Genomic DNA, 72,089 nt, shown 5'->3' with positions numbered 1-72,089 from the left:
TTATTCAATCTGTATATTGAGCAAGCAGTAGAAGAAAGAAAAGAAAAATTCGGAGTAGGTATTAAAATCCACGGAGAGGATATAAAAACTTTGAGGTTCGCCGATGGCATTGTAATTCTGTCAGAGACGGCGAAGGACTTGCAAGAGCAGTTGAACGGAATGGACAGTGTCTTGAAAGGAGGATATAAGATGAACATCAACAAAAGCAAAACGAGGATAATGGAATGTAGTCGAATTAAGTCGGGTGATGCTGAGGGGATTAGATTAGGAAATGAGACACTTAAAGTATGCTTTTGCATCACACATAACTCGCTCAGAAAAATTACGCTGCGTTAGGAATTTTCATCACTCTTGTTTGTAATTGGAGAACGAGAGCATTTTACGCTTTCTGTCTAGTCACCTAACAAGCGTGGATACTGATGCAATTTGCCAAATACTATTTCATTCTCTTCAAAAATTAAATGACATTCGAAGCTATATTGTTTTTCTTTTTACGTCTGAACTGTAACTGCTCACATTGTGCATTTGGCAGGGGCGGTTTCTGAGGTAGTGGCGCTGTGCCGTATCTCCACTTTTATTTTTTTTTTTAAAAAAGGGAGAAATCTATGTGGACTGCGTATAAAATATTGTTTCGGAGGAGGCGCGCTCCACCGCGCGCGCTTTCACCGTAGTTTTCTGAAGTTTGGAGGCAACTGCAGATGGTCGCCGTGTGGTCTCATAATTTTTAGCCGCTGGTTTCTACGCGCTTCTTATTGCGTAGGTAGAGCCACACAGCTAGTCTGACTCAGAGCTTTATCTTCCTCCTGCCATAGGGTAGTAAAGTGAAGAACCTATAGAAGCACGATCTGCCATCTAGCCATCATGTCAGAATACATCGGGGCGCAGATTTCTTGTAATTAAGTTTTACAATCTTTCTGCAAGTTAATGATAATGCATTCCTAAACGCTAATTGATTCTTAATAAAATCGAATACAAAAATAATACACTTAAATGTCGTTAGAAATAGCTATATGTAATTTGAATACAATTTTACCCTCAGATTCTGAAACTAAGAGGCGTTATTTCAATATTGGTATATTTCACAACAGTTGGGCTATTGCTACAGAACAAAAAAACTTACGTATTCACCACACGTTGAGCTTCTGTTTTCCAAACAAAGGTGTAGTATTTCTGTTTATGCTCGTTACGATCGTGTAGTACAGTTCTGTACAAACACGTTGTATTTACAGTGTTATCTGGAAGGGAAAATTTGACTGCGAAAATAACAAACATGAACAAAGTAAATGAGTTATTAAAAAACGCCATTTACCGACAGGACTCTCAGATAAGAAACTCTAGATAGGCCACTCCCGAATCGGAATGTGTAGCAGCAAACAAAAAATCGATGTCGTTAAGTTCAATCCAGAAATTTACCATAAGAAGAAAAGGATTTGTTGTTGTGAAGAAAGCAATGCTGTTGTTTGTTTTCCTTGCGTGTTATTTGGGGTAGATGTCCATTGGTGTAAGACTGGTATAACTAATATTGGTAACACATGATCTAAAATGAAAGTACGTGCAATGACAAAGCGATACATCAATAGTGTGCTTAGTCCTTCATTTTGTAATATTATTGGATTTCAGATACTTTGCATATGAGATATTTGTCACAAAAGAAAAGGACAGCCACCGAGCTGTAGTTCGTAAAGATGCTAAGCATCACAGCGCGAGAGTAAAGAGATATTTTTTTTTTAATGTGCGCCTATACCAAGACGCGCGTCCAGCGTTTAAATACTCTAAATAAACACTATGACCCGCTGGGTGCAGATATTTAAAATCATTGCCGCAACGCTTGATAGCAAGAAGCTGCGAAACAGAAGAAAGAACAATCTATCTTTTGTTAAGAAATATTCTAGAGACTTCATTATCGCTTGTACTTTTGGTCGACGACGTGTTAAGACGTACTACATAGCATTGCTACAAGGTGTATTTTTATTTTGTGTAAAAACTATGTGAAACGACGAATAAACATTTCGGTAACTCGGGGGTGGATACAATATACTTACGTACACGCAAGGACATTTAATTTTAACAAGGAAGGGACTGACAAAGCAGCGATTATTGGAGTCTGCCATGTACAAAAGAAATATCACATGTAAGTCGTGCATTTGTCAATGTATAGAAGTTTAAAGCGAATTTGTTCAAAATATATCAATATTTTAGGATGCAGTAATTTTCTTCTTATTCTTTTCTTTCACCACTCCGTATTTTCGTCGAAGATTCTGATTGCGTGAAGGCAATCCGGGTCGAAAGGTCAATTAAGAAAACTCCTTCTCGTAATCAATCCGTACGTCTCCTGAACACAATCGAGAACCGACACATCGACGATCAATTAATAATCTCTCTCTCTCTCTTTTTAAGTCGTACTAAAAACAGCCACAGGATAGCCGTAGGTACGCAATCTAGCGTTAGGTTCCATTTTGTCAGTAAATATTACATACCAACAGTTACAGCATGACTGTTATTATTTATTACTATTTCTTATACAGAATAAGCAAGTTCCAAACGCCAGAGTACCACACTCTATAAAAACAGAACATTCATCACGAAATTTCTTTATTTAAATGAGTTTGTCTGTACTTAAGTTGCTGAATGGCTGAGGGCCACAATATCCTAGCCCAACGCAATCTGACTGCTCAAAAAAAGATAATATGACTTCAGATAATTATTTCAAAAGAATGGCCTTGACTAAAAAGAAATCCTAAGAACAATCCATATATCAAAAATCTTCATTACGCGAACTACTGCAAGCAAATGTCAATACTGCCAGCTAAATAAAAGATTCTAACTATTAAACCTACTAACTACTAATAGGCACGTGGTTAGGAAGCGAAAGATTTTGTTGCAAATAATATAATGTTTTTTTTTTCTTTACCGTAATAATGTGACATCCAGTTCAGACACGAATATAAATCGTCATTGACATCTAGTACAAGGGTATATAACCATGAATAATATCCAGCCCCCAAGGATGATAGTTCCAGATCGTTAGTTTACGCTACCACTTCGGACCTTATCCCTCCGTCAATGATAACTTCTCACATCCATCACTGTTGACTGTTCACCTCCAACTGCCCAACAATACTTCCATCACAGTTGGCGACTAACTGCCAACTGCCCAACAGTACTGGCGATTAACTTCCAACAACGAGTCCGAACAGCCACAGACTCTCTTACAAAGAATGCGCTGTCACAGGTCCAATGGAAAGCGCTACGAAGGGTTGTCAACACAGAAGCAGTCCACTTACAAGAAGAGCACTTCGTTGCACGTCTGCCTTACCAACTGTTAAAAATCCTTTTTCTCAGGAACGGGTAGACGTATAAAACTGAAACTCATGCCACTTACTCAGGTCTAGGGCTGCACGGCCGTGCGAACTACTGAAGCTTTTTAGTCAAAGACATCAGAAGATACTTGCATTTATGTGACATATTTTGGCACTTGCGAACTACTCATTAAAATTAATAAAGTACATTCCCTTTACTTGGAATCACGAAATTCGGCAAGAAGCAACGTTTCACAGTAAAACTAAAAGAAAAAATCTAAAATCGTTAACTTATAACTAACTCATTTTTGTCGTTTGTTATCCGATTGTCTTTCTGTCTCTCCGTCTGTTAATATCCCTTTTACTCAGGAACGGGTAGATGTATCAACTTAAAATTTGTGTCACCTAAATCTATGGTCCTTTGGTGGTGTAAAAACGTTAAGCTTCTATGTCAATACAATGAAAAGATAAGGCCATTTATCACATTTTCATACTCACGAGCCGGCCGGTGTGGCCGAGCGGTTCTAGGTGCTTCAGTCTGGAGCCACGCGACCACTACGGTCGCAGGTTCGAATCCTAACTCAGGCATGGATGTGTGTGATGTTCTTAGTTAGGTTTAAGTAGTTGTAAGTTCTAGGGGACTGATGTTCCTTAGTGCTCAGATCCATACTCGCGAACTCACCCACTAAAATCTATACAGTACTTGTTGATCTAGAATCATGAAACTGAGCAAGCGTCAATTGGATATCACCGTATAAGTAAAAGGGAGAAGTCCGAAATTTGTCAGTGTGTAATTATATTACACAAAATATTTCCTTTGTCATTTGTTACACCCCATGAAACATTCTCGAAAGTCTTGGAATCCCTATCTTGCCAGTAGTAACGTCGACAAAAGAGAAACCTCGTCGAGATTCTTGATTCCCGGTATAGACGAACTGTCAAAATATGTAAGTCTCTGCGGAACATTCAGAGCGAGAGTTCTGCTCGCACCTGGCCAGTTTTTCTCGGATTGTACGAATTTTGGATAGACACCAGCAGAATCTTGTACAGGCAGAGGCAGTGGCGCCATAATACGATGGTGCGGTATGGAGAGGCTCTGGATAAAGTAGAGTTTTGCCCGCGCGCTAAGGACCACGGCCTCGTCTGGTGGTCACGTTTCGGCGTGTGCAGGGAGTGTGTCCAGCCTTCTGACAGGGCGACAACAGACAGATAGCTGACGGGGTCAGCTGTCGGCGTTAATAGCTGCTAATCGCCGCACAGCGACAGCCGCCCTCCTTGTCTAAATGGCTTTGTTTGCTGCTTTTATTTAGGAGAGCAATCTCAGGAGATGTATCGGCGGGTGTTGCGACAGCGCAGGACCACGAGAGGTTGCGCAGCCGACACCCCACACCGGCTGATTTACATGTCCCAGCACCCGCTTAGGCGGACACTGGAATCACACGAGACTACCATTTCCGCTCTGAATCATCTTCAATGAACAACAAGTAATAGTTATTTACAAAGGTTTTCGGCAATTCTAATTCTGACGGTAGCAACAAATGAAAGGTTATACACACGGTCCATTCACATCATGTGACCACCGACTATTTTCGACGTGCAATAACCAAAAAAAAAAAAAAAAAAAAAATGCTGCAAAAGGCTCTAAGCACTATGAGACTTAACATCTGAGGTTATCAGTCCCCTAGACTAACCGAAGGACTTCACACACATCCCTCCCCGAGGCAGGATTCGAACCTGCGACCGTAGCAGCTTCGGGGTTCCGGACTGGAGCGCCTAGAACCGCTCGGCCACAGCGGCCGGCGTGCATTAACCACACACAGGCGGCGCGCTCCAGCAATAGCAGTGGAGCCTATAAAGTGCCGCGGGGGGACGCGGAAAACAGTGCAGTCGTGGTCGTAATGCGGAAAGGCATAGATTTATCTGACATCCATATGCACATGATCATCGGCTTTCGGGCCAAGGATGGAAGTATTTCCGAAACGGAGAAGTTTGTAAAGTCTTCTCGTGGCACCGTGCTTAAAGTATGCCAAGCACGGCAAAGTGTCGCTACGCAAAACAGATGCCGAGGCGGCTTCATGCACAAGCGGTCGTAGATAACAGGGATGAATGATGGCTGTGGACATGTGTAAGGGCGAACAGACGTAGAGCAACTGACGTCACAGGTGAGGCAAGGGGCCACCAACAGTGTCTCTTCAACGACCGATCAGCGAACGTCTCCGCAGAAGGCGCCTGGTTCAGTTGACCGTCTCGAACGACAACGCAGGAGTCAGGGTGCTGTGTAAGGCCAGCTGGCACAAGAGAGAGCGAAGGCACCCAGCCTGACCGCTGGTTATTGGCGACGAAAGCAGCGGGAATTTGCACGCCAGTACCGCTACTGTACGCCCACTCAGAGGTGACGGGTGGCCTTTTTAGGTGAATCACGTTTTATGCTCCAGCATACAGACGACAATCGACTGATGGGTCTAGGCCTACATACAATCTGTTTCTCGCCGACACGATAGATATACCAGGACAAACCTGCGACGTGTCATACAGCTCACAGTGTTTTAATAAAAGCAAGTCTTCTGGTCCAGACAGTATACCAATTAGGTTTCTTTCGGAGTACGCTGATGCATATACAACCATTCGCTCGACGAAAGATCCGTAACCAAAGACTGAAAAGTTGCACATGTCACACCAATATTCAAGAAAGATAGTGGGAGTAATCCACTAAGTTACAGGCCAATATCGTTAAAGTCGATATGCAGCATGATTTTGGAACATATACTGTGTTCGAACATTATGAATTACCTTGAAGGAAACGGTCTATTGGCACACATTCAACATGGGTTTAGAAAACATCGTTCCTGTCAAACACAACTATCTCTTTATTCACATGAAGTGTTGAGTGCTATTGACAAGGGATTTCAGATCGATCCCGTAATTCCGGGAGGCTTTTGACACTGTACCACACAAGTGGCTCGTGTTGAAATTGCGTGCTTATGGAATATCGTGTCAGTTACGAGACTGGACTTATGATTTCCTGTCACATAGGTCACAGTTCATAGTAAATGACGGAAAGTCATCGAGTAAAACAGAAGTGATTTCTGGCGTTCCCCAAGGTAGTGTTATAGACCCTTTGCTGTTCCTTATCTACATAAACGATTTGGGAGACAATCGGAGCAGCCGTGTTCGGTTGTTTGTAGATGCCGCTGTCGTTTATTGACTAATAAAGTCATCAGAAGATCCACACAAACTGCAAAACGATTTAGAAAAGATATATAATGGTGCGAAAAGTGGCATTTGACCCTTAACGACGAAAAGAGTGAGGTCATCCACAAGAGTGCTAAAATGAACTCGTTAAAGTTCGGTTAAACGATAAATCAGTCAGTAATTACAACTAAATACCTAGGAATTACAATTACGAACAACCTAAATTGGAAGGAACACATAGAAAATGTTGTGGGGAGGGCTAACCAAAGACTGCGTTTTATTGACAGGACACTTACAAAATGTAACAGACATACTAAGGAGACTGCCTACGATACGCTTGTCCGTCCTCTTTTAGAATACTGTTGCGCGGTGTGGGATCCTTACCAGATAGGACTGACGGAATACATCGAAAAACTTCAAAGAATGGCAGCACGTTTTTTTATCGCGAAATATAGAGAGGGTGTTACAGAAATGAACTCCAATCACCAACTAACTCCTCCGAATGCGAAAATATTTTGCTCACGCCGACCTACATACGGAGGAACGATCAGAGCTCGTACGGAAAGATGTAAGTGTTCATTTTTTCGGTCCGCTATACGAGATTGGAATAATAGAGAATTGTGAAGGTGGTTCGATGAACCCTCTGCCAGTCACTTAAATGTGATGTACAGAGTATCCGTGTAGCTGTAGATGTAGATGAAGAGCATCTGGCCGTCAAAGTCAGTGGATTTGAACTCAGTCGAGAGTATCTGGGACCAGCTCGATCGGGGTATTCGCGCCATGGATCCCCAACGGAGGAACCTGGCGCTGCCGGCGACGGCACAGTAGTCTGCGTAGCTCCATATACCCGCCGGTACCTCCCAGAATCTCACTGACTCAAATCCTGGTCTCGCAGCGACCCGCGCTGCAAAAGGTGATTATTCAGGCTTTTTACCGGAGGTCAGATTAATGAGACTGAACTGGACGGGAATTAGGTGACTTGTGTGTCGCAGATGTGGTGCCCGCCCCCTCCTGCGATCTGCCAAGGCCTCTTTGTTTGCATGCTACGAAGCGTCGCCGCTGTTACCACTGCCAAAGGTGGACATTGTATTGTATTGTATGTTAACCGGGAACCTAGAAACGACGGAGAGGCTCCGTCCCCGCCGCAGCCGCAGTGGTCCACAACCCCACGACGACTACAGCAGTCCACTTCACCCCTCCGCCGCCCCACACCGAACTCAGGGTTTGGGTGGTAGAGTAATGGTGGTGTGCGCGTATGGAGAAGGTGGACATTCTGGCTATTAGGTACGTTGTCATAATAATTCTGGCTCATCAGTGTAGATGGCCCTTAGGGCACAACAGTTGTCTTGGCGCTGTTTTTGGATGACCCCATTTTGTCATGCATAATATACTTTAGCGACGCTGCGCGCGAATATTTTACAAAGTTAGCCGTTTTTGAAAATGCTTTCGCCCTTGGCCCAAACGCCAGTGATCATGCCGTTTTGGACGCCAAATAAATCGCTCCGTTTCCGCACAGCAATTGCACTTTTTTCCGTGTCCCCCCGATGCACTTTACATATCCTCCTCCTGCCTCTTCTAAGCGGTTATTGGCCGCTTACGTCGAACATAAGCGGTGGCCACGTTGTTGCGACTGGACTGTGTATATACCCGTAAGTAACCGTAGGTTGCATGGCGGAGTGTACTACATGCCACTACTTTTTTCTTTTCTGTTCCACTTCCAAACGGAGAGAAGTAAAAACAACTGCCTATACGCCTCCGTGGGAGACCTAAATCTCTTACCTTGTCCTTGCGGTCTTCGCGCGACATCTATGTTGGCGGCCATAGAATCGTTCCGCAGGCAACCACGCCCTCCAGGAATTGTCATTTGAGTTCTGAAACGTGTCCGTAATGCTCAAGTATAGATCGAAGATATCGCTAGTATTTGTTTAAAATCCAGACATATTGACCCTTAGACAGAGTCTAATAGTGTATTTTAAATAGGACAGCATGCTATCTTAGACACTGTATAACATTAAAACAATTGATAATGGCACTTTAAAGCTGAAACCATGATCGTGTAAATGCAACACTGCAAATAAAAAGCAGTCTAATGCCGGTACTGTAAAGAAATATATTATGACTGTGGCCCCACATTATCAAAGAAAATATTAAATATCGCTAGTAAATCTAGCAGCACACCGCTGAAATGTTCCTATATAGACACTGTATTAGTTGCAGTGTTGTAATTGTTATTTATTTGCCGATGAGTCGCATGTTCAGATTGACCTACACAAAAAAACGTTCATTTCCTTAGAAGTGCAAAATTGGAGATACTAGCAAGAAATTATAACACAGCTTCCTGATTGTAGATTTGTTAAGCACATGGGATACCAAGAATACAAAACATGCTGGAAATTGCCCTGGTGGAGGGTATGGAGTTGGAGAGAGGGAGGGTTACAGTGATAGAGGCACAGCAAGGGGGTGAGGGGTGGAGAGGAAGGACGAAACTAGGGGGTGGGTGGGATCAAGCCTGCAGACAGTGTAAAGGGTGTGGAGATATTGGAGGAAAAGGAGTAGGTAGGGGAAGGGGATGAGGTCATACAGGAGTTGGGGAAGTAAGGCAGATACAGAAGGCAATGTGGAGCGCGTGGCGTTCTAGGATCTGGAAGGCCTTATAAAAGCGGTAGGAGGGAGGGGGGTGGGGGGTTGGAGATCCAGGCAATGCTGCCATAGCAGAGGATTTGTAGGTGCAGAGTAAGGTGGAAGGATGCAATCCTCATGTCCGGCCAGACAGGAGTTTCAGGAGGCAGAGGTGGAAATGGGCTTTCTGCTGGATGGTCAGGAGATGAGGGGTCCAGGTGAAGTGATGGTGGAGGGTGAGGGCAAGTATCTCAGGGTGGGGGTCAGCTGGATGGAACGACCATAAAGGATTACGTAGAAATGATGAATGCACGGGTTTTGAAGGGGTTGATACGAAGCAACCTCTGTTTACATGAAGTGGTGAACTGGTCAAGGTTGTTTTGGAGGATGTGTTGGGACCGTTCAAGGATAGAGAGCCAGGTAGCTGGTCTCATCAGCATATTACAGGAGATGGGATGTAGATATCGGCGGCGTACAGGAGGAGAGGGACAGGACTCTATTAGTGAAATAAAAGACTGTCATAGAGGGCGACGTAGAAAGAACGGCGTGAGAGGAAGGAAGTTACGAGACGGACAAAATTGATAGAATGTAGGTTTGGAGTTTGAAGAGAAGACTGGGATGCCATACACGGTAGTAGGTGTTTCAGAGGTCGAGGGAAAGAAAAATTGCACAGCGACGGGAGTTAAGCTGGAGGGAAAGAAGATTTGACGAGGTTAAGGAGCTGGTCTTTGGCGAAAAAGGAGGGTCAGAAACCACATTGGGTAAGAGGAAGGAGGTGGTGTTGATGGATGTGCTGATGGATATGACTGGAGAGGATGGATTTGAAGACCTTACTGAAAATCTGTATCTACATCTACATTTACATTTATACTCCGCAAGCCACCCAAAGGTGTGTGGCGGAGGGCACTTTACGTGCCACTGTCAATACCTACCTTTCCTGTTCCAGTCACGTATGGTGGAAGAACGACTGTCTGAAAGCCTCCGTGAGCGCTCTAATCTCTCTAACTTTACATTCGTGATCTCCTCTGGAGTTATAAGTAGGGGGAAGCAATATATTCGATACCTCATCCAGAAACGCACCCTCTCGACACCTGGCGAGCGAGCTACACCGCGATGCAGAGCGCCTCTCTTGCAGAGTCTGCCACTTGAGTTTGTTAAACATCTCCGTAACATTATCACGGTTACCAAAAAGCCCTGTGACGAAACGCGCCGCTCTACTTTGGATCTTCTCTATCTCCTCCGTCAACCCGATCTGGTACGGATCCCACACTGATGAGCAATACTCAAGTATAGGTCGAACGAGTGTTTTGTAAGCCACCTCCTTTGTTGATGGACTACATTTTCTAAGGACTCTCCCAATGAATCTCAACCTGGTACCCGCCTTACCAACAATCGATCGAGGTGAGGCAGATGTAACAATAGCAAGAGGCGACAGAGGGGGATTTGTTGGGTTTGAGGAATAACAGGATGAAGGAAGTCTTCCACAAGTCGGGGGAGGAGCTGGTAGAGAGGATGACGTTGTATAAATTGGCAAGGACAGTCAGGAAGGAGAAGGGGCATTCTCTGAGGTGGTGGTAGGTGACACAGTCGTAATCAGGGGCCGTGTTGTGTTTTGACCGGAGAATACATTTAATGTCCTGCGATTGAAGTGTTGACGTCGGTCGGGGGCAACTGCCTCAAGTTCAAATGTTCAAATAAATGGCTCTAAGCAACATGGGACTTAACATCTGAGGTTATCAGTCCCCTAGACTTAGAACTACTTAAACGTCACTAACCTAAGGACATCACACACATGCATGCTCGAGGCAGGATTCGAACCTGTGAGAGTAGCAGCAGCGTGGCTCCGGACTGAAGCGCCTAGAACCGTTCGACCACAACGGCGGCAACTGCTCCAAGTGGAGCGATTGAGTTATCGGCGCGTTCTGTGACAGTGGAGAAAAGAGAATAATTAAAGTGGAGATAATCAGGGATGTAGAAGACCTCAGAAAGGTGGGAAGCGGAGTGGTTGGTCTTACTGAGATTGTCAGCAAGGAGGCAGTCGTTATGGAGAAGGGGATAATGGGGTGCAGAATGGGAAACAGTAAGGCGATGGCAGGCTGACCAGCACTTGGAGGAGTTTACAGGGAGGGGCCTGCCCCGGCGTTTCTCTGCTGTTATCTGGTTCCAAACGTGTCGCTGTATTTGCCGTTGGCGTTGGAGTGTATCACTGTCTCGAGCGCGTAGGAAGGAGCGGTAGAGGCGGAGGAGGGCAGTACGCGGTAGGTGAGTGGACGGTGGGGGTGGATGGGTTTAGTGGGAACGTGGGCCTCCACAGCGTGGGCAACGGCCTTCTCAAGGACGTGACATTACCGGTTACGTGTGGACACTACACATCACGCAGTTTATTTTGACCCAGCTCTTTAAATAGATTGCCCACAATTTTAATTTGATTAATTTCTTATTGGTTTGATAACTCTTACGTTTTGCTATTTAATACTTGTCTATATTTGATAACGAAATAGCACTTCGTAAATCACAGCTCACTAACGCCAATCTGCTGTGAGCTGCGAAGAGCTGGCGCACATTTTTGTGTGTTTCCGTGCCCAGCACTGCTTGTGTAGCCCGAATGTGAGCGGCTACATGTTTAAATGGTGACAGATATGTGTAGGACTGTATCTTTATCCTACTCAATGGACTAAGTTACACGCCTCAACAAGGTAATCTGTTTTTTTATCTTTTGACAAAGCCGGTCACCGAGTTTGACCACTTTTAGACTACATTCGTTTTATTTATTTATGGGACACCGCTTGATGTTTCCCAATATTTGAAGAGGGCAATAATTTGCTGGGACGTTTTGTTTGCTTGGCATCCAATGTACGTAACAGCATGTACGTGGTGCATTCAAGTTCTAAGGCCTCCGACTTTTTTTCTAATTAACTACTCACCCGAAATCGATGAAAAAGGCGTTACTTCTCAACGTAATCACCCTGCAGACGTACACATTTTTCACAACGCTGACGCCATGATTCTATGGCAACGGCGAAGGCTTCTTTAGGAGTCTGTTTTGACCACTGGAAAATCGCTGAGCCAAAAGTCACTAGGAGCCAGGTGAGTAGGGAGCATGAGGAATCACTTCAAAATTGTTATCACGAAGAAACTGTTGCGTAACGTTAGCTCGATGTGCGAGTGCGTTGTTTTGGTGAAACACCACACACGCAGCACCTCCCAGACGTTTTTGTTGCAGTGCAGGAAGGAATTTGTTCTTCAAAACATTTTCGTAGGATGCACCCGTTACCGTAGTGCCCTTTGGAATGCAATGGGTAAGGATTACGCCCTCGTCCCAGATCATGGACACCATCATTTTTTCAGCACTGGCGGTTACCCGAAATTTTTTTAGTGGTGGTGAATCTGTGTGCTTCCATTGAGCTGACTGGCTCTTTGTTTCTGGATTGAAAGATGGCATCCACATCTCATCCATTGTCACAACCGACGAAAACAAAGTCCCATTCATGCTGTCGTTGCGCGTCAACATTGCTTGGCAACATGCCACACAGGCAAGCCATGTGGTCGTCCGTCAGCATTCGTGGCACCCACCTGGATGACACTTTTCGCATTTTCAGGTCGGCATGCAAGATTGTGTGCACAGAACCCACAGAAATGCCAACTCTGGAGGCGATCTGTTCAACAGTCATTCGGCGATCCCCCAGAACAATTCTCTCCACTTTCTCGATCATGTCGTCAGATCAGCTTGTGCGAGGGTGAGGTTGTTTCGGTTTGTTGTCACACGATGTTCTGGCTTCATTAAACTGTCGCACCCACGAACGCACTTTCGACACATCCATAACTCCATCACCACATGTCTCCTTCAACTGTCGATGAATTTCAATTGGCTTCACACCACGCAAATTTAGAAAACGAATGATTTCACGCTGTTCAAGTAAGGAAAACGTCGCCATTTTAAGTATTTAAAACAGTTCTCATTCTCGCCGCTGGCGGTAAAATTCCATCTGCCGTACGGTGCCGCCATCTCTGGGACGTATTAACAATGAATGCGGCCTCCATTTTCAAACAATGCGCATGTTTCTATCTCTTTCCAGTCGGGAGAAAAAAAATCGGAGGGCTTAGAACTTGAATGCACCTCGTAATATCAATAAGTTGAAGTACGTTATGTTACATTTTCTTGCCAGCAACGCCAGTTTTGCGAAATGGTACTATGACACTTCCAACAAAACGTACATTTTCATGTATAGGGCAATCTGAAAATGCCTGAAACAGGCGAAAAGCATCGTTGGTTGCTGTATCATCACCGCTATGAGTTAGAAAAAGTTTTGTTGCGACGTCTTCCTTTAATCCGACCTGGTGGGGATCCCAAACAAGCGAATAGTACCCAAGAATGTATGCCACTAGTGTTGTGTATGCTGCCTCCTTTATAGATGGGCTACACTTTCCTAGAATTCTCCAAATAAACCGAAGCCGAAATGTAGCGTTCCCTACCGTACTTAAGCGCTCGTCCCAGCTCACAGTGCTTAGCAACGTTACGCCTAGATATTTTAATCAGTCACCGTTTCAAGCAGCACGTTAGTGATTCTATAAAAGAACATTACAGGGCTATTCTTCCTACTGATCCCCATTAACATTCATTTTTCTACATTTACAACAAGCTGGCCTTCATGACACCAGATAGAAATTCTGAGTCATCCTGTATCTCCCTGCAACCACTCAGCGACGATACTTTGGCATCTACTATAGCCAGATCAGCAAATTGCCGATGATTACTGCTGAAGCTATCCGTCAAATCGTCTGACTATGTAGGGAACCAGAGAGGTTTCTTTTGGAGCTCCTGACGATAGGCTTGCCTTTGGTGAACACTCGCCGTCAAATACAACATAGACGGCTCTATTGCATAACAAGTAATCTGCAGTTCAACAAAAAATGAGGGACACCTCCCAATATAGCGTCGAACCTCCTTTTGTCCGGCATGGTACAGCAACAAGTCGTTTGAAGTGCTCTCCCGAAATACTGAGCCTTTCTGCCTCTATGGCCGTTCATAATTGCGAAAGTGTTGCCAGTGCAGGATTTTGTACACAAACTGACCTCTCGATTGTGTTCCACAAATGTTCGATGGGATCCATGTCGGGCGATCTGGGTGGCCAAAGCATTCGCTTGAGCTGACCAAAATGTTCTTGAAACCAGTCGTGAACAATTGTGGCCTGGTGACATGGCGCAATGTCATCCATAGCAATTAAATCGTTGTTTGGGAACATGAAGTCCATGAATGCCGCGCAGTCGAGACACCTTGTCACGGTCCACGCGTCTCCCCCCGTCGGAGGTTTGAGTCCTTCACCCGGGCATGGGTGTGTGTGTGTGTGTTGTTCTTAGCGTAAATAAGGAACGGGCATGTGAAATTACGGGATGCTACTCACGTGGTTCACTCCCGTGCGCATCTTTGCCTTAAAATGCAGGGAGCAAATTTTGAACACTTGCTTTAAATCCACTCTGAATGCGAGAGACTGCTACAAAACTGTTTAAATGAATTATTATGTGCATTTTTATAGTGAAATCCTACAGTAAAGATTTTTTCTGCCATTTTCCTTTTAATTACTGTAGCCCTTTAATTATGGATCTGATCCCATTACTGTATTTTTTTGTTCCAAATAACCTAATGAAACCCTCCATAAACCGTGGGAAATCCTCGAGACAGATCCTGTATAGGTTTCTGCGACAGCCATCGTGTGTAAAGAAACACACACACACACACACACACACACACACACACACACACACACACACTTATACACAATGCCGTTTCAGTCCGAGATGCTGGAGGTGGCAGTCGTGTGTGCGTGAGGCGTGCTTGCTTTTGTGGGTTTGTGAATCTTTACTGACGAAAGCTGTGGCCGAAAGCTGTATGTGAGTCTTTTAACCGCGCCTGTCTGCTACTCGAAGAGTCTTTTTATGGTAAGTAACGATCTCTCTTTTCATAAATTGTTGACATTTCTTCCTGTAGTTTCCATTGTTCAAGTAAAGGTTGCATTCTCTCAGTTTTCGTTAAACTGCGGCCCGAATCAAGTATTCATGGCGCCCACGGTTTTCAGCCGTATTTTATAATAAGATGGAAGGAGACTGCTCTGTTTGCTACGTCAATTTTCAAGAAGTCTTGGCCAAAAATGCGAATCAAGTTGTGAATTTCAGAAATGTGCTCAACCTCTGTAGTATCAAGGTAAGCATATTCTTTCAGTCTGTTGCTGAGCAACAGGTTTTAGTCAGACATGTTACTTCTTTTGAAGAGAGTAGAAAGTAGTATGTGTTAGACAATGTGGCAATGTACTTGGCTTGAGAAAGACAAGTTGTCCCGCCGTGCAGTGATGGCGGCATTATTTGAAAAGGATTTTGTAATAATACGAGGTGCATTCAAGTTCTAAGGCCTCCGATTTTTTTCTCCAAACTGGAAAGAGATAGAAACATGCGCATTGTTTTAAAATGAGGCCGCGTTCATTGTTAATACGTCCCAGAGATGGCAGCACCGTACGGCAGATGGAATTTTACCGCCAGCAGCGAGAATGAGAACTGTTTTAAATACTTAAAATGGCGACGTTTTCCTTACTTGAAAAGCGTGCAGTCATTCGTTTTCTGAATTTGCGTGGTGTGAAACCAATTGAAATTCATCGACAGTTGAAGGAGACATGTGGTGATGGAGTTATGGCGATTTTCCAGTGTTCAAAACAGACTCCTAAAGAAGCCTTCGCGGCTGCCTTGGAATCATGGCGTCAGCGTTGTGAAAAATGTGTACGTCTGCAGGGCGATTACGTCGAGAAGTAACGCTAGTTTCATCGATTTCGGGTGAGTAGTTAATTAGAAAAAAAATCGGAGGCCTTAGAACTTGAATGCACCTCGTATGTTCCGAAGAATAATTTTGTGGAAATGAGTTTATGCTATAGCAAGATTGTCAAAAGAGCGATTTGCAAGGTAATTTAGTTTCTTATTAGTATTTGTAACTGTGCAGTTTCTTATTCTTGGAACATTGCGTATTGTTGATGTTTACCGTAGAAATATTGTAATGCAACATACGGTTATGTCTTATAATTGAAACAAGAAACAAGTGTCAAGGAAAGTAACTGTACACAGGAAAATTATTGAGAAATATTTGGCTAGCTATTGTGAACTTTATGAAAGGGGGTATTGTAGTTATGGCTTAATGAAACACAGTTTAACATCGAATCTTTTTCTCATTTATCAGTCTTTAAGATTAGTTTGCGATTCTCATTTTCTTTCATGAATGTGTTTGCGTACTTGCTGCGGGAGCATTTTGTGGAAATTGGCAAGATACCGTTTTACATTGTGCGTCGCAAGTACGGCAAATGAGATTTGGTTTCGGACAGTCAGACAAACATTCCTAATAGTGATCGTAAGAGTGACTTTCTGCAGAACATACGAGCGTTCCGTTGGCACAGGTAGGCCAAAAAATTGATTGTCGGAATGTATTTGTGAAAATATCATATCATTTCATCGATTTCAAATCAGTAAAATATTTCAGAAAAGTGCTGTCTTGTCAGTTTTCAAGCAGTTTTATCAAAAAGTAAGATGCGTCAATTTATATCTTCATTTACTCTGTAATTACAATAAGAATTCTGATAGTGTGGATGTGTACAAGACTAAGATTAGCTATATTCAGACCTAACATTTTAATCTGTATCATTTTGTTTTGCTGCCAGATAGCACATGTAAGTTTCATCGAAAACGGATTGCTTTCTCGCAGACAAATTGTTTGCTGCACTAGCAGTCTGGATTCTGCATCGCGTAACGTGAGCTTCACATACTTCCGTTCAAAATTAAATTTTCACGTAGTTCTGTTGCCCTCCACTGGGACTTACGTATTCCGATATCAAAGTAAGTCTTATACAGTTATCATACGAAACAGACAATTACAAATACGAGTTTCAAAAAATACGAACACCAGTTTAACTTTCAAACATAGGTTTTGCAACTAACAGTCAAACCCAGAAACGTCAACTAACATTAAGAGGTTCTTAAGAGTGTTGTTTTCGTGCTCAGTGAGAAACAAAAATACTTATAGAGACAATACCGTTTTAAGAAGTGCCTAATTTTAACTGACGATGGGTAAACTCAACCGTGAGCTAAGTAGGGTTGACTGCTTAGTACAGCGACAAAGCTCTTTGCAGGAGCAGATGGATTTGTTGTTGCGGGGTGAGGGGACGAGGTAGAGGAAATTTTTCTTGTTTGTCTACCAGTGCTGACAACTAATGAGCGTGTGTGTCTCGTACCTCACAGCTGCTTTGCTGTAAATTTCAAAAGGAAGTAACGTGGACTCGTGAATGAGCGTTACAGAAAATGTCATCTCCAAATGGGATGCGTATTTGTATTAATTAAATTAAGGCTGTTGTAATACAATGCAGAGCAGAAGAAAAATGAAATTCAGAACATTTATTACCCATTTGTGATCCTGTCTCAGACTACATAATCCATTTAAATATAATCTAAGTTCAGGTAGAGTTATTAATCAATTACTTTAGCCGGCCACTGTGGCCGAGCGTTTCTAGGTTCTTCAGTCTCGAACCACGCTGCTGCTACGGTCGCAGGTTCGGATCCTGCCTCGGGAATGGATCTGTGTGATGTCCTTAAGTTAGGTAGGTTTACGTAGTTCTAAGTCTAGGGGACTGATGACCTCAGAGCCTTAGAGCCATTTCAACCTCTACTTACACAGACAACAGAGAAACGTTTCGTCAGGAAATTTCAGTGCCACAACACTGGGGTTTCTGAGGGTGATATCCGTCAGAGATAGAGAACAGCAAGCGTTCCAAATGGTGCTGACGATCGCTACTTATTTCTGGCGGCCAAAGTACCGCGCCCTCACTATAGCCATCCTATTGGGGCTCATAACATACCATTTTATGTAGGTTACCAGCTGGTAATAAGCCATAGGTGCCAATGTCAGTATTGCCTCTTGAGCAAAGAAGTTTGACGGCCGCTGCCCCAAGGTCTATATCCTAGTACAACACAATATGTGTTGGACGATTCAGATGTTGAGTAGAAAACCTGCCACACTACTTCTCTTTACTGACAATGTAATCGGCGACAAATATACTCAGCCACTACTTTATTTGCGAGAAATCAAAGCCCTGCTTGATAGTACTGCATCTCGTACACAACAACAGCGCTTATGAATCGCACCCAGGAAGACGTCTCCCAAAATGCCAGCCATCAGCCTCTACACCTATATGACATTTCACACAACTACTTTCAGGTTATTTCTCTATCGTTCCATTCTCAAATAACACATGGGAAAAATGAAAGCCTAAATCTCAAAATTTTATACATTGCTGCACGTTTTCAGAGACCGTCAATAGTTACATTTGAAAGAAAACAGCCCTCGGTCACTATTTTTAGCGAATTAACCGGGTTTCAACACTGCTAGGAGTGTCTTCCTCAGACTGTAAACTAAAGAATGTCCATGTTATAGACCATTCTTTGATTTAAATTCTGAGGAAGACACCTAGCAGTGTTGAAACCCGGTTAATTCGTAAAAAATAGTGTCCGAGGGCTGTTTTCTTTCAATTGATGCCTAAATCTTCCCATTACAACTTTAATTTCTCTTATTTAATAATGATACTCATTTGAACGCATGTAGATGACAGGCAGTAACATACACTCTTAGAAAAAAAATTACAACGCACACCGAAGAAAGAAGCAATGGAGGCGCTCTGCATCTCTACATGTATAAAGAAATGGCTGGAATTTGAGAACAACTGGATCGAGTATCTAGGCGAAAGAGCTTCACACATCAAGCCAATAACGTGTTGGCCCACATCTGGCGCCAGCAGCTGTGGCTGAGCTGTTCTAGGATCTTCAGTCTGGAACCAAGCGGCTGTTTCGGTAGGAGGTTCGAATCCTGCCTCGGACATGGATGTTTGTGATGTCCTTAGGTTAATTAGGTTTACATAGTTCTAAGTGTAGGCGACTAATGACAACAGATGTTAAGTGCCATAGTGCTTAGAACTGGAACCATTTTGAACCACATCTGGCCCTTATTCAAGCAGCTATTCGGCTTGATATTGATTTGTCGAGTTGCTGTATATCCTCTTGAGGAATATCGTGCCAAAGTCTGTCGTATTTGCACGTTAGCCCGTCAAAATGCCGAGAAGGCTGAAGGACCCTGTCCACAATGCTTTATCATTCTCAGTTGGGGAGAGATCCGGCTATCTGGCAGCAAGCGCAAAGACAAACAGTAGAGACTACCGCCGTGCTATCTTGCTAAAATGTAACCCAGTATGGCTTGCCATGCAGTGTAACAATACGCAGCGTAGAATATCTTCGACCTACCGCTCTGCTGTAAGTATACCACAGATGATGACGAACGAATGAGATGACACCACAGATCATCACTCCTTGTTGTCAGGCTGTATGGTGGGAGACTGTCAGTTTGTTTCCCACCGCTCTCTGGGGTGACTCCAGACACGTCTTCGCTCGTCATCGGGGATTAGTTCCAAGTGGAACTCATCAATGAAAATTTTCCTACATGCAATTTACAATCGCACTTGGGAATATGGACAACCATGGAATGATAGACCGAGGGTCGAATCCGGATTTCCCGCTTATCACCAGCGGTCGTCTTACAATTAGGTGATCCACATGAGTTCCAAAAGAAATCCGTTGAAATTCGATTACTCGATAAATAGTACAATTCTCAAGGCTGCCAATTCAACTAAGTACCTGGGTGTTAAAATTACGAACAACTTTAGTTGGAAAGAGCACATAGACAACATTGTGGGGAAGGCGAGCCGAAGGTTACGTTTCATTGGCAGCACACTTAGCAGATGCAACAAGTCCACTAAAGAGAAAGCTTACACTACACTCGTTCGTCCTCTGTTAGAATATTGCTGCGCGGTGTGGGATCCTTACCAGGTGGGATTGACGGAGGACATCGAAAGGGTGCAAAAAAAGGGCAGCTCGTTTTGTATTATCACGTAATAGGGGAGAGAGGGTGGCAGATATGATACGTGAATTGGGATGGAAGTCATTAAAGCAAAGACGTTTTTCGTCGCGGCGAGATCTATTTACGAAATTTCAGTCACCATCTTTCTCTTCCGAATGCGAAAATATTTTGTTGAGCCCAACCTACATATGTAGGAATGATCATCAAAATAAAATAAGAGAAATCAGAGCTCGAACAGAAAGGTTTAGGTGTTCGTTTTTCCCGCGCGCTGTTCAGGAGTGGAATGGTAGAGAGATAGTATGATTGTGGTTCGATGAGCCCTCTGCCAAGCACTTAAATGTGAATTGTAGAGTAGTCATGTAGATGTAGATGTAGGCTATCCGAGCTTGCTTCACAGCCATAACAAAACTTCCGTATGTCGTCAATCATGTTCCTACAACCTACACTCGTACATCCTATATATACTGTGCACAGTGGAATGTTTCTTCGGACATACATGTCCAAGGGGACATTGTTTCGTACTTGTGAACAACACAGACTCTGCAGCATCGAATTCTACTCCACTCAATGAGAACTCAGGCCATGACGCCACTGACTGGTGTGCAGAGGTCAAGGGGCGCCGTGAGCTCAGCTCCCTTTCTGTGAGTCGCCCATTAATGGCTCTTTGGTCAATGATGCAAGTCGAATCGATTATAATGAATCCGGGGCTCTGAGTGCATGTCTAGCCATTGATCACTCTTCACTTTCTGTTGTCTCTGTAGGTCGACCACTTCCTTTTTGACACTGTGTTCGGCCATGTTTCACCCATTCCAGAAAAATCCTTGAGTAAATGACAACTCTCCTATTCAAATGTCGAGCGATTCGCCGATTACGGCATCCCGGCTCTTTGTGCCGAGTTACACGTCCTCTCTCAAACGCTGACAGCTCCGGATCTGTTTACATGCGTGTCTGCGAGGTGTAGTTACTATCCAAGCGAGTACACGGAATGAAATTTGCAAAGACTTATGCTCTCGTATCGACATGCCCCTCTTTACTATCCTTGTCAGCTGCGCCGTAGCGTCACACATTCATCCGTCTAAGTTTATAATTTTGGATTTTCCGTCGAGCCGGCCCCTGAGGCCGAGCGATTCTAGGCGCTACAGTCTTTAGCCGCGCGACAGCTACGGTCGCAGCAGGTTCGAATCCTGCCTCGGACATGCATGTGTGATGCGCTTATATTAGTTAGATTTAAGTAGTTCTAAGTTTTATGGAACTGATGACCTCAGATGTTAAGTCCCATAGTGCTCAGAGCCATTTTTCTGACTTTCCGGCGATTCTGTATTTCTGACCACTTTGCATAAATCATTTTCTTTTTTTCTTTTTTTAGTGTATTTTCGCATTCAGAGGAGAAAATACGCGATAGAAATTTCGTGGAAAGTAGTTCTCGCCGCAACGAAAAACGATTTTGCTTTAACGAGTGCCATCCCAACTCTCTTATCATATCTATGACACTCCCTACCCTATTTTGCGATAACAGAAAACGAGCTGTACTACTTTGAACTCTTCCAATTTTTTTCCCTCAATCGCGTCTGATGCGGATACTACACCACGAAGCAGCATTCTAGTAGAGGGCGGACAAGAATAGTGTAGGCAGAACCTTTTTCAGACCTGTTGCATCCTCTAACTGTTCTGACAATTAAACGTACAATTTGGTTGACCTTCCCCACAACATGTTACCTGTGATAGCTCCGATTTAAGCTGTTTGTGGTTATAATCCCTGAGTATTTAGCTGAATCGCCAACGAAATTTAATGAAATGTTTTAATACTCATGTAGAGTACCTAATACTTTTACTACTTATGGACATGTTTAAATTTTTTGTTTTTGTTTTGGAAATGTGGTATTGCACCTGTAGTCCACCCTGGACTTCACGCTGTGCGTGTCTTCTGTCGTGTCTCCAGCAGAGACCGAACACAGCCGGCGCCTGCAGTGATGCAACCCAACCAACACCGCAGCCATGGGGTAGAAGAAGCTGCAGTGGGCAGGCGCTTAACGAAATAACGTGGGCACACGTTTAAAACAGTAACTTCCAAAACAACTAGAATATTCCTAAATATGAATCATCAGGTTTGCTCAATAGTGTGTTCTACCACTCCTTAGAAAATCGTTGGATGTTGCATCCAATGTTTAATTCGGCAGAGCACACGACGCGTGATGGAGTAAACGTGAGCACGTAGTTATAATGGTGTAAACGTTTTAGCAACAATTTGTATAGTGCCACATCTTGCCCAGTTTCATACAGAAAAACGTGCTCCAAATTGAGGTTTAACAAATGCGCTTTCTCTGTTTCACAGTAATGTAGGTAATTACTTCGACTTTTTCTTTAGTAATTGTTGAGGTCCTCAGTTTGATTTGTTGCAGATCTCCCCGCTGGTCTATTCTGTGAAATCCCCAACTACTGCGACATATACTCGTCCAAACCTTTTTACTACAAATCCTTGCCCTCACCCAACGAGTTTTATCCTACGCGTCACTCCATTAACGGTATGAGTATCTCTTAATGCCTCAGGCTGTATCCACCCAACCGATCCTTCCTTATTGTCTGGTTGTGCAGCAAAGCTCTTTTCTCCCCGGCTCAATGCAGTACCTCTACACTGGTTTTCCTGTCTACCCATCTAATCTTTAGCAATATCCTGAAACACATTTCGAAAATTTCTACAGTGTTCAGTCACATTAATGTGACCACCTATAGAACGCTGAATGACAGCCTTTGGGCCGAGCGGACGTGCAGGAAGAGAGTCAATGAGTTTCTGGAAGGTACTACATCTACATCTACATGGATACTCTGCAAATCACATTTGAGTGCCTGGCAGAGGGTTCATCGAACCACCTTCACAATTCTCTATTGTTGCAATCTCGTATAGAGCGTGGAAAGAACGAACACCTATATCTCTCCGTACGAGCTCTGATTTCCCTTATTTTATCTTGGTGATCATTCCTCCCTATGTAAGTCGGTGTCAACAAAATATTTTCGCATTCGGAGGAGAAAGTTGGTGAGTGGAATTTCGTGACAAGATTTCCGACGCAACGAAAAACGCCTTTCTATTAATGATGTCCAGCCAAAATCCTGTATCATTTCTGTGACACTCTCTCCCGTATTTCGCGATATTACAAAACGTGCTGCCTTAATTTGAATTTTTTCGATGTACTCCATCAGTCCTATCTGGTAAGGATTCCACACCGTGCAGAGGTATTCTAAAAGAGGACGGACAAGCGTAGTGTAGGCAGTCTCCTTAGAGGATCTGTTACATTTTCGGAGTGTCCTGTCAATAAAACGCTGTCTTCGGTTAGTCTTTCTCACAACATTTTCTATGTGTTCCTTCCAATTTAAGTTGCTCGTAATTGTAATACCTAGGTATTTAGTTAAATTAACGGCTTTTAGATTATACTGATTTATTGTGTAACCGAAGTTTCATGAAATCCTTTTAGCACTCATGTGGATGACCTGACACTTTTCGTTATTTAAGGTCAACTGCCACTTTTTGCACCATTCAGATAACTTTTCTAAATCGTTTTGCAGTTTGTTTTTGTCTTCTGATGACTTTATTAGTCGATAAATGACAGTGTCATCTGCAAACAACCGAAGACGGCTCCTCAGAGTCTCCAAAATCACTTCTGTTTTACTCTATGACCTCCCGTCAATTACTACGAGCTGTGACCTCTCTGACAGTAAATCGCAAATCCAGTCACATAACTGAGACGACATTCCATAAGCACGTAATTTCACTACGAGCTGCTTGTGTGGTACAGTGTCAAAAACCTCCCGGAAATCCAGGAGTACGGAATCGATCTGAAATCCCTTGTCAATAGCACTCAACACTTGATGTGAATAAAGAGCTAGTTGTGTTTGACAGGAACGATGTTTTCTAAAACCATGTTGACTGTGTGTCAATAGACCGTTTACTTCGAGGTAATTCATAATGTTAGAACTCAATACATGTTCTAAAATCCTGCTGCATATCGACTTTAACGATATGGGCCTGTAATTTAGTGGATCACTCCTACTACCTTTCTTGAATATTGGTGTGACTTATCTTTGGGTACGGATCTTTCGTCTAGTGAACGGTTGAATATGATTGTTAAGTATGGAGCTAATGCATCACCATACTCGGAAAGGAACCTAATTGGTACAGAGGCTGGACCAGAAGATTTGCTTTTATTAAGTGATTTGAGTTGCTTCACTACAGCGAGGATATTTACTTTACGTTACTCATGTTGGCAGCTGTTCTCGATTCGAATTTTGGAATATTTGAAGGCATTTCGGAAGGCTGTGTTTAGTAACTCTGCTTTGACAGCACTGTCTTTGATAGTATCTCCATTGTTATCGCACAGCGAAGGCATTGATTGTTTCTTGTCGCTAACATACTTCACGTACGACCAGAATCTCTTTGGATTTTCTGCCAGGTTTCGAGACAAAGTTTCGTTGTAGAAACTGTTATAGGCGTCTCGCATTGAACTGCGCGCTAAATTTAGAGCTTCTGTAAAGGATCGCCAATCTTGGGGATTTTGCGTCTGTTTAAATTTGGCATGTTTGTTTCGTTGTTTTTGCAACAGTGTTTTGTGTATCAAGGAGGATCAGCTCCATCGTTTGTTAGTTTATTTGGTACCAATCTCTTAATTGTTCCCGATACTATTTCTATGAATTTAAGCCACATGTGGTGTACACTTGTATTATTAATTTGGAATGAGTGGAGATTGTCTCTCAGGAAGACGTCAAGTGTTTTATTTTATCTGCTTTTTTCAATAGGTATACTTTTCGCTTGTTTTTCGAGGATTTGGGCATTAGAGTATTTAATCTCGCTAAGACAACCCTGTGCTCACGAATCCCTATATCGGTCCTGATGCTTGTTATTAACTCAGGATTATTTGTTGCTAAGAGGTCAAGAGTGTTTTCACAACCGTTTACTACTGACGGGCATGTGGAGACAAGTTGACTCCGGTCCCGTGGTAAGCTGCGCCAGGTTACTCGCTTGAGAATCCATAGCGCGAACAACACACGTTCTCGATTGTTTGAATTCGGTGAATCTGATGACCAGGAAAGTATGGCAAATTGATCCCGGTGCTCTAAGAAACATTCACAGATTCTGCGAGCTGTGTGACACGTTGCATGGTCCTGTTGGTAGATGCTATCGTTCTGAGGAAAACGAATTACTTGCAGGGTGAATGGATATGATCTACAAGGATAGATGCATACTTGTGTTGATCCATTGCGCGAAATCACAGGGGGAATGCCACGGAAATATTTCACAGATCATAACTCTCTCTGCTCCAGTCTGAACCCTTCCATCGATTGTTCCAGGACGTTCACTGTCAGACGTTTCACACCAACGGTCACCTATATGCACTCAGTCCGTCTTCAGGCCACGAGTTACCTATCAGGACCATCCGACCGCCGTGTCATCCTCAGTGGAGGATGCGGAGAGGAGGGGCGTGTGGTCAGCACACCGCTCTCCCGGTCGTATTCTTGACCGAAGCCGCTACTCTTCGGTCGACTAGCTCCTCAATTGGCACCCCGAAAAATGGCAACAGCGCATGACGGCCTGAGTGGTCACCCATTCAAGTGCAGACCACACCCGAAAGCGCTTAACTTCGGTAATCTCGCGGGAACTGGCGTAACCAATGCGGCAAGGCCGTTGCCCGGCCACCTGTATGATGGAGCATAAAACTTGATTCGTCTGAGAAGACTGCCTGTCGCCACTCTCTGAACGTGCAGTTGTGTTACTGTGAGAGGTGGCAGAAGCCCCCCTCTCATATTTTTATCTTACTATAATTCGATTTTCCTCTCTAATTGCATCCGGCGAAAAGTTGCTATTCCTTCACACGCGGACTTACCACGCAGCGTCTCTCGTCACCCGGGTGGTCCGGTGACAGGCGGGTTCTGCTGATCTTGAAAGGGTAACCTGACGGGTGTGAGTGAGTCGAGTGAATGCTATCCAGACGCCGACATATAATAGCGGCGGAGACACGCCCGCAGCGCCCTGAAGGAGCGGCTGGGCTAGAGATTCCGTTACTTCGCAGAAACTTAGCGAAAACACTTTCTGGCGGGCTACCAGCGAGGCGTGGGAATGACTTGTGTGCCCAGGCAGTCCTGCCGGGCCAACTCCCGCGTTTTCTGCAAAATCGTAACTGTGATTGGCTTGCTCAGCGCATAGCTCCGTGACGTAGCAAAATCGGCGCAGAAATCGGCGCCAAGAATCTCGATTGGTGGAATGGTAGTGCTTCGGCAATAGAGTGGAGTTTTCCGCCGGTTTTCGAGTTGCTGATTGGAACGTTTAACCACGACCACTGTTGTGGGGGCGGGAATGTTTTCTGTTCGGCTTATACGGGTGCTCTTATAGTCGTCGGCTCTCGCCCTTCGGTCAGAGTAGGTTACAAGACTGAGCTCTCGCTGCTCTGGACAGACTCCCTTCCGTTGTCAGTCTAATATACTTTTATTTGATTGCAACTGTTTAACGAAGTTGCTGAAGTTTCGACTTCAACGTAACTTTCCGAGTACAGTTGGCAATTGAGCGTTCTGCGTACAAGCGACCTATTTTGTCTGTGTTGAGCAGTTTTGCCTAAAGTTGACTGTATCGGAGTTACTGTGTGACTTCGTTTGTTAAAATCAATCACTGTACCGTCAGTGATTGTGTGGCGGGCCTTCCTTGTCTCCCTCAGAGGCGCATTTGTATTACTAGGAAGTCCTTAGTCTGGAACAACCAGACCAGGATAATTTGTTTCGGCCTATACTCGCGACATTATCATCACCACGACGGGACGTCGAAGCAACCAGCCATCGCCTCCAGTACGCCAGATCGTGTCCGTGCAGTTCAGAAGACAGCTTGGTAATGTACGTCCACAGCTCCGGCGGGTTAGGGAATTTGCACTGTGATAATCAGAGCTGAGCAGAGAGCGCCTGTTCCCGTCTTTTCTTACGTGGTTCTGTCTTGGATGTTCACTGTCTGAGTTCTCACTACCATAACAGCAATTAATGTTGGGTTGTCTGGGTGTTTCTCTTAAGACTTGAGTTGCAAGGGATTGGCTCCACACACCACTTCATCATAAATGTCACAATCTAGTTTATGCACAACTTCACCTTCACAGTATTTGAGTATCCAATTTGATGCATTGTAAATGTTTCATATGTTTTGTTTATGATTTTGAGTTTAGTCATAATAAATCAAATTTTTATTTAGGACAGAACTTTCATTCTGTTAACCGGTAGAGCAACTCTTTCATTTCTCACTACGTTACTGAAACTTTCCTTTATTTAATTATTGCCTACGAAATTAAACTATTGCAGGTGCCAAACTCTTTTCCACTCCAATTGCAGGGTCGATTACAGTCAGTTCGCGTATCTTTTTAATCCATGTGCAACAGCAAAAGTCGGAGTTAGAGTAGGGGAGGCTTAGAGCATCATTTACATATGTAGATTCTAGAAGAATTTAGTGTTAAATACACTGCTAGCCGCGGCACCTCGTAACTGGAGTTCAGATTCCAGACTTGGTCGCCGGTGAACAGCAGTCGGCATGGGTGCACTTACTGCGGAGGTCCATTCGCAGCAACGTTCGCTGAACGATCGTAGAGGAGACACTTTTCGCAGTCCCTTGGTACACGTGTCTGGTCAGTTCCACAACAACTGCAAGACTATTTGCCCGTACATACACATCTCCGCAGCCGTCGTTTACCCTTGTCATCTATAGCCCGCAGTGCACCACCGCTGTTGCGTCGATTTTGGATACCGCCATTTTGTCATACTTTAAACATGATGGCGCGCGAAAAGTTCACAAATATTCTCGTTGCCGAAAATGTTTCCACACTTGACCCGAAGGCCAATGATAATGCCCTTTATAACGTCAGATAAATCGCTCCGTTTCTGCATCTAGGCAAAGACCCCCTACACGCTTTACATACCCTGCACTGCTAGAGCTTGCACCTGCCGTCTATGAGTCATACTGAACGTAAGTGGTGCTCACATTAATATGACCCAACATTCTTCTATACTGTAGGGGAGAATGTTGTACCTGGAGGACCGTGCACCTGGACAAAGAATGTTTCCGGGTCGGTGTTTCAATATAGTGATCAATTTTAGAATCGCGTGAAGGAAAATACGCCAGAGACAATCTAAAGCCGTTTCCAAGATTTTATATTGATTTTGCTGTTACGAGCCATGAGATTACTTTGTACAACATTTCTAAATTTTTTTAACTTCTACATATTTAATTGTAATTATTAAAGCCACACAACTGGCCAATGAAATTGCTACACCAAGAAGAAATGCAGATGATAAACTGGTATTCAATGGAAAAATACATTATACTAGAACTGAAATGTGAATACATTTTCACCCAATTTTGGTGCACAGATCCTGAGAAATCAGTACCCAGAACAACCACGTCTGGCAGTAAGAACGGCCTTGATGCGCCTGTGCATTGAGTCAAACAGAGCTTCGAAGGCGTGTACAGTTACAGCTGCCCATGCAGCTTCAATGCGATACCACAGTTCATCAAGACCAGTGCTCGGCCACCATTGACCAGACGTTTTCAGTTGGTAAGAAATCTGGAGAATGTCCTCGCCAGGACAGGAGTCGAACAATTTCTGTATCCAGAACGGCCCGTACAGGACCTGCAACATGCGGTAGTGCATTATCCTGCTGAAATGTAGGGTTTCGCAGGGATCGAAAAAGGGTACAGCCACGGGTCGTAACACATCTGAAATGTAACGTCCACTGTTCAAAGTGCCGTCAATGCGAACAAGATGTGACCGAGACGTGTAACCAATGGCACCCCATACCATTACGCCGGGTGATACGCCAGTATGGCGATGACGAATACACGGTTCCAATGTACGTTCACCGCGATGTCGCCAAACACGGACGCGACCATCACGATGCTGTAAACAGAACCTGGATTCATCCGAAAAAAAAATGACGTTTCGCCATTCGTGCACCCAGGTTCGTCGCTGAGTACACCATCGCAGGCGCTCCTGTCTGTGATGCAGCGTCAAGGGTAACCGTAGCCATGGTCTCTGAGTTGATAGTCCATGCTGCTGCAAACGTCGTCGAACTGTTCGTGCAGATGTTTGTTGTCTTGCAAACGTCCCCATCTGTTGAGTCTGATATCGAGACGTGGCTGCACGACCCGTTGCCTGTCATGTCGACTGCTAGTGATACGAGGCCGTTGGCATCCAGCACGACGTTCCGTATTACCCTCCTGAAGCCACCGATTCCATATTCTGCTAACAGTCATTGGATCTCGACCAACGCGAGCAGCAATGTCGCGATACGATAAACCGCAATCGCGATAGGCTACAATCCGACCTTTATCAAAGGTGGAAACGTGATGGTACGCATTTCTCCTCCTTACACGAGGCATCATAACAACGTTTCACCAGGCTACGCCGGTCAACTGCTATTTGTGTATGAGAAATCGGTTGGGAACTTTCCTCATGTCAGCAAGTTGTAGGTGTCGCCACCGGGGCCAGCCTTGTGTGAATGCTCTGAAAAGGTAATCATTTGGAAATCACAGAATCTTCGTCCTGTCGGTTAAATTTAATGTCTGTAGCACGTCATCTTCGTGGTGTAGCAATTTCAATGGGCAGTAGTGTATTTTAAAAATATTGTTATATCTTCAGTTATATGATTTTATATAACCGAGAGAGGAGGCGCAGTGGTTAGTACACTGGACTAACATTCAGAAGGACGACGGTTCAAACTTACCTCCGGTCATCCTGATTTAAGTTTTCCTTAAATCGTTTTAGGCAAATGCCGGGATGTTCGCTTTCAAAGGGGAAGGCTTTCCTTCCCCATTCTTCGGTAATCCGAAGGGACCTCGCTGTTTCATCCCCTTCCTCCTAATCAACCAACGAATTATACAGAGTGGTCCATTGATCGTGACCGGGCCAAATATCTCACGCAATAAGCGTCAAACAAAAAAACTACATAGAACGAAACTTGTCTAGCTTGAAGGGGGAAACCAGATGGCACTATGGTTGGCCCGCTAGATGGCGCTGCCATAGGTCAAACGAATATCAATTGCATTTTTCCTTAAATAGGAACCCCCATTTTTTATTACATATTCCTGTAGTACGTAAAGAAATATGAATTTTTTTAGTTGGACCACTTTTTACGCTTTGTGATAGATGGCGCTGTAATAGTCACAAGCATATGGCTCACAATTTTAGACGGACAGTTGGTAACAGATAGGTTTTCCTTTAAATTAAAATACGGGACGTAGGTACGATTGAACATTTTATTTCGGTCGTTCCATTGTGATACATGTATCCTTGTGAACTTATCATTTCTGGGAACGCATGCTGGTAGAGCATGATTACCTTTAAATACCACATTAATGTAATAAATGCTTAAAATGATGTCCGTCAACCTCAATGCATTTGGCAATACGTGTAACGATATTCCTCTAAACAGCCAGTAGTTAGCCTTCCGTAATGTTCGCACATGCATTGACAATGCGCTGACGCATGTACGTCATCCTTCAGCTTTCCCCACAGAAAGAAATCCGGGGACGTCAGATACGGTGAACGTGGGAGCCACGGTATGGTGCTTCGACGACCAATCCACCTGTCACGAAATATGCTATTCAATATCGCTTCAAACGCACGCGAGCTATGTGACGGACATCCATCATGTTGGAAGTACATCGCCATACTGTCATGCAGTGAAACATCTTGTAGTAACATCGATAGAACATTACGTAGGAAATCAGCATACATTGCACCATTTAGATTGTCATCGATAAAATGGGGGCCAATTATCCTTCCTCCCATAATGCCGCACCATTCATTAACCCGCCAAGGTCGCTTATGTTCCACTTGTCGCAGCCATCGTGGTTTTTCCGTTGCCCAATAGTGCGTATTATGTCGGGTTATGTTACCGGTTGTGCCCATGGACCTTGCCGTTGGTGGGGAGGCTTGCGTGCCTCAGCGATACAGATAGCCGTACCATAGTTGCAACCACAACGAAGGGATATCTGTTGAGAGGCCAGACAAACGTGTGGTTCCTGAAGAGGGGCAGCAGCCTTTTCAGTAGTTGCAAGGGCAACAGTATGGATGATTGACTGATCTGGCCTTGTCACATTAACCAAAACGGCCTTGCTGTGCTGGTACTGCGAACGGCTGGAAGCAATAAGAAACTACAGCCGTAATTTGTCCCGAGGGCATGCAGCTTTACTGTATGGTTTAATGATTATGGAGTCCTCTTGGGTAAAACATTCCGGAGGTAAAATAGTCCCCCATTCCGATCTCCGGGCGGGGACTCCTCAAGATGACGTCTGGCGTTCTATGGATCGGAGCGTGGAATGTCAGATCCCTTAATCTCGCAGGTAGGTTAGAAAATTTAAAAATGGAAATGGATAGGTTAAAGTTAGATATAGTGGGAATTAGTGAAGTTCAGTGGCAGGAGGAACAAGACTTTTGGTCAGGTGAATGCACGCTTATAAATAGAAAATCAAGTATTGGTAATAACGAATAAAAAAATAGGAGTGAGGGTAAGCTACTACAAACAACATAGTGAACGCATTATTGTGGCCAAGATAGACGCGAAGCCCACACCTACTACAGTAGTACAAGTTTATATGCCAACTAGCTCTGCAGATGACGAAGAAATTGAAGAAATGTATGATGGAATAAAACAAATTATTCAGATAGTGAAGGGAGATGAAAATTTAATAGTCATGGGTGACTGGAATTTGAGTGTAGGAAAAGCGAGAGAAGGAAACGTAGTAGGTGGGTATGGATTGGGGCTAAGAAATGAAAGAGGAAGCCGCCTGGTAGAATTTTGCACAGAGCATAACTTAATCATAGCTAACACTTGGTTTAAGAATCATGAAAGAAGGTTGTACACATGGAAGAGTCCTGGAGATACTAGAAGGTATCAGATAGATTATATAATGGTAAGACAGAGATTTAGGAACGAGGTTTTAAATTGCAGGACATTTCCAGGGGCAGATGTAGACTCTGACAACAATCTATTGGTTATGAACTGTAGTTTAAAACCGAAGAAACTGCAAAAAGGTGAGAATTAAGAAGATGGGACCTGGATAAACTGACTAAACCAGAGGTTGTACAGAGTTTCAGGGAGAGCATAAGGGAACAATTGACAGGAATGGGGGAAAGAAGTACAGTAGAAAAAAAATGGGTAGCTTTGAGAGATGAAAGAGAGAAGGCAGCAGAGGATCAAGCAGGTAAAAAGACGAGGGCTAATAGAAATTCTTGGGTAACAGAAGAGATATTGAATTTAATTGATGAAAGGAGAAAATACAAAAATGCCGTAAATAAACCAGGCAAAAAGGAATTCAAACGTCTCAACAATGAGATCGACAAGAAGTGCAAAATGGCAAAGCAGGCATGGCTAGAGGACAAATGTAAGGATGTAGAGGCTTATCTCACTGGGGGGTAAGATAGGCAATGACTACAGGAAAATTAATGAGACCTTTGGAGAAAAGAGAATCACATGCATTAATATGAAGAGCTCAGATGGAAACCCAGTTCTAAGCAAAGAAGGAAAAGCAGAAAGGTGGAAGGAGTAAACAGATGGTCTATACAAGGGCGATGTTCTTAAGGACAATATTATGGAAATGGAAACGAATGTAGATGAGGGTGAATTAGGAGATATGATACTGCGTGAAGAGATTGACAGACCACGAACGACCTAAGTCGAAAAAAGGCCCCAGGAGTAGACAACATTCCATTGGAACTACTGACGGCCTTCGGAGAGCCAGTCCTGACAAAACTCTACCGTCTGGTGAGCAAGATGTACGAGACAGACGAAATACCCTCAGACTTCAAGAAGAATATAATAATTCCAATTCCAAAGAAAGCAGGTGTTGACACATGTGAAAATTACCAAACTATCAGTTTAATAAGTCACGGCTGCAAAATACTAACACGAATTCTTTACACATGAATGGAAAAACTGGTAGAAGCCGACCTCGGGGAAGATCAGTTTGGATTCCGTAGAAATATTGGAACACGTGAGGCAATACTGACCTCACGACTTAGAAGAAAGATTAAGGAATGGTAAACCTACGTTTCTAGCATTTGTAGACTTAGAGAAAGCTTTTGACAATTTTGACTGGAATACTCTCTTTGAAATTCCGAAGGTGGCAGATAAAATACAGGGAGCGAAAGACTATTTACAGTTTGTTCAGAAATCAGATCGCAGTTATAAGAGTCGAGGGGCATGAAAGGGAAGCAGTGGTTGGGAAGGGAGTGATACAGGGTTGTAGTTTCTCACCGATGTAATTCAATGTCTATATTAAGCAAGCAGTAAAGGAAACAAAAGAAAAATTCGGAGTAGGTATTAAAATCCATGGAGAAGGAATAAAAACTTTGAGGTTCGCCGATGACATTGCAATTCTGTCAGAGATAACAAAGGACTTGGAAGAGCAGTTGAACGCAATGGACAGTGCCTTGAAAGGTGGATATAAGATGAACATCAACAAAAGCAAAACGAGAATAATGGAATGTAGTCGAATTAAGTCGGGTGATGCTGAGGGAATTAGATTAGGAAATGAGACACTTAAAGTAGTAAAGGAGTTTTGCTATTTGGGGAGCAAAATAACTGATGATGGTCGAAGTAGAGACGATATAAAATGTAGACTGGCAATGGCAAGGAAAGCGTTTCTGAAGAAGAGGAATTTGTTAACATCGAGTATAGATTTAACTGTCAGGAAGTCATTTCTGAAAGTATTTGTATGGAGTGTAGCCATGCATGGGAGTGAAACATGGACGATAACTTGTTTGGACACGAAGAGAATAGAAGCTTTCGAAATTTGGTGCTACAAAAGAATGCTGAAGATTAGATGGGTAGATCACATAACTAATGAGGAAGTATTGAATAGAATTGGGGAGAAGAGGATTTTGTGGCACAACTTGACAAAAAGAAGGGACCTGTTAGTAGGATATGTTCTGAGGCATCAAGGGATCACGAATTTAGTATTGGAGGGCAGCGTGGAGGGCAAAAATAGTAGAGGGAGACCAAGAGATGAATACACTAAGCAGAGTCAGAAGAATGTAGGTTGCAGTAAGTACTGGGAGTGAAGAAGCTTGCATAGGATAGGGTAGCATGTAGAGCTGCATCAAACTAGTGTCAGGACTGAAGACCACAACAACAACATGTTACCGCTGTTGGTGAAAGACGCTTCGTCCTGTAATTTCTCTTGTGCCCTGTGGAAGAACTGTGCACGACGTTCAAAGTCGTCGCCATGCAATTCCTGGTGCATAGATATATGGTACGGGTGCAATCGATGTTGATGTAGCATTCTCAACACCGACGTTTTTGAGATTCCCAAGTCTCGCCCAATTTGTCTCCTACTGATGTGTTGATTAGCCGTGATGGCAGCTGAAACACCTACTTGGGTATCATCATTTATCGCAGGTCGCGGTTGATGTTTCACTTGTGGCCGAACGCTTCCTGTTTCCTTAAATAACGTAACTATCCGGCGAACTGTCCGGACCCTTGGATGATGTCGTCCAGGATACCTAGCAGCATACATAGAACATGCCCGTTGGGCGTTTTGGTCACAATAGCCATACATCAACACGATATCGACATTTTCAGTATCTGGTAAATGGTCCATTTTAACACCTGTAATGTATCACGAAGCAAATACCGCCTGCACTGGCGGAATTTTTCGTGATACCACGTACTTATACGTTTGTGACTATTACAGCGCCATCTGTCACAAAGCGAAAAAAGTGGTCCAACTAAAAGATTCATATTTCCTTTACCTACTGCACGAATGTTTAATAAAAATGCGGGTTCCAATTTTTTTAAAAACGCAGTTGATATCCGTTTGACCTATGGCAGTGCCATCTAGCGAGGCAACCATAGCGCCATCTGGTTTCCCCCTTCAAGCTAGACGAGTTTCGTTCTTTGTAGTTTTTCGTTTGACGCTTATTTCGTGAGATATTTGGCCCGGTCACTATCAATGGACCACCCTGTATATCAATGATATGCCAGGTATTTTTCGAAACTTTTCTACTATCAAATGACACAAATGTCATTTCGAAAGATTTGGAATGCAACGTAAATGATTTAGCGTGTAGGATAATGGATTGCATCAGCTCATCCCGTTGAGAAGACAAATCGATTGACGCTTAACTACAATAAAATGCACACAATTTTTAATTAAAGAATATTTAGTTGTTTTTTGGCATTGTCAAACTTTGACCTTATAAAACTTTGTTTGCTAGTAGCGCTATCTGGCAGTCTGCGTTTCGTGTAGCAATGACGTAACATATACGGCCAGTTCCACAGCCGTAATACTTCCTTGTTCCTGCAGCTAGCGTCGCGGGTGATTCGCCAAATTTACCATCACACATGGGCTCTGTGATAGACAGCCACTGTCAGTCATCTAGCATTTAAACACAAGTGTGGCGATATGAACACTGGGGGTACGTAAGGCTAACGTTGTTAATGATGTAACCAAGTTTAAAGCTTCATGGCACTCACCTAATGTACTTTGGTATGTCTATTTTTGTCACGATCTTTAAAACTTTTCGGGGTGTACATGACAAAAAGAGTGTCTCAGTTAAACAGATTATGACGATATGTAAGATCTGGTGGCTAACATACATTAAATTAAGTATTAATTCTTATTAATATGTATCGTATTATGAAAGTTTGTTTATCACATGTATTTTGCTACTGTCCACTTTTTATGAAATTTTCTGTGTTTTAGATGCGAACATAGCTAGTCAATGAGCTGAAACTAATAGTCTCTAAAGTAATTTTGTTGATCTTGAAGTATTTTCATCCACATGTCATAATTTTGGTGATAGGTCGTGTCATTATAAAAGATTAAAGCAATTAGCCGGCCGTCTTGGCCGAGCGGTTCTAGGCGCTTGAGTTTGGAACCGCGCGACTGCTACGATCGCAGGTTCGAATCCTGCCTCGGGCATGGATGTGTGTGATGTCCTTAGGTTAGTTAGGTTTAAGTAGTTCTAAGTTGTAGGGGTCTGATGACCTCAGATGTTAAGTCCCATAGTGCGCAGAGCCATTTGAACTAATGCAACTAAACTGCCGACGTTTCGACCGACACTACAGCGGTCCTCTTCTGCAAGTTTAACTGGCCTCAAGAGTACCACTAGAAATTTAGTCTAAATTTTGGCAGTTCAGTTGCTTCAGTGTTTCATAATGGCGTGGCCTAATACCCAAAATTATTTTATCCAAAATGGCAGTGCCCGTTGAAGACTACGAACTTGAAACACTGCGCGCAGCTTGTGTGCCTCTTTTAGAGGTGAAATCTTATGAATAATCATGAAGACATGCATTTAAATTTTTTGGACTGATTATAAATGAAACGCTTTCTAGGTAGCACGACATTCAAAATCTTATGTATAAACTAAACGTTGCAGTATTTGCTATAGATACAATGTGTATAAAAAAATCATCCGGTTAAAAAAAATCATAGCTATTACGTTATTTGAGACATATGTGTGAGCCGTACGGTTGGAAAGAGCAAAGTTTCACATGGTTCCCGCTAGGTAGCAGCAGTGTGCGCCCACTTGAGTTCTAGTAAAAATGGTGTCTAGATAATAGAAAGCGTTTTGTGCTCTACGGTTTGCGTAGTGTGGGTCAGTGATAAGTGTTCAGCGTGACTTTCGTACTGGGTATGGTGTGGATCCACCTACAGCATAGAGCATTAGACGATGGCACGAACAAGTCCGAGAAACAGGTTGTTTGTGTAAAGGCAAATCGTTGGGCTGTCTCCGAGAGTCTGACACAGACGTCGAACGCATCCGTCATAGTTTCACAAGGAGTCCGAAGATATTCGTTCGCCGTGCGATTCGACAGCTCAACATGCCCCCCGATGTCCGTCTGGCGTGCACTGCGTCGACGTCACCCACCAAACCCTACAAAATTCTGCTACTGCAGGTTCTTCGTGAAGGTGACAAACAAGAACGTGTGGAATTCTGTAATTTTGTTCGTGGCATGTTGGAGGATGACAGTTTTCTTCCACGCTTAGTGTTTGGTGACTAGGCAACATTCCATTTAAATTAAAAGGTGAACCGTCATAATGGGAGAATATGGCGTACACAAGAACCACATGAATTTGTACAAAATGAGAGGGACTCTCCAAAATTTAATGTATTTTGCACTGTTTCACTGGAAAAGATGTGTGGTCCATTTTGTTTGCCGAGAACAGTGTTACAAGAAGCACATGTCTCAATACGCTTGAGAACTTTCTTTTCCCACACTTGGAGACTGATTCGAACGACTTGATTTACCAACGAGATGGGGCACCGCAACGCTGGCACCTGCAAGTGCGGGAATTTTTAAATTAAAGTATTACTGAATGATGGATCGGTCGCACTGTACCAAATGATTCAGCTTTACCTTACTGGCCTCCAAGGCCACCGGACCTAACTGTATGTGATTATTTGTTACGGTGGTTTATAAAAGACTGTTTATGTGCTTCCGTTACCAACAACAATAAATGAAGTGAGACATCGCATAACAGCAGCTGTGGAAGCTATAACTCAGTGTGGCAACAATTTGAATACCGCATTGACATATGCCGTGTATCTGAAGGGGGCATATTGAACACCTATGAAGAGGTATGAAAAAAAACTTTTTGAGGTTCACGTTCATCAAAAATAAAATTCATTGTTTCAGAAATATAGACGTACCAAATCAGATGATTCTTTTTGACACACTCTGTATTACCTGAAATGCGAAACCTCGTTCCCTAAGCATATTTTGATCTTATTTTATCTTACATTACATCGAAGGCCTCCGAAAGTATGGAACTTGTTTCATGATGAGTTTGAGGAAGAGATAGGGGACCTAGTGATAGAGTCCGTGTTGAACAGACCTTTAACAGACTTGCGATCCTTCGGAATTTCTTAAATAATTGTGCGAAGTATCAGACAATTCAAATGGTTCAAATGGCCCTAAGCACTATGAGACGTAACATCTGAGGTCATCAGTCCCCTAGCACTTGGAACTACTTAAACCTAACTAACCTAAACACATCACACACATCCATGCCCGAGGCAGGATTCGAACCTGCGACCGTAGCAGTCGAGCGGTTCCGGACTAAAGCGCCTAGAACCGCTCGACTACCGAATAAATATTTTTATCCTAGAATAAATGATGTTAGTTAAAGAGTTGGAGTCCTTCCAGATCATTTCCATGATCCTTTAATTCCCGATTCCACTTTCGTGGTACAAGATGTAAATTGATAAAAACGAAAAAAACTGCTTGGAGTCATTGTTCTAGCTGCCCGGAATTCCAGCTCTGGTGTTTTTCCACACATACTCTTTCGTTTGAGCTGTCTACAATAGCGTGGGCACATTCAAAAGCAACTTGCAAATTTATGACGGGAACAAAGGATGGAAATACGATTTGCATTTGGCCAACATCTCTTCAGCCACTGAGCATAAAAAAATCTGTGCGTGTACTACTCTGTAAATATTATTTTTAATAAGCCAGCCAAACTAGAAAAACAAATAAATAGCGATGAAGCCCAGAGTTTCCGATCTAAATCGTAAGCCTTCCTTGTGATACACTCCTTTAATTATGTATAGGAGTTTCTCAGCGTAATTTAGAGCCTTGCAATGTAACATGTAACTAATTGTATTAGTGGTTTAATTTACTGTGATTTTCTAAATGTTTATAATATTATTTACTGATATCTAAATTTTCTCGTCAGTTTTCTGTGAATTACATAGTGACGCTATTGATGGCAAAATAACATTAACTCACATGGTCAGATAATATCTGATGTATTTAAATTATATCTTTCCATCAACATTTGAGCGAGTATATAGTATGATGTGGCATACTTTATGCTATATGGAAACAAAAAATAATGAATGGAAATGGGAAACAGTGCACTTTTATTGGACATAACCATGGTAGTCAATTTTATTTACATTTACTGGCTGCTATAAATATTAAATAAATACATAAATAATGTAAATGATTATTATATACAAGCAATTATGAGACATAAATTACGTACAAGGATCATTTTAGAATATCTCTTTGGTGACAAGCGGTACGCATGCACTCCCATAATACTATCTCCTACAGCATAGTTGCATAATCTCTGACTTGAGCCAGGTACTTCAGTGTCACAATTACTGTAAAACACGTTTGACAGCTAGTGTGTTTTTTCGATTATACAACATCTTCATAGACATCATTGTCTTTCTTGTCTCGGAAACAGTGATACCTTTCACCACTGATAGGTAGAGGTAATATTCAGGAAATATAACGGTAAAATAATTTGTTTTTGCCTAACCTAATCACGTTTAAGTTTTTAGATCACCATTTTATACTGTGTCGAATGGTTATCTTGAAATAAATTTGCTGGACAGGAGGACGACGCGCTATCCAATCTACAGCAGTTAGATCTGAATGGCAATGTAGTGCCCTCACCGAGAAGGCATATCAATGATGTCCAAGGTAGAGGATAGGCGAGCAGTGTGAATCTCTGCCTCCTCAATGGTATCTCTTCAGCCACCACTGTCATGCGATCTACTACTTTATAAAATGGGAGGGAAGAATGGGGCAATTCTCTTACAGTTGTCCCAGAGGATAGCTGTACGGTTCGGAGGGGAAATACCAGAATAGCAGGAGGGCTATTGGTAACGGCTGCACTCCTGAAAGTGCTTGTAGCAAGAAGTTGCTGCAGAAACGAGAACATACATGGTAAGACTGTCATACTGCATCAAATGTTGTAGTAACTTGACGTTATGTAGTGATACGTGGGAAGATGTTGGGCTAGACATTTGATCACGTAATTATAATCTTAGGTCGACAGTTCAGTGAGGAACTGCCTCAAATGAGGAAGTGGAAAATATGATGGAGACTGATAAACAGCAGTACACCAGATATGTGCCAGTGGTATCCTAAGTGGATGAGCTCGCCGTACTTCCATGATGTACACCTGAAGATGACCAGATGACTCTGCATCCACGTATCGTGACAGAAGTTCAGGTCTCCCCAGAGTACTATGCCACAATTCGAAGGGGTCTGATAAAGTGCTGTGCTGTATGGAAGGATGGTGGACTGGACATGTAATCCTGTCGTCACGAGCGGAGACGTGTACGAATTGGAGGTGTGGCTGCCATTGCTGTACCGTGTTGGAACACAGTGAAGAGGAGGGTTACGCGTGTCTCACGCTTTCTTTTTGTCTTCTTTGTCGAGGGCGTTGGCCTTCTCGCCGAGGGACTTCCCCGCCTTGGCGTTCATCTTGGCGTACTTGTCGAGGGCCTCGGTGACGAAGGCGGCCGCCTGGGTGAGGCGGTCGTCCTCGAGGAAGGCCCTCACGGACTCGCGCACCTGCGCCCTGCCAAAGGGGAACCCCAGGAAGGTGAGCGTGCAGAGCGGCGTGAAGGTGCAGACGGCGACGGTGAAGCCGCCGCCCAGGAGCACCACCAGCGAGAAGCCCAGCAGCCACAGGCCGACCGTGCCGATCAGCTTGAGCCCGAACTTGGGCAGGAAGTGCAGGAAGACGGAGGTGAAGGCGCTCCAGGGCCCGGGCGGCAGCAGCGAGTGCAGCTGCTGCTCCACCGGCACCAGGAAGCCCTCGTAGCCGGTCTGGAAGGTGAAGCCGGGGTCGGCGGGCGCGTAGTGCGTGTAGGGCGCCCCGGGGTCCACCGAGGGCGGCGGCAGCGGCACGCCGGGGTACGGCACCGGCCCCTCGGCCACCGCCCCCAGAACGCCCACCCCCAAAACCAGCAGCCATAGCGACACTCGCCTCATCTGCAACACACACACACCACTTGCTGCAATGGTGCCTTCACAACACGGATTTCCCGGTTCGATTACCGGCGGGGTCAAGGATTTTCTCTGCCTCGTGATGGCTGGGTGTTGTGTGATGTCCTTATGTTAGTTAGGTTTAAGTAGTTCTAAGTTCTAGGGGACTGATGATCATAGATGTTAAGTCCCATAGTGCTCAGAGCCATTTGAACCATTTTTTAACCTTCACAACAAACACTCCAGTTAGATGGCTAAGGCGAGTCAGTGGCAGTCAGTCACAATACATCTACATCTACAGGCTGACAATTATTGGAAATAATATCATCAAAAATTATTTCGAGCAGTTAGTCCACCAACCCACGCGAATTGTAAATCGTTGCGAAAACACACTTGACCTCTTAGCCACAAACAATCCAGAGCTAATAGAGAGCATCATGACTGATACAGGGATTAATGATAACAAGGTCGTTGTACCTAGGCTCAATACCGTTTCTTCCAAATCCACCAGAAACAAACCCAAAATAATTTTATGTAAAAAAGCGGATAAAGTGTCACTAGAAGTTTTCCTAAGAGACAATCTCCATTCCTTCAGAACGAGATGTGGCTCAAATTCATAGCAGCAACAGCAATTGAGAGATTCATACCTCATAAATTGGTAAGAGATGGAACTGATCCCCCAGAGGTCCGAACGCTGTTGCTGAGGCAACGGAAAAAGCATGCAAAGTTCAGAAGAACGCGAAATCCTGAAGATTGGCTAAAATTTACAGACGCGCGAAATTTGGCACGGACTTCAATGCGAGATGCCTTTAATAGGTTCCACAACGAAACATTGTCTCGAAATCTGGTAGAAAATCCGAAGAAATTCTGGTCGTATGTAAAGTACACAAGCGGCAAGACGCACTCCGTACCTTCGCTGCGCAGTGCCGATGGTACAGTTACCGATGACTGTGCCGCTAAAGCGGAGTTATTGAACGCAGTTTTCCGAAATTCCTTCACCACGGAAGACGAATGGAATATTCTAGAATTTGAAACACGAACATCTGCTAGCATGAGTTTCTTAGAAGTAGACACCTTAGGGGTTGCGAAGCAACTCAAATCGCTTGACACGGACAAGTCTTCAGGTCCAGATTGTATACCTATTAGGTTCCTTTGAGATTACGCTGATACAATAGCTCCCTACTTAGCGATCATATACAACCGCTCGCTCACCGGTAGATTTGTACCTACAGATTGCAAAATTGCGCAGGTCGCACCAGTGTTTAAGAAGGGTAGTAGGAGTAATCCATCGAACTACAGACCTATATCATTGACGTCGGTTTGCAGTAGGGTTTTGGAGCATATACTGTATTCAAACATTATGAATCACCTCGAAGGGAACGATCTATTGGTACGTAATCAGCATGGTTTCAGAAAACATCGCTCTTGTGCAACGCAGCTACCTCTTTATTCGCACGAAGTAATGGCCGCTATCGACAGGGGATCTCAAGTTGATTCCGTATTTCTGGATTTCCGGAAAGCTTTTGACACCGTTCCTCACAAATGACTACTAATAAAGCTGCGGGCCTATAGGGTATCGTCTCAGTTGTACGACTGGATTCGTGATTTTCTGTCAGGAAGGTCGCAGTTCGTAGTAATAGACGGCAAATCATCGAATAAAACTGAAGTGATATCAGGTGTTCCCCAGGGAAGCGTCCCGGGACCTCTGCTGTTCCTGATCTTTATAAATGACCTGGGTGACAATCTGAGCAGTTATGTTAGGTTGTTCGCAGATGATGCTGTAATTTACAGTCTAGTAAGGTCATCCGAAGACCAGTATCAGTTGCAAAGCTATTTAAAAAAGATTGCTGTATGGTGTGGCAGGAGGCAGTTGACGCTAAATAACGAGGAATTCGATTACTCGATAAATGGTACAATTCGCAAGGCTGTAAATTCATCATAGTACCTGGGTGTTAAAATTACGAACAACATCAGTTTGAAAGACTACATAGGTAGTATTGTGGGGAAGGCGAGCCAAAGGTTGCGTTTCATGGGCAGGACACTTAGAAGATACACAAGTCCACTAAAGAGACAGCTTACACTACACTCGTTCGTCCTCTGTTAGAATATTGCTGCGCGGTGTGGGATCCTTACCAGGTTGGATTGACGGAGGACATCGAAAGAGTGCAAAGAAGGGCAACTCGTTTTGTATTATCACGTAATAGTAAAGAGAGTGTGTCACATATGATACGCAAGTTGGGATGGAAGTCATTAAAGCAAAGACGTTTTTCGTCGCGGCGAGATCTATTTACGAAATTTCAGTCACCAACTTTCTCTTCCGAATGCGAAAATATTTTGTTGAGCCCAACCTACAGAGGTAGGAATGATCAGCAAAATAAAATAAGAGTAATCAGAGCTCGAACAGAAAGGTTTAGGTGTTCGTTTTTCCCGCGCGCTGTTCGGGAGTGGAATGGTAGAGGGATAGTATGATTGTGGTTCGATGAGCCCTCTGCCAAGCACTTAAATGTGAATTGCAGAGCAATCATGTAAATGTAGATGTAGATAAGTTCTGAATGGTTTGTGTTAGAACGTTCAAACTGGTCAGTTGGACATGGGGTTTGTTGGGGATTAGTATGCGCTGTATGGTTTGGTTTAGCGAAGAAGCTAACTTTCAACATGGGTTCGTCAATATGCAAAATTGGCGCATTTTGGTGACTGAGAATCCGCATTTCGCAATAGAGGAGTTTCTTCACCCTCGATGGATGACTGTGTGGCGTGCATTGTCCGGTCACGGAATAATCGGTGCGATATTCCTCGATGGTAGGGTGGCTACCGAACGGTACGTGAAGGTTCTTGTGATGTCATCAGTCATACGATCACAACGCCGCCTGAGAGATCGATCCGCCACATGCGAGACTCCCAATACACGGAACAGAAGAACGGCTGTGTTAGCGAAATAGTACACAGCCAGTCTACATCTAGAGCCATACTCCACAAGCCACCTGACGGTGTGTGGCGGAGGGTACCCTGAGTACCTCTATCGGTTCTCCCTTCTATTCCAGTCTCGTATTGTTCGTGGAAAGAAGGATTGCCGGTATGCCTCGGTGTGGGCTCTAATCTCTGTGATTTTATTCTCATGGTTTCTTCGCTCCTAGGAGGGACCAATATACTGCTTGCTCCTCGGTGAAGCTATGTTGTCGAAACTTCAACAAAAGCCCGTACCGAGCTACTGAGCGTCTCTCCTGCAAAGTCTTCCACTGGAGTTTATCTATCATCTCCGTAACGCTTTCGCGATTACTAAATGATCCTGTAACGAAGCGCGCTGCTCTCCGTTGGATCTTCTCTATCTCTTCTATCAACCATATCTGGTAGGGATCCCACACTGCTGAGCAGTATTCAAGCAGTGGGCGAACAAACGCACTGTAACCTATTTCCTTTGTTTTCGTATTGCATTTCCTTAGGATTCTTCCAATGAATGTCAGTCTGGCATCTGCTTTACCGATAATCAACTTTATATGATCATTCCATTTTAAATCACTCCCAGATAATTAATGGAATTTACTGCTTCCAGTTGCTGACCTATTTTGTAGCTAAATGATAAGGGATCTATCTTTCTATGTATTCGCAGCACATTACACTTGTCTACATTGAGATTCAATTGCCATTCCGTGCACCATGCGACAATTCGCTGCAGATCCTCCTGCATTTCAGTACAATTTTCCATTGTTACAACCTCTCGATACACCACAGCATCATCTGTAAAAAGCCTCAGTGAACTTCCGATGCCATCCACCAGGTCATTTATGTATATTGTGAATAGCAACGGTCCTAAGACACTCCTCTGCGGTACACCTGAAATCACTCTTACTTCGGAAGACTTCTCTCCATTGAGAATGACATGCTGCGTTCTGTTATCTAGGAACTCTTCAATCCAACCACACAATTGGTCTGATAGTCCATATGCTCTTGCTTTGTTCATTAAACGAATGTGGGGAACTGTACCTAACGCCTTGCGGAAGTCAAGAAACACGGAATCTACCTGTGAACCCGTGTCTATGGCCCTCTGTGTCTCGTGGACCAATAGCGCGAGCTGGGTTTCACAGTACCTCGCAGTACTTATGCTCGCCGCTAGGCCACTCCATGTGCAGCAGGAGAGTAGTGCAGTTGTGCCTGTGTGCAGTTCGTACCCAGTTAGTCTTCAAATTCACCCGATTCGACATTCAAGATTACGAGAGATTAATTCGTCACTGCAAGCTTCGTGAGTTGTAAACTATGTCATTCTACAGACGCTTACCCTAGTGACGTCTCCTATAATTCTCAACCAACTGATCATGGACTACAGCAAAGTGAAGTAATAAATACTTTCTTATTTTGAACTCCCGCTAATTGTGTTTTCCTGTTGTAGCTACGAAACAGTGTTGGCGTAGTAGAACCCACGTTTCCACCTCCTTGGCTACCTCATATTTGGCACCTCATGTTGAAGACTCGATTATGATGGAAGATCGAGCGCCATCAGTTCTGGAAGATAATTTCATCCCCATTATCCAAAGTGACGCTGGTTTCGACAAGATGTGGTTCATGCAATACGGAGCTCGGCCCCGTCGAAGCAGGAGAGTGTCTGATGTCCTGTAGGAGCACTATGGGGACGCATTCTGGCTCTGGGGTGCCCAGGGGTCACTGGCATCAGCCTCCATTGGTCGCCGTACCCTCCGGATCTGAACACATGTGACTGTATTAAAGACAAGGTGTACAGCAATAGCCCCAAAAACATTTCTGAGCTGGTGCCCAGGGCTCACTGGCATCAGCCTCCATTGGTCGCCGTACCCTCCGGATCTGAACACATGTGACTGTATTAAAGACAAGGTGTACAGCAATAGCCCCAAAAACATTTCTGAGCTGGTGCCCAGGGGTCACTGGCATGAGCCTCCATTGGTCGCCGTACCCTCCGGATCTGAACACATGTGACTGTATTAAAGACAAGGTGTACAGCAATAGCCCCAAAAACATTTCTGAGCTGGTGCCCAGGGGTCACTGGCATCAGCCTCCATTGGTCGCCGTACCCTCCGGATCTGAACACATGTGACTGTATTAAAGACAAGGTGTACAGCAATAGCCCCAAAAACATTTCTGAGCTGGTGCTCAGGGGTCACTGGCATGAGCCTCCATTGGTCGCCGTACCCTCCGGATCTGAACACATGTGACTGTATTAAAGACGAGGTGTACATCAATAGCCCTAAAAACATTTCTGAGCTGGTGCCCAGGGGTCACTGGCATGTGCCTCCATTGGTCGCCGTACCCTCCGGATCTGAACACATGTGACTGTATTAAAGACAAGGTGTACAGCAATAGCCCCAAAAACATTTCTGAGCTGGTGCCCAGGGGTCACTGGCATCAGCCTCCATTGGTCGCCGTACCCTCCGGATCTGAACACATGTGACTGTATTAAAGACAAGGTGTACAGCAATAGCCCCAAAAACATTTCTGAGCTGGTGCCCAGGGGTCACTGGCATGAGCCTCCATTGGTCGCCGTACTCTCCGGATCTGAACACATGTGACTGTATTAAAGACAAGGTGTACAGCAATAGCCCTAAAAACATTTCTGAGCTGAAAAGAGCCATTCAGGAGGTCATGGACAGCATCGATGTTCCGACACTTCAGCGAGTCACGCAGAATTTCGCTATTCGTCTGCTCCACATCATCGCCAATGAAGGCACACATATCGAACATGTCATAATCTAAATCTGGATATCTGTAGTGACGTTTACATGTTGAATAAAGTGTGTGAACGCAGTAGTTTGTAACTAATTTATGTTTTTTTTCTTCATACACGCTCATGTTCATAAATTAAAGATAATGCTGATATATGGTGAAAAAACACTCTCGTGGGCGGTTTTCGGGTTTACATCACCTCGGTGTATGACCATGCGGTGCATTTGACCTGCGGCCGTCGCACGGTGGCGCTGGCAGCAGTCAACTTACGCAGAGGTGTGTTGGTGCATGTCAGAGTACGATGAAGCGAGCAAGTGTGCAGACGTTTTCAGACGTGGTAATGGTGACTGTGTGTTGAAAACGGCTCAAAGAACACATATTGATGACTTTATGAGGGGTAGAATACTAGTGCGACTGGAGGCTGGTCACAGCAGGTGCAGGCCCTCCGTGTGCCACAACGTATGATCTCAATATTATGACAACGATTCCAGCAGACAGGAAACGTGTCCAGGGGCTACAGTGCGGGACGTCCAGAGTTTACAACACGACAAGAAGACTGACACCTCACCATCGGTGCCCGCAGACGGCCACGGCGTACTTGCTGGGACATTACCGCATCCACTGGAACTGTTCTCTCCAGACACACAGTCTACAGACGACTGAACGGACACGGGTTATTCGCCCGCACACCTGCAAGGTGCATTCCACTGACCCCTGGTCACAGGAGAGCCCGTAAAGCCTGGTGTGAAGAACACAGTACATGGTCATTGGAACGGTGGTCCCAAGTTACGTTCACAGACGAGTCCAGGTATAGTCTGAACACTGATTCTCGACGGGTTTTCATCTGGCGTGAACTAGAAACCAGATACAAACTCCTTTATGTCCTTGAAAGAGATCTGTATGGATGTCGTGGTTTGATGGTGTGGGGTTGAATTATGATTGGTGCACGTACACCCCTTCATGTCTTTGACAGAGGAACTGTAACATGTCAGGTGTATCGGTACGTCCGTTTTTACGGGGACGCAGTGGGTCACACCTTCCTCCTCATGGATGATTACACACGGCCCCACCGACCTGCCATCGTGGGGGAGTACTTTGAAACAGAAGATAGCAGGTGAATGGAGTGGCCTACCTGTTCTTCAGAACCTAAACCCATCGAGCACGTCTTGGATGCTCTCGGTCGACCTATCGCTGCACGTCTTCAAACCTCTAAGACCCTTCAGGATCTCCGACAGGCATTGATGCAAGAATGGGAGGCTCTACCCGAGCAGATGCTCGAACACTTGATCCGGAGTATGCCAAGCCGTTGTGCGGCCTGTGTACGTGTCCATGGTGATCATATCCCATTTTGATAACGGGGTACAGTGGCATTTTGTAGCACTTGTGTTTCGGGACGGTTTTCTCAACGATTCACCAATACCGTGGACTTACAAATCTATGTCGTGTGTGTTCCCTATGTGTCTATGCTATTAGCGCCAGTTTTGTGTAGTGTCACGTTGTGTGGCACCACATTCTGCCATTATCCTTAATTTATGAGCATGAGTGTAGTTCAGTAATTGCCACCCTGTACGTACACACTCGGTAAGCCACAGATGGCGTGTGGCAGATGGCATCTGGCACCACTGCTAGTCATTTTCCATCATTTTCGACTCTAGCATGGAGCGGCGGAACAACGGCCTCCTATACACCGTCATTTCACCCCTAATCTCTCTCAGCTTATCTTCGTGGTCAGTTCGTGAAACGTACATTGGAAGGAGTGATCATTCTGTAGCCATCTTGCCGGCCGCGGTGGTCTTGCGGTTCTGGGCGCGCAGTCCAGAACCGTGCGACTGCTACGGTCGCAGGTTCGAATCCTGCCTCGGGCATGGATGTGTGTAATGTCCTTAGGTTAGTTAGGTTTAAGTAGTTCTAAGTTCTAGGGGACTGATGACCACAGCAGTTGAGTCCCATAGTGCTCAGAGCCATTTGAACCATTTTGTAGCCAGCTTCAAGTGCCCATTCTCTAAATTTTCTCAATAGTTTTCCTCGAAAACATCGGCGCCTTCTCTTCAGGAATTGTCATATGTTTTAACGAGGTATCCCTGCTAACATATCTGCCTGTTGATCGAACTTACGAGTAACCAGCCTGATTCTCAAATCTTTCGTTGTCTTCCCTTAATCTGGTTTGGATCCAAACACTCGAGCAGTACTCAAGAATGAATCGCACTAGTCTTCTGTAAGCCGTCTCCTTTACAGATGAACCACACTTTCCTAAAATTATTCCAATAAACCAAAGTTCTTCACCTATTCAAAATTTTAGATAATACTCTATGAGTTTTCGGGCGGACATAGGCTTTTAGACGAACAATTTACTTCCCATTTTTATACGATTTCCTAATAAACATTCAAACAGGCATACCCTATATATTTTTTAAAAAGCCATGTATAGGTTTTCTGTTATAGCCAATTGCGAGGAAAGAAAATTGCTGTGGTGTGAAAACATGTGGTTTCACTTTCTCGTAGCCAGCTGCAACTAAGAAAGCAGAGCACGTAAACCATTACACAATTTCTCTCTGTCATACACATTCTCTCTCATCACACATATTTTCAAACAAAATTGTTTTTTGTTTTTCCTCACTGTCGGTTTTACAGAAAACACGAAAGTTATATTTATGGTTTATCCGCCAATTAGAATACTACTGCGAAATGTGAATCATCCTAAACTTTGCAGACCTACCCATGCACAGATTAAAACTATGCAAACCGGAAGCTGAAGAGGACTCTCTCATACCCTGTATACTAATGACGCCAACCGCTTTATTAATTCTTTTCATCCGATTTCAGCACCCGGCCAAGGTTTCGTTTGCATTAACAGTGTACAAAGCCAATATAAGGCAGAGGAGTAAGAGTACCAAAGGGGGTGGTATGGTTCAAATGGCTCTGAGCATAATGGGACTCATCGGTCGCCTAGGACTTAAAACTACTTAAACCTAACTAACCTAAGGACATCACACACATCCATGCCCGAGGCAGGATTCGTACCTGAGACCGTAACGGTCGCGCGGTTCCAGGCTGTAACGCCTAGAACCGCTCGTCCACACCGGCCGGCTGGGGTGGTATGGCCACAGAGAAGGGGGAAGAGAAGATGAACACAGAAGGACTGAGAGAGATTATACATAGAGAGAGGGGGAGGAGGAGGAGATGAACAAAAAGGGGGGAGTAGTGAATGGACAGAGAGAAAGTGGGGGGGTGGGGGGAGGATTTTAGACTGTATATCACATTGCCATACATATTCAGCAACTGCGAAGCATTGGTGGCTTCGCTAGTTTATATATGTGGATAATAAGAGCGGTTCTATCACATTTCTCTGGGGAACTTATGACGATACCCTTGTCTCTGATCGACACTCCCAGTTGAAGTCAACGTACAGAGTTCTACTACATAAGAAGCCTTCGAGCCACTTACATACTAGTATCTGGGAACCTATTCCGCCTTCTCGTACGTTGATTAGGAGACTGCAGTGGGACATCGTGTGAAGTACTTTTCCGGAAATCTAGGGATATGGACTCTGCCTGTGGGCCTTCAGCCATGGGTCGCAGGACATCCTGTGAGAAAAGCGTAAGCTGAGCTTTGCACAGTGCTGATTTGTGGACAGAAGATTTTCGGCCTCAAGAATGTATGCAACAATTCCAAGCAGTTCGGTCTCACTCACCTTCAGGAGGATGAGTATTTGGATGAATGTAACTCAATAGGTGCGTATCCAATTCTGCGTGGCTAAGGAAACATGATGCCTGGCTACGTCACAATACAACACCAGGCATAGAGGAAGAGAAATATATTCCAAGGTCCACCTGTTACACAAAACACTGTTGCTTCATGTCACCCAAACATGTTTCAGCACGTCCGTGCCATTATCAGTTGGTTTTATTACTAAAATCTGCGAAATGTGAACATATTTTGAGTGACAACTGATCTACGAAAGTTATACCTAAAGAACGGGTTTTGCTTGTTTTTGCCATTCTCAGGATTTTACATTATAAGCTTATGTTGTGATATGGGGCCCGTGATACATCTAGATACGACTCTGACGGGTGACACGTACGTAAGCATCCTGTCTGATAACCTGCATCCATTCGTGTCCATTGTGCATTCCGACTGACCTGGGCAATTTCAGCAGGACAATGCGACACCTCACACACCCAGAATTGCTAGAGAGTGGCTCGAGGAACACTCTTCTGAGTTTAAACACTTCCGCTGGCTACAAAACTCCCCAGATATGAACATTACTGAGCATACATGTGATGCCTTGCAACGTGCTGTTCAGAAGAGACCTCCACCCCCTAGGACTCTTACGGATTTATGGACAGCCCTGCAGGACCTATTGTGTCAATTCCTTCCAGCACTAGTTCAGACATTAATCGAGTCCATGCCACGTCGCGCTGCGGCACTTCTGCCTGCTTGCGGGTGCCCTACACAATATTTAGGCAGGTGTACCAGCAAGTTACAATATGCGTGCAGCTAAAACTCAAAACCGAGTCCCGGTACGATCAAGGGATGTATGTGGTGTGGTAGCCCTCTATCCCCCCCCGTCCATGAAGAACATTTCGGTTTTAACACGATGGCAACGCTTTTGACGATATAATGGCTGGGAAGTTTCACCCTCCAGAAATTTCTAGAACGTTTCAGAACATTCGATTGGATTCGAGAACATTCTGCAGCATTCTAGAGCGTTCCACAACTTTCCAGAATCTTCCGCAATGTTGCACAATGTTCTAGAATGTTCTGGAATAGTCTGGAACATTCGGAAAGATTGCGGAATGTTCAGAAACATCTCGGAACATCCCAGATCGTTGTCGAACATTGCAAAACACTCTCAAATGCGTAGGGTCTCCTATGCTGGCGGTGCGGGTTGAAACCCGGCGTATGTACTTAGTTTCCATATTTGTCGTACACAATATCATTAAATAGGACAAGTCATTCAAAACTATGAAAAATAATCGTTTTTCCATAGTAATTTCACGAATAAATCAGTCGCAACGGCACACTTTCTTCAAACGTGTATTGCGTTTGTTACAGAGTAGATTACGTAGTCGTCTTTCTTACTATGGTTTTTATTGTTTGCTGTGCTGCAACAGAACTCGGAATGCTGTATGTCCCAGAACCAGGCGTAGAGCACCACGCACACTTAATGAAAGCTGCTGTCTTCCAGGCACACGGATTTTTTTTCAGTAGTGATACCGCAAAACGCTGTTTTAAACTGAAAAAGATTGTTCTTTCTTCGATCAAATTCGATGTGAACCACAATTATTTCATCATTCCTGTGAAAGCATGTGCACTGAATTCCTGCAGCATTAAAGAATAGAATTTAATGAAACCTTCCCGATTTCTCTTTTTCAGTTTCTTTCTTGAAAATTTAAACCTGCCTACAAAAATTAATATCGAGGCATTCACAAAGTGAAGTACATTTGGTCGTGACAATTTTTTACTGTTCAGGTTCCTGCTTGTCTTCCGTCTACAAAGATCTGATCGTAAACTGTCTGATTAGTCAGCACTCGATACTAATCAACAATGAATATTTCTATTGCCCCCACCTGCGGAGAGATAACAAGTTTTAGAAACCCTTCGAGCAGTAGTATCATAAACTTCCCTTATTTCTTGCAGGTCACAATCACATTTTTTAATTCACGAGTCGAGTCGTCAACTCTTTTTTGAGCAATCAGCCCAAATTTTTCCTGATGGTTCTTCCGTACATAACAGAACGTAATGGAATATCTTTCCTGCTGCAATTATGATTGCTGTGAAGGTATGACTAATCTTGTTCAAATCTGTTTTAGTACTTCGCTCCGGTACGTATCTGTTGTACGGCGGTTGGTACTGGCAACCGGTTTGATCGGTGTTAATTACATAATCGACGTCCAAATCAGGGACGAGTACTTTTGTCTGCATCTAGAATCCTTCCGCAGCTTCTAATACTTCGTCCATCGTTTGAACTCTTTGCAGTTGTCCAAATACACTCCGGGAAATTGAAATAAGAACACCGTGAATTCATTGTCCCAGGAAGGGGAAACTTTATTGACACATTCCTGGGGTCAGATACATCACATGATCACACTGACAGAACCACAGGCACATAGACACAGGCAACAGAGCATGCACAATGTCGGCACTAGTACAGTGTATATCCACCTATCGCAGCAATGCAGGCTGCTATTCTCCCATGGAGACGATCGTAGAGATGCTGGATGTAGTCCTGTGGAACGGCTTGCCATGCCATTTCCACCTGGCGCCTAAGCTGCACCAGCGTTCGTGCTGGACGTGCAGACCGCGTGAGACGACGCTTCATCCAGTCCCAAACATGCTCAATGGGGGACAGATCCGGAGATCTTGCTGGCCAGGGTAGTTAACTTACACCTTCTAGAGCACGTTGGGTGGCACGGGATACATGCGGACGTGCATTGTCCTGTTGGAACAGCAAGTTCCCTTGCCGGTCTAGGAATGGTAGAACGATGGGTTCGATGACGATTTGGATGTACCGTGCACTATTCAGTGTCCCCTCGACGATCACCAGAGGTGTACGGCCAGTGTAGGAGATCGCTCCCCACACCATGATGCCGGGTGTTGGCCCTGCGTGCCTCGGTCGTATGCAGTCCTGATTGTGGCGCTCACCTGCACGGCGCCAAACACGCATACGACCATCATTGGCACCAAGGCAGAAGCGACTCTCATCGCTGAAGACGACACGTCTCCATTCGTCCCTCCATTCACGCCTGTCGGGACACTACTGGAGGCGGGCTGCATGATGTTGGGGCGTGAGCGGAAGGCGGCCTAACGGTGTGCGGGACCGTAGCCCAGCTTCATGGAGACGGTTGCGAATGGTCCTCGCCGATACCCGAGGAGCAACAGTGTCCCTGATTTTTTGGGAAGTGGCGGTGCGGTCCCCTACGGCACTGGGTAGGATCCTACGGCCTTGGCGTGCATCCGTGCGTCGCTGCGGTCCGGTCCCAGGTCGACGGTCACGTGCACCTTCCGCCTACCACTGGCGACAACATCGATGTACTGTGGAGACCTCACGCCCCACGTGTTGAGCAATTCGGCGGTAGGTCCACCGGGCCTCCCGCATGCCCACTATACGCCCTCGCTCAAAGTCCGTCAACTGCACATACGGTTCACGTCCACGCTGTCGCGGCATGCTACCAGTGTTAAAGACTGCGATGGAGCTCCGTATGCCACGGCAAACTGGCTGACACTGACGGCGGCGGTGCACAAATGCTGCGCAGCTAGCGCCATTCGACGGCCAACACCGCGGTTCGTGGTGTGTCCGCTGTGCCGTGCGTGTGATCATTGCTTGTACAGCCCTCTCGCAGTGTCCGGAGCAAGTATTGTGGGTCTGACACACCGGTGTCAATGTGTTCTTTTTTCTATTTCCAGGAGTGTATTTGGAATTTTAACTACGAGCAAGAAGTGGAATACACCTTTAAAGAAAGGAAACTCTATACATTGATCTGTTAATGAAAGTACTGGGACGAAAATTATTTTTGATCAATTTTCGGTGACATATACTATTTAATGATACTATAAACTACGAAATTTTAAAAGAAGGATGTGGGCGGGTATTGACCCGCTTACCACCTGCATCTAGTCATAAACCTTAGTCCCTGCAGTACGTTCGCCTGCTCGAAACAGTTTTGAGGTTATGGATACAAGTACGTATAAAATTTCAACATCCATTATCTCGGAAATCAGCGGCCGTCGCATGAAAAGCCGCTGGCCACGTACTGAGTCTCGTACCGATTCCCGTATGGAGGATATAGTGATAAAAATACCTGGGGTTGTGAAGCAGCTGAATGGGTTGAAAATAAATAAATCTCTAGTTCCTGATAGGATTCCAATTCGGTTTTACAGAGAGAACTCTACTGCATTGGATCCTTACGTAGCTTGCATTTATCGCGAATCTCTTGCCTAGCGTAAAGTACCAAGCGAATGAAAAAAAAGCGCAGGTGACGCCTGTATATAAGAAGGGTAGAAGTGCGGATCCTCAAAATTACAGACCAATATCCTTAACATCGGTTTGTTGCAGGATTCTCGAACATATTGTCAGTTCGAATAAAATGAATTTCCTTGATACAGAGAAGTTGCTCTCCATGCATCAGCACGGCTTTAGAAAGCATCGCTCCTGCGAAACGCAACTCGCCCTTTTTTCGCATACCTTGCGATCCATGGATGAAGGGTATCAGACGGATGCCATATTTCTTGGCTTCCGGAAAGCGTTTGACTCGGTGCCCCACTGCAGACTCCTAACTAAGGTACGAGCATATGGGATTGGTTCCCAAATATGTAAGTGGCTCGAAGACTTCTTTAAGTGCCCCAGGGAAGTGTGGTAGGTCAGCTGTTGTTTTCTATGTACAAGAATGATCTTTTGGATAGGGTGGATAGCAATGTGCAGCTGTTTTCTGATGATGCTGTGGTGTACGGGAAGGTGTCGTCGTCGAGTGACAGTAGGAGGATGAGAGATGACTTGGACATGATTTGTGATTGGTGTAAAGAATGGCAGCTAACTCTAAATATAGATAAATGCAAATTAATGCAGATGAATAGGAAAAAGAATCCCGTGATGTTTGAATACTCCATTAGTACTGTAGCGCTTGACACGTCGATTAAATATTTGGGCGTAACGTTGGAGAGCGATATGAAGTGGGACAAGCACGTAATGGCAGTTGAGAGGAAGGCGGACAGTCGTCTTTAGTTCATTGGTAGAATTTTGGGAAGATGTGGTTCGTCTATAAAGGAGACCGCTTATAAAACACTAATACGACCTATTCTCGAGTACTGCTCGAGCGTTTGGGATCCCTATCAGGTCGGATTCAGGGAGGACATAGAAGCAATTCAGAGGCGGGCTGCTAGATTTGTTACTGGTAGGTTTGATTATCACACGATTGTTACGGAAATGCTTCAGGAACTCGAGTGGGAGTCTCTAGAGGAAAGGAGGCGTTCTTTTCGTGAATCGCTACTGAGGAAATTTAGAGAACCAGCATTTGAAGCTGACTGCAGTTCAATTTTACCGCCGCCAACTTATATATCGCGGAAAGACCACAAAGATAAGTTAAGAGAGATTAGGGCTCGTACAGAGGCATACAGGCAGTCATTTTTCCCTCGTTCTCTTTGGGAGTGGAACAGGGTGAGAAAATGCTAGTTGTGGTGCGAGGTACCCTCAGCCACGCACCGTATGGTGGATTGCGGAGTATGTATGTAGATGTAGACGTACTGATAACGTGTCCCTCTGCAACAGACATAAGGCTCATTAAAATCCGCGATTAAAAGGTCTGATGACACCTTGTCACTATGGTCTCAAATCCCAGTTCAAAAGCGTTGCCATTTAATCTCAGACAGATGTTTTCAACACATAGGTTTTCACAACATGACTGTCTTCTAAATGATAATGTTCGACCTGTTGCTTACAAGAGCGTGCGTACCTAATACTTTCCAAAATGCAGCGCATAAAATGGGATTTTCCTGTGCTCATACCTCGGGTTCTATACGCGACCAGTTTCGCATTGGAGACATCACGGTGTCGAGTGTAGACTCCTGATGAAAGCCAGCCCACGTGTACTAGTAACAAGGACACCACAGTAAATGCGCCTAAAAAGTCAGGTACTCTTTTGGCAGTGGTGGAGCCTGAGTATGATGGTAGTGTACCGACCAAACTACTCGTATGATAGAATAAAGACATTCTGAAGATGCCAGCTGTGGTGGTATTTTTTCTCCTGTATACCATCAGCTCAAATCCCTCGTAATCGTGCAATAAGATGAACATCCATAAATTAACTTTTAATGGTTTTGTAACTGCAGCACCAAGCCGGTGGCATAACAGCCCAGTCAATAAAGACAAGAAACGTCAGATATGGAAAATGACTCGCGTGTACAGTGGTAGAAGAGAATGCCGTGAACAGCCTGAGCGCTGACAGTGACTGTGGGGCTGGAGGTGCGTTTGAAGGTCACTTTTGTGCATTTTCTATTTTTTTTCCGTAATCCGATAATCACTGCCTTTAGCGAAAACGTGTGCTGTTACTAAAGTAAACTACAGTAAATTTCCAACTAAAATGGTTATATTATTTTTTCATTAGGACCAATGGTTTGCGCGGGGAGAGCAAGAGGAACTGAAAATCTCGTGCGACTCGCGTGCGCTGTAGCTTCAGTAGTTTGTTGTAGACCAGTTCGAGGGTGTTCCCCGCCCTCACGGACCACAAGTGTTCTCTATCAATTTCTCCTTCTCCACTTCCTCTACACCACAGTGGCTCGTTTTTACACTTATATTCTGCATCCCGTATAACCAATTGAGAGACGCGCTCCTACACTGAAGAGCCAAAGAAACTGGTACACCTGCCTAATATCGTGTAGGACCCTAACGAACACCCAGAAGTGCCGCAACACGACATGGTATGACTAATGTCTGAAGTAGTGCTGACACCATGAATGCTGCAAGGCTGACCATAAATACGTAAGAGTACGAGGGGGTGGAGACCTCTTCTGAACAGCATCCCAAATTTGCTCAATGATGTACATGTCTGGGGAGTTTGGTGGCCAGAGGAAGCATTTAAACACAGAAGAGCGTTCCCAGAGCCACTCTGTAGCAGTTCTGGATGTGTGGGGTGTCGCATTGTCCTGCTGGAATTGCCCAGGTCAGTCGGAATGCACAATGGATATGAACGGACGCAGGTGATCCAACAGGATGCTTACGTACGTGTCACCTGTCGGAGTCTTATATTGACGTATCAGGGGTCAGACAATAAGAAACTCAGCCTTCAGTTGCAAGGTAAAATTTTTAGTTTACTTAGGTTTCGATGCCAATAATGGCATCTTCTTCAAAACAAAAATTAAATTATTTTGAGGGCCAAAAGTTGGCCATGTCACAGAATAAAACTAATACAGAATAGAGACGCATAATCATAAGATTATATCTGTCAATACTAAACACATTAAGAAAAACGTAGACGGAGAACGCAGAGCCAGGAATAAGGGTCACACGGAAGCAACACAATCTACGACCAGCTTAGAGGCAGAAGTGATGGCACTTTCTGCAGGACAATGCTCAAGTACGTACAGTGCAAGCTGTTACTGATTTGTTTGACTGATGGGGCTACTGAGTGCTATAGAACCTACTGTGCCCCCTGACTTAAGCCCTTGTGAGTTCAATTCGAATTCTAAACTGAAGGAAACACTTTACACCATTCACTTCAGAACTTCTACAAATTCGCCGCTCGAACTGTCAAGACAACTGGCACTGTTAAGAGTATCCTACGACTTCCACATCGTTGGCGAAGGTTTATACACAACGCTGGTGACTACTTTGAAGGTCAGTGAAACTTTGAAACACGTATTTATTTTGTACGAGCTGCAAATAAATAGTTGCCACTATTAAAGTTGCAACCCTCGTATATACCTGGGCAATGGCGGGTCCTCAGCTAGTATAATAAGACCAAAACGGTTCCGACACAGAAAAAAAAATGGAAACATTTACAGGAACATTGATTGAAACAAAGTGCAAAACAAAATTCTGCAGAAGAATTTAGAAACGATTTGAAAATAAAACAGGTGGAAGGGAGATGAAGGCCTGTCTCCATGACTCTCCATCTGCGTTTTGGAAAGGTTAATAGCGGAATGTAATCTTAGTCAAGAAAAAGGAACACAAGAAATCAGTCTGGCTGTGAAAACGCAAACCTCAAGCTCAACTGTCTATCCTTTGCAGATGGTTAAGCAATATTTTCCGAAAAGATCGATACAGGAGAAAATCAGTCTGTTGAAAGAGACAGTGGAAAAGACTGGATTGCAAATTTCTCTCGAGAAACACAGTTCGTTACGAACATTACAAATTATTCAGAATTCCTAGGCACAGGATACTGTAGATTCAATAAACTGAATAAATTTAAGCACTTATGGGGAATAATACAGCAAAACGGTTTGCATAAAGTAGATAACAAGAACAGAGCTCAGTAAAATGCAATTGGCTTATCAATTAACGAATGACGTTTACAATAAATCACTCAATAGAAAAAAAAATCAGCACTACAACACTATTATAAAGCAGAAATGAAGAAATCCACAGCCAAACTGACAGACTATCTGATGCTCTTAGGAAAAGGCGAATTTCGTTTATTGTCTCTTGTTTCGAATGAACCCGGAAATTCTGTCTAAAAAAAAAGTATGCGACCATTCCAAAAAAATACCAGAATAAAATCAGTTGGTTCAGGGAAGTTGAAAAAGGACAAAGGAGAAATTAACTTTATATAGGTAGATATTCTAGGTAGGCCAACATTTCGAAACAAGATTAGGAAGGTTGGGGGTTTTTCAGGAAAGGGCCAGAAAGCGCATCAAAGTGTGGAGAGTTGAAAGAAGAACAGGTCACAGAAAAGAATGCAGAAATACTGGAAAAACTGAAAATCAGGAAAGAAAACATCATGAAGTTACTTACTTCACTTGATACGTAGAACACCGAAATAGAAGAAAGAAGAAGCACAAGGACCAAAAATACACATCTTTCAACGCCATGACTTATTACTCGATCTCCCTGTTTTTAAAATAATTGTGCTATCTCAATAACCAAGTTTTACTGCGGACCCGATAATGTTGCACAGTTATTGATTCCTCAAAGTCCTGATGTGGAATTTAAACGAAGTGGTCAAAGCAAAGTGGAACAGAAAGTAAGCACAACCGACTGAAGCCACTTTTTCATGTTCAACGCAACTTTTGCGATGAAACTGTTAAATATCAAACTAATTGCATTATCAAACGATGATACTGGTATGTCAGTGCCATTTGCTAAGCATATTGTAACATGTACTGCGGCGCAGAAAGTTGGTCGTACAACTCATAGTGAAATCTGATGATAAAATGAGGATGAGTGTAATTTTACTTGTGGTTTTTTTACATTGTGTGCCACAAAATCAACGATAGTTCCTATGTAGATCTTTTCGTGACTAAAGAAGTACGCAGCAAGCGGTTGGCAATACTATGTTGCCTTCTGGGGCAATATCTTAGCTGTAAAATCCTTGTTTGAATAACATTCATCTACCAGAGTACAAACCTTAGGGCATGATCACGAATCACACGGCAGTAGACCCCCCCCCCTCCCCAAGACAATAGCAGCTAGCAAACAATAACCGCCTTTCGCAAGCGAATGGTTACATATTTTTAGTGACCGATTTGCACTCTAAGCACACTTTCTGTGGTTCTGAGCGTTCGAATTCACGAACTTTCTTTGTTACCATATATGCCAGTTAACATAAAGTATCTCCTATAAACTGCGCTGTCGATCTTCACTAGACTCTGTACAGAACGTCCTCATGGGACCACAAAAAGTTGTTGAAGTGAGTGTTTATGTACAGACAACCAGTGTCGTGTAAGCGAGTGTCTTCCAATCCAGGCTTTACGCAGCATTAGCTTAAAGGCATGTTTTTGGCATCAAATACACCCAACAAAAATGACACAGTATGAAAGAATTATCAGAATGGAACGGAATAAGTAGATGTGATTTACGTGTACAGACAAATACGTGATTACAATGTCAGAAAAATTTAATGATTCATTCGAGAAAAAGAGCTTCACAAATTGAGCAAGTCAATAATGAGATGATCTATCTCTAGTCCACATGGATTGGCACTGACTAACTGGATGTCCTCCTAATGGATATCGTGCAAAGTTCTGCCCAAGTAGCGCGTTAGATCTTCAAAAGCCTGAGCTATCTGGAGGATCCTACCCATAATGTTCCAGACGGTCTCAGTTGCGGGAAGATGCGACGATGTTGCTGGCGAAGGTGGGGTTTGGCGGACCAGAAGACAAGCAGGAAAAACTCTCGCCGTATGCGGCAGGCACTGCGTGGCTGGTACGAAAGCCCAGACATCTTGCAATGGAGGGCAATAAAACGGGGAGTAGATTATCGTCGACTTTCCGCATTATGGGTGGGGACTCCAATCAGCTTGGGAGTCTTACTGTCCAATTTCGTACGATGTGCCTCAGGGAGACATGTCACATCTAATCCAATCAATGCTCAAGCCGAATAACTGCTTGCATAAGGGCCGGAGCTACACCAACGTGTAACTGACATGCTCAATTTGTGAGGCTGTTTCTCTTGAATAAATCATCAAATTTTTCAGAAACTGTAATCATATGCTGGTCTGCATATGAATGTCACATGTACTGATTTCCGCCTCATTCGGATAATTCCTTTATTGTGCGTCTTTTTATTTGTCTTAGAGTGCACATAATTGTTTCAGTTACAGCATCCATCACATACATATGAATCTTGTATGTAAAACGTAGGACCTGACTTGCTGAGGTGAGGAAGACAAAGCGACCTGTATTCTTTATTACTTATATTAGTAAATGGCTAAGTCAGTGCAAGGTTTACACTTCAGCTCATTATTTCACTAAACTAAATTAAAACATAATTTCAAACCTTTTCTAACCTTTTTCTCGCTCACATGCTGAAACCCAAACATTTAACACATTAACTTAGTTGTGAAGCAATCAGAGGTTTGAAGGTGTTTTATACTTCGGAGCTCCATTCTTTAAAGGGCGAGGGGGTTAATGGTAAATTTGAACTGTCTTGAACGCAGCGCAACGCAGTAAACTACAACTACACCGTATGGGACTTATTTTATGAGCTGTCATCATCAGACCAGCCTTTAAATGCTGACAAATTGCGCTTAGTAACGATTCTGTTGGTTGGTCGGTTAATTTGGGGGAGCGGACAAAACAGTAAGGACATCGATCCCATCGGATTAGGGAAGGATGGGGATCGAAGTGGGCCGTGCTCTTTCGAAGGAACCATCCCGGCATTCGCCTGAAGCGATTCAGGGAAATCACGGAAAACCTAAATCAGGATGGCCGGACGCGGGTTTGAATCGTCGTCTTGCAGTGAGCTAACCACTGCGCCACCTCGCTCGGTGTCGAGTCTATGGCGGTTAGTAGTATACTATTATAGTGCAAGCATGGTTTGAGAATGATTGCTGGTCAACTGAAATCGATTATCTTACAATTGTTATTACCTGTACATTGTGTTGTGATTAAGACCATTAAAATTTGTAATAAAGTATATTGTTTTACATGTGTGCTGGAGATAAGGAAGGGTACCTGAGAATTCGCTAAATGCGAAGATCATTCCTGTGTACAAAAATGACCAGAGTGGACGTGAAAATTATAGGGACAGTGCCTAAAAAATACACCACAGAATAATAAGTATCAATGAGAAGGGCATACAACACAATGTGGTCAGCGTAGAACAGACGGTATTTGACAGCTTTAATTGTGCTCTGGGAAATCTTTATGAGAAGAGGTTTACCAGATAATCTAGTAAAAGCAGTGGAATTTCCAGTATGCTAGAGTAATTGCAGAGCAGCAACTTGTGTTAATCAATACAACTGAAAAACAGCCAAGGTGGCAAATTTCACTTTTATTTACTTGATGATTAGTTTCGGATCGGGACCCATTTCCAATCGTCCAGATAGTCAAAACGGTATTTGCCAAAATATAAGGACCATGTCAAGTTAATAAACATATATGTATAACAAAGTGCAAATGAACAGTTACAAAGCGTACTAGTCATCAAGTAAACGGAAGTGGAATTTCCAACTTCAGCTATTTTTTCCGTTTTACTGGAAACACTACTGTGTTTATTGAAAGATGTAAGCGACTAACAGCATCACTAAAACCTAATGAGGGAATTGGACGTTGCTATCTCTCCCTAAAACTTTTTAATATGAATTTAGGCGAAGTCATACTAAGATGGAAACATTTTTTATGTATGGTTTAACGCTCACGCCGCAGTACAGATAAAGTAGTATCTTATGCGAACACGATGCTGTTATTGTACAACATACAAAAGATAATTTACAAAAGAGGCATACATCTTAAATTATATATCAGAAGAATATGGACTAACAACTTCTCCAAATAAATCAAAAGTATTAGCTTTTCTGGGGAAAAAAACATGATAAGATGCAAAATTGAGATAGCTGCGAAAGTACTGGAGTAGTTATCCACGTTTAATTACCTTGGATGTGAAATAGCCTCAAGAATGGAGCGCGAAATAGATATAAAAGTTTGCGGATTTAAACATGTATGTAGAAGGATTCACAGAAATCTGAAATGTAACACCACAAAGGAAACCATGACGAAGCTTTATAAATAAACGGTGGTCCCGGTAGTATAGTATGGAACTGAGCTGTGGGAACTTACAAAGAAGGACAGAAGCAAAATTACGTTAGCTGAGATGAAATTTTTCAGGACAATTCAATGGCTGCACACAGGCGAAAAATTACGAAGCACAGAATACGGCAAGAGCTAGGGGTTTTCGACTCGGAAAGGAAAATTAAAAGGTATGAATTCAGCTGTTGTAACTATTTGGAAAGGAATCTGCCTAGACTATGCCTGAAGTACAAGCCCTCAGGACAGAGAACCTCCCGACGTCCAACGGCGATATGGTTTTCGGAACAGGTATTGCAGTCCACCTCTTGAAGTGAAGGTGATGACGGCGATGATGATAATAATATGCATTTTTCATCAGTCACCAAGCACACAAGTCGACAGTCCATTGCAGTGTTCAGCACACTGTTTGGCCAAAATCGTATCATAAACTTACTGCTGAATCAGCTGGCGTCTGTCAATTTTCGCGCTTGGTGACTGATGAGAAATGTGTAAGATAATAGATGCACTATATCTGACAGGTAATACGACTGAAAATAAATACGTATTTGACGCCAAGGTACCTTCCTTTAACTCGACATTGTTAATCTTTTGTACGACACTCGCTTTCTGTTGATAAATATTTATTAGATTCCTTTCTTTCAGTTGCTGTCCCTGCTGGAACTTTACAGGATATAAGGTCCGCCCGTTGCGCAAACACTGTTTTTACATTTAAACGCAAAAACGTTTCAGCTTCTTTATGTGCCATCGTCGATGGTTTCTCTTTGTTCAGTTCTGTAAATTGTAAAGAACTTTAACTGATAATTATTCTAACGAAACTTAGACCAAAAAACCGTTTTTGCCTGTAGCTGCCATTACCAAAATTCATTAACATTATTGTGTTATATAGGACCCCCTACACATTATTGGATATTGATAACTTGTCATTTGCCAAAAAAAAAAAAAAAAAAAAAAAAAAAAAAAAAAAAAAGTTGTGAGACGTTGGGGAATTATCAGGTCACTTTCTCTCTAAGCCTAATTCTGCTGTGTGGAAATATTTCGCGACTTTGTTTTGCCACTATTTACAGTTTGTTTTCGAAAATCGCGTCTCGCCTCAACTCTCATCTGTTGTTGAGAAGCACTCTCCAACACTACACAGATGCGAAGAGAGATGAGAAACGAATTTTGAAAACAAACTGTCAGTAACGGCAAAATATAGTAGCGAAATATTGTCACACAGCAAGACTATGTTTACAGAGAAAGTAATATGTCAACTCGCAAATCAAATAACTTTATGTAACTGCAGATGACAAGATAGAAAATCCAATAATGTACAGAGGTTCCTAAACAGCCAGATAATGCAGAAACATTATTATAGCAGACTAAAACTCGTTTTAGGCCCGCTGTCAGAGTAACTATCACTTTAAACATGTTTATTGTTTACAGAACTGAATAAATAGCCGCTGACAATGGCGCAAAAATGTCCTGAAACATTTTTGGATTTGTATGAAAAACCAGCCTGTCCACAAACAAGGCGACTACGAGAAAAATGGTTCAAATGGCTCTGAGTACTATGGGACTAAACAGCAGAGGTCATCAGTACCCTAGAACTTAGAACTACTTAAACCTAACTAACCTGAGGACATGACACACGTCCATGCCCGAGGCAGCATTCGAACATTCGTTCGTAGCGGTTACGCGGTTTCAGACTGAAGCGCCTAGAACCGCACGGCCACTCCAGCCGGCGACTACAAGAACTGCAAAACCAACTGATGAGTAACTGTAGCAACTGCTGAGTGAAAAAGAAATTTGTATTACCGTAGCAGATGTGCGGAACACTGATCGTCAGATTCCGCAGAGCAGTACAGATTTAGCGCGCAGCGCCAAATGGTGGCAGCACACACAGTGTAGTAGAGATCACTCACCGTGTAATGACTAGTGCAGTGTGTCCTCGCCGGTGTGTCAGCTGATGTCCCAGCGCCGTCTGGCTGTGGTATTCGCTCACCCGCCGGCAATGTGGGCATCTATATATATACACTTCGGTCTCCGGCAGCAGGCGAACGGGACATAACGGGGGCGTGAGGCGTGCGTCGTCCAACCCCTGAGTGCGCGACAGAAAGCCACGCCGTCGCCGCTTTCACCCCCAGCGCTCTCTGCCAAAACAGGATGTCCGCTGCCTCCAACACTTACCACTCTATGACCCTCGAATGATCTCTCTAGCGTTCCAAGAATCTAATCATCGTCGTCCTCATCTTCATACATTAGGCCCTTTGACCTGTTACGTGCCGGCCGCTGTGGTCGAATGGTTCTAGGCGCTTCAGTCCGTAACCGCGCTGCTGCTGCGGTCGCAGGTTCGAATCGTGCCTCGGGTATGGATGTGTGTGATCTCCTTAGGTTAGTTAGGTTTAAGTAGTTCTAACTGCACGGGACTGATGACCTCAGATGTTAAGTCCCATAATGCTTAGAGCCATTTGAACTATTTTTGAACCTGTAGCGTACTTCAAACTCGGTCTTTCGATCTTCGGGTCACTGTGCGCGACCCTCTGGCTCATACCTGTACACCGAATTCGGCAAACGTTCCTCGCCCATCCGTTTTACAGGTTGTTTCGTAATTAATAGCCAAAACTCATACAAGGATAAAACTGAAGACACTGGTGCAATAACTAGATAATTCATTACATAATTTCGTTTCAAACAGAAAAAGAAATTTTAATCGGTCCCGTCTTCTCCCAAGTCTTATTTTACGCCACCAACACACCGTAACAGATGGCTATATAACTAAACAAAGACATTATCTATATAAAAAAAAGATTTGCCCATCTGCAAGTTGGGCACGACTCTCAGGGTTCTGTACAAACTTAATTACGTATACGGACAGTTCACACATTCCGGAAATGGAGAATATCGACGTTTTTTTCTGTTATCGACATGGATATTGGCAACATATCGGTCCCAGGGACTCCAAGGCTTTCGAGAATGACTCAGTTTCAAGTGTGAGGAAGGATAACAAATAACAAAAAGAATTATTTTTTCTCGTGATGTATTTACAATTTGGCAATTTTCCGGTTTATTCCTTTAGTTATACTTTTAAACCTTGCGTCTTGTAAAATTTCATGTTTGTACGTCAATATTGTTTAATAAGTGAGTATTCGAGTAGCAAAATTTGTTACGTAAATGACCGTATCTTTCGATTGCACTGACTTAGAAGGTTAACTTTTTTACACAAGCAAAGGACCATAGACATCTGTAGGTGACATAAACTTCAGTTTGATACGTCTTCTGTTCCTGAGTAAAAGGGAATTTGATGGAAGAACGTACAGATTGAGAGATAACAAACCACATTCCTTTTTCGTGCGATATAGACACAGATTAACAGATTTGGTTGTACTGTGAAACCTCGCTTATTCTCAAATTTCTCCATGCTAGACCAAAGGGAAGAACCTAATAAGTTGTGATGAACGAGTTTTCGAGTATGAAAATTAGGTGAATAGAGGGCGGTATCTTTTGGTTTCTTTGACTTTCAAGCTTACATTTATTACACCACCAGCGGACCATAGACCTTGATGCATGAAGTAAATTTCAACTTGATAAGTCCACATGTTCCTGAGAAAAAGAGGTCTTAAAAGACGGCCGGATCGACTGACAATCTCATGAGAAATGCAAGAACTTTTTTTCATGTTACATAATTACAACTTTTCGTATTTTTTTCCTTTGTTAGTGCTGTGAAACCTTGTTTCTTGCCAAATTTCATAATTCTAGGTCGACGGAGAGTATCCTATAGCTTTTGATGAGTTTCGGGTATCAAAATATGTGACATTAATGGTCGTATCTTTTCATTCCATTGACTTAGAAGCTCAAATTTCTTGTATCGCCAAGGGATTCCAGACCACGGCATGTGACATGTCATGGGGTTGTACTTCTGTCACGTTGAACTATTCTCTCCAGTCGTTGTTGGTCCCGTTATGGCAGAATCATTTTTTTTTTTTTTTGGGGCACAGCGATTTCGGAGATTTGATGTTTTACCGGATTCCTGATATTTACGGTTCACTCGTGAAATGATCGTACTGGAAAATCCCAACTTCATCGCTACCTCGGAGATGCTGTGTCCCACCGCTCGTGCGTCGACTATAACACCACGTTCAGACTCAATTAAATCTTGATAACCTGCCATTGTAGCAGCAGTAACCGATCTAACAACTGCGCCAGACACTTGTTGTCCTATAAAGGAGTTGCTCACCGCAGGGCCATATGCTGCCTGTTTACAAATCTCTGTATTTGAATACGCATACCTATTGCCGCTTCAGTCTAGTTAACTGACACTGTCAGTGTAGACGCGCAATTTATTATTTCAGTGAATGTCGACTTTTTGTAAAATCTTTATTAGCTGTGATAGCATATACTAACTTCCATATCTAGTTTCGACTGTTGTCGGTCATCTTCAGATCAAGATATAGACAGCAGTGTGTAAGATAAGAGGTCACTTTGTCAACTAGCCCTGTACGACATTCCCTTACGTTGTTTGCAGCCAATCGGCAAAGTACACTCTTATCATCAACGCTGCTGTGTATATTTTGATGAGCGGTAAAGTCGCAACTAATTATCAAACTTCCTATACGCTATCTTCGTTAATATATATTTGCCAAAAAAATCAACATTCACATGATGCATATCTTGTGATAACGACACACTACCTCCCTGCGGGTTCGGGGATTAGAATAGGCCCGCGGTATTCCTGCCTGTCGTAAAAGGCGACTAAAAGGTGTCTCAAACTTTTCGGCCTTATTTGATGGTCCACTGTTGGGTTTGACCTCCATCTCTCAAAATTTTCCGAAGAGCGAGCTGATTGGGGAAGGGCGCCTTACTTGGTGCATTGCGTCCATCTTGCGATCAGACCTTTCGCCAGCTTATACACCGTTGAATTGCAGTCCTGTCCGCTCTCCATCTCTTGGGCATGACTCTGTTTCTGCGTGCAGATTACACCTTGCACTGTGCAGTGCCTCTTTCTACACCGACGGCGACCATGGACCACATGTTACCTAACATCCAGCACGGTAGCCAGTCCGTTGTGGTGGGGCCGCCATGTACCCTGTTGGTTGTAGCCCCCTGACAACACAGGGATCGCTCTACTGATGCCTGCGCCGTGAACTCCCCACGTACGCCAAGGAGTAGATGCCTATCCTCCTGGGGTATCGGGACTCCCGGCAACGGCCATCCTGCCAGGTGGCTCTTCCCGTGGCTGCGTGGCGCCCGTGGGAAGGGCCCTTGGTCGGAATAGGTGGCATCAGGGCGGATTACCCGCAATGAAGCGTAGTACATTGGGGAGTCTTTTCTCTCCACAAAGCCTCAGTTCTTCGTCGAGCATTTAGAGGACAAGTTTGGGGAGGTGGAGGGCTTGTCAAAAATGCGCTCTGGGTCAGTCCTGATACAAACGGCATCCTCTGCCCAGTCACGACGGTTACTCGCTTGTGACAAGTTGGGGGATGTTGCCGTTACGATCACACCCCATAACAGTTTAAATTTGGTCCAGGGAGTTATTTACCATAGGGATCTTCTTTTGCAGTCTGATGAAGAGCTGCGCGCCGATTTAGAGCGCCGAGGTGTACATTTCGTCCTGCACGTTCATCGGGGTCGTAAGGAAAATCAGATTGCTACAGGTGCCTTCATCTTGGCCTTCGAAGGGGATACATTACCGGAAAAGGTCAAGGTGATGGTCTACCGATGTGACGTTAAGCCCTATATCCCTCCCCCGATGCGGTGCTTTAAATCCTGGAAGTTCGGCCATATGTCTTCTCGCTGCACTTCCAGCCTCACATGTCGAGATTGCGGACGCCCATCACATCCCAATACTCCATGTGCCCCGCCTCCCATCTGTGTCAACTGTGGGGAGCACCATTCACCTTGCTCGCCAGACTGCCGAATTTTCCAGAAAGAGCGTAAAATCATGGAATACAAGACCGTGGACTGACTAACCTATACTGAGGACAAAAGGAAATACGACCGACTCCATCCTGTGAGAATGACATCTTCCTACACTGCTGCTACAACACCTGTGCTAGCCCCGTCTGTTTCTCCAATTGTGGCTGGATCGACGAGTACTACAACTCCTCCTGCCCCCTCGCCATGGGGGGTCTATCCACCAGGTTGCTCCTGCGCCACCTACCTCAGGAGCAACACCATCCCACCCATCGGGGACGTCTGTCCCCACTTCTAAGCCGAAGAAGTGTCCAACTTCTTCGGCTTCTCACGCTCGCAAGGGGTCCCTTGGTTCCCTCCCTTCCCAGGTTCCGCCAGCGAGAAGGCTGACGACCGACAGTGGCGTAAGAGCCCGCAATCAGCTGGTCGTAGGGCTTCACGATCCTCCTCCGTCCCGGAGACTGAATTGGTGAAGCCCTCCCAGCCGGTGCCACCCAAGGAACGGCGTGAGAAACCCAAGAAGAGCTCTCAGCCCAAGGAACTCGCGATGGCAGCCATCCCACCGCAACCTTCGAGCTCTGCGTCTGAGGATGCGGTGGAGATTCTGGCGTCCTCTGAGGACCTCGATGTCGCCGGTCCATCAGACGCCATGGAAAGCACTATCACAGGTCCTAAATCGGAGGCAGCAGGTGACCCAGCGGCGTAATCTCCCTTCCCAGTCCCGTCACGCCTTTCTCAGCCATGGACAACACCATCCTCCAGTGGAACTGCAGCGGTTTCTTCCACCATCTAGCTGAGCTCCGCCAACTTATCAGCCTTCACCCTTTCCTCTGCATTGCTCTGCAGGTAACTTGGTTTCCGGCAATGCGAACCCCCGCCCTCCGTGGCTACCGGGGTTATTATAAGAACCGGGCAGCTTATGAAAGGGTGTCTGGTGGCGTCTGCATATATGTCCTGAACTCTCTTCACAGCGAGTCTGTACCCCTCCAAACCCCTTTAGAGGCTGTCGCTGTTCGGGTGTGGACGCCACTGGCTGTTACCGTCTGCAGTCTTTACCTTCCACCGGATGGTGATATCGCGCTGCATGTCCTGGCTGCTCTGATAGCCCAATTGCCGCCACCTTTCTTGTTACTGGCCGACCTTAACACCCATAAGCATCTGTGGGGTGGGTCGGTGGCAACAGGTCGAGGTGCCATCGTTGAGCATTTATTGGCGCAGCTGGATCTCTTGATATTAAATGATGGTGCCTTCACACACTTCAGTGTGGCGCATGGCACATACTCTGCCGTTGACCTTTCGATCTGTAGCCCTAGCCTCTTACCGCCTGTCCAATGGAGAGTGCATGACGACCTTTGTGGTAGTGACCACTTTCCGATCTTTCTGTCACTGCCACAGCGTCAGTCTTCTGGGCGTCCTAGCAGATGGGCTCTGAATAAGGCTGACTGGGACTTGTTCTCCTCCACTGCCGCTATTGAGCTTCTCTCTAACGATGACATTGATGCAGTGGTTCAATCGGTCACCACCGGCATCGTTACTGCCGCCGAATCTGCCATTGCCCGTTCTTCTGGGTCCCCTCGGCGGCGGACTGTGCCTTGGTGGTCGCCGGCGATCGCTGAAGCGATTAAAGCTCGCCGGCGTTACAAGCGACATCCCTCAATCGAACACATCGCCTTCAAACGGCTGCATGCACGGGCCCGCCGCATTATCCGTCAACGCAAGCAGGAGTGCTGGGAGCGGTATGTGTCCACCATTGGCCTCCATGCACTCCATCGCAGGTCTGGGCCAAGATTCGCCGCTTCTATGGCTATCGGACCCCTGTCAGCGTCCCTGCGCGCTCACTGAATGGAGCAGTTTGTACTGACTCCGACGTCATTGCAAACCGCTTGGTAGACCACATTGCTCTGAATTCCGCTTCTGCCAACTACCCCTTGGGCTTCCGCTCCATTAAAGAGCGGATAGAACTTTGGAGTCTTTCTTTTTGCACCCACCATCCTGAATTGTACAATGTTCCATTCAGTGAGTGGGAATTCCGCAGTACCCTCGCCGCTTGTCCTGATACCACTCCTGGCCCAGATAGCATCCACTCTCAGATGCTGAAACACCTTTCAGTGGACTGCCAGCGACACCTCCTCGACCTTTACAACCGCATTTGGGTCGAGGGTGAGTTTCCGTCGCAATGGCGGGAAAGTCTTGTTGTCCCCATTCTGAAACCGGGGAAGAACCCTTTGGAGGTGGACAGCTACCGTCCCATTAGCCTCACCAACGTTCTTTGCAAGTTGCTTGAACGGATGGTGAGCCGGCGTTTGAATTGGGTACTGGAGTCTCGGGGCCTTCTGGCTCCATCTCAGGGTGGGTTCCGTAAAGGCCGCTCTGCCGCCGACAATCTGGTGAGCCTGGTCGGCCATCCGTACTGCCTTTGCCCGCCGTCAGCATCTGGTCGCTGTCTTTTTCGACATGCGGAAGGCGTATGATACGACATGGCGGCATCACATCCTTTCTACGCTTCATGGATGGGACCTTCGGGGCCCTCTGCCGATCTATATCCGCAATTTTTTGTCGTATCGTATCTTCCGCGAGCACGTCGCGGCCTCCCAATTCCAGGAGAACGGTGTGCCACAGGGTTCTGTTCTGTTTTTAATAGCCATTAACGTCCTCGCTGCGGCCGTGAGAAATTCTGTCTCCGCTTCCCTGTATGCTGACGACTTCTGCCTTTACTACAGCTCTATTGGCATTGCAGCTGCTGAACGTCAGCTACAGGGCGCAATCCGCAAGGCGCAATCTTGGGCTGTAGCGCATGGTTTTCAGTTTTCGGCAGCCAAGACCTGCGTTTTGCATTTCTGCCGGCGACGCACTGTTCACCCGGAGCCGCGGCTTTATCTTGACGGCGAGCTTCTTACAGTGGTGGAGTTACATAGGTTTTTGGGGGTGGTTTTTGATGCCTGGTTTACTTGGCTGCCTCATATTCGGCAGCTTAAACAGGCGTGTTGGCGGCATCTAAATGCTCTGCGATGCCTGAGTCACACCAGGTGGGGCGCCGACCGATCTACTCTCCTATGGCTTTACCAGGCGTTAATCCAGTCCCGTCTGGACTATGGGAGTCTTGTTTATGGCTCAGCATCCCCATCTGCGTTGTGGCTGCTGGATCCAATCCTCCACAGCGGGATACGCCTTGCCACTGGTGCCTTCCGGACCAGCCCTGTGGACAGCATACTTGTGGAGGCAGGTGTCCCTCCACTGCGGTTACGACGCCAACAATTACTGGCTGCTTATGCTGCCCATGTTTTTAGCTCGCCCGGGCATCCAAATTATCGTGTCCTGTTCCCGCAGTCAGTCGTCCGTCTGCCAGAACGTCGGCCCCGGTCGGGTTGTCCGATCGCCGTACGCGTCAAACAGCTTCTCTACGGGCTTGGGTGTTTCCCTGTACCACCTCCTTTCCGGGCCCCTCTGCGTACACCCCCATGGTGTGTGCCTCGCCCTTGCCTTTGGCTCGACTTGGCACAGGGCAGAAGGACTTAGTCCCTCCGGAGGCCTTCCGACGCCGCTTT

General features: G+C 44.5%; 1 protein-coding gene across 1 annotated transcript; it reads right to left on the bottom strand.

The window, feature by feature from the left end:
- Window positions 1-38,894: 38,894 nt before the first annotated feature.
- LOC126291918 (uncharacterized) lies at window positions 38,895-64,670 on the bottom strand. The gene is made up of 2 exons (XM_049985652.1): window positions 64,557-64,670; window positions 38,895-40,794 (listed from the first exon to the last, which is right to left on the bottom strand). The coding sequence occupies exons 1-2, from the start codon at window positions 64,653-64,655 to the stop codon at window positions 40,207-40,209; spliced, it is 687 nt and encodes a 228-aa protein (XP_049841609.1). The 5' UTR covers window positions 64,656-64,670; the 3' UTR covers window positions 38,895-40,206.
- Between the last annotated feature and the right edge of the window lie 7,419 nt (window positions 64,671-72,089).

The sequence above is a fragment of the Schistocerca gregaria genome, chromosome 9, assembly GCF_023897955.1.
Source record: "Schistocerca gregaria isolate iqSchGreg1 chromosome 9, iqSchGreg1.2, whole genome shotgun sequence".
Taxonomy (NCBI): domain Eukaryota; kingdom Metazoa; phylum Arthropoda; class Insecta; order Orthoptera; family Acrididae; genus Schistocerca; species Schistocerca gregaria.
Note: the sequence above shows the minus strand (reverse complement) of the source record. Positions and strands in the feature narration are given on the sequence as shown.

What these genes read in the sequence shown, in the direction of transcription:
- LOC126291918 (XM_049985652.1), bottom strand. Translation starts at nt 64,655, where the DNA reads ATGCCCACATTGCCGGCGGGTGAGCGAATACCACAGCCAGACGGCGCT. An exon ending in ACTGCACTAGTCATTACACG is followed by an intron (nt 40,795 to 64,556) that starts GTGAGTGATCTC and finishes TGTGTGTTGCAG; the next exon opens with ATGAGGCGAGTGTCGCTATG.